Raw genomic sequence first — 69,891 nt, 5'->3', positions numbered from 1 at the left:
TTTGCTCAATAGGACTTAGATATAGTGGGGCCATTTCCCTAAGCCCCAGGAAACCGAAGATGGCTTCTCGTCGGGACAAATTATTTCACTAAGTGGGTAGAGGCTGAACATCTTTCCAATATTAGGGACGTAGATGCTAAAAGGTTGATATGGAGAAACATCATCACTAGATTTGAGGTCCCACACACGCTGATCTTAGACAATGGACTTCAATTTGATAGTAAGGTCTTTCGAAGGTACTACGGAGAATTAGGAATCAGGAATAGATATTCTACTCCTGCCTATCCACAAGGGAATGGATAGGCCGAGGCTACAAATAAGGCCATAGTGTCTGGACTGAAGAAAAGGCTAGATGATGCAAAAGGAAGGTAGGTGGATGAATTATCCCACGTGTTGTGGACTTACCGCACTACACCCCGAAGGTCAACTGGAGAAACTCCTTTTTCAAAGACTTATGGAGCTGAAGCAATAATCCCTATTGAATCAGGATTCCCGACCATAAGAACTGATCAGTTTAGCGTCAAGGAGAATGATCACTTGCTCTCAACCAGCTTAGAGCTTGTTGAGGAAAGAAGAGAAATGGCTATGGTGAAAATGGCACATTACCAGCAAAGACTTAAGTAAGGGTATGAAAAAGGAGTGAAGTTGAGACCACTAACCCTGGGGGACTTAGTCTTGAGAAAAGTAGTAGGAATCGCAAGGAACCTGGCATGGGGGAAGCTAGGTCCCAATTGGGAAGGCCCATACCGAATAACATCAGTGGCGGGCATTGGGGCTTATTACTTAGAAAACTTAGATGAGAATATGATTCCATGCCCTTGGAATGTAAATAATTTATGACGTTATTATTATTAATAATATGAAGTCATATTCGTTCATTTCTAGTTCATCTACGTATTACTGTTGCTGCAAGTTATATTGTAATCTCTTAATGCAAAAGTCTCTAAGTGTTAAACAGAACCTCGGCCTTATTCAACTTCTCGGGTCATAAGCCTAGAGTAAATTAACCTAAGGGTAAAGGCCTCTAAGTGTTAAACAGAACCTTGGTCTTGTTTGACTCCTCGGGTCATAAGCCTTGGGTAAATTAACCTAGGGGTAAAGGTCTATAAGCGTTAAACAGAACCTTGGTCTTGTTCGACTCCTCGGGTCACAAGCCTTAGGTAAATTAACCTAGAGGTAGAGGTTTCTAAGTGTTAAACAGAACCTTGGCCTTGGTCGACTCCTCGGGTCACAAGCCTTGGGTAAATTAACCTAGGGGTAAAAGTTTTTAAGTGTTAAACAAAATCTAGGTCTTGTTAGACTCCTTGGGTCACAAGCCTTAGGTAAATTAACTTTTGTGCAAAAATTTCTAAGTGTTGACTAGAAGCACAGTCTTGTTTGACTCCTAGGGTCGCAAATCTTAAGCAGATTGGCCTTTGAACATCATAAATCCAAGATAGGGTGAGTTCTATTTGAAATTTTGTCTGAGTATTAGAATATTACCATGAATTACATTAAGTATCAGTTCATTAGCTACCTTGAGATTCATTCAAGATTGGAAAGTATAGTATTGGAAATAAATTAAGTTAAACACGGTTCAATGCATGTCAAGTAGTATTAAAAAGGGAAGGAACATAAATTATACTTAGACAAATGAAAAGAGGTAAAGTAAAAGTTGAATATATTCATTAAGTTTGAAGTTCTGATTACAATCAGAGAAAGATAAGGGCATCAGCTAAACTAAGCCTGAATACAAAATTGAATTATCATTTTTGACTTATAGCTAAACTCTGCAGAGGCCTCTTTCTCTTGCTCTTTCACTTTCTCTTTTTTCTTTCTCTTCAACTGCTCGGCTTCATCAACCTCCTCTAATTCCACGTCCTCCACGGGAACAAGGGTTGGTTGATCTTGTTCTTTTTTAGTGGCGAATGTAGCAGCTGAAATGGTGGTAGGTTAGGCCAAGGTGGATGTAGAACTGGGATCAGCTGAAGGCTGAGTCAGGGCAGGAGCAAGGCTCAAAGCTGGAGGATAGTAGACTTTATTAGGAGCACGAAGCTCAAATTCAATGCTAACTCCAGCTGCACTAAGGGCTTGACCCTAAACCTCGAGGCAGAAGGCCCAAGTAACATCCTTAAGCTGGGCTGTCAAACTCTGGGCAGTTTTGGTCATGCCCGCATCATAGGCAGCCTGCTCTACCTTAACTTCTTTCAGCATCCTTAGCCTCCAGTTGTTTCTGTTACTGCTCATAACCAGCCAAGGCGAACTCAGCGTTCTTACGAATTTTTTCCACCTCGGCTAGGTGGAAGAGGGTGTCCTTGAGCTTTTTCTTGGACTCAGCATAGGCCTTCTTAGTCGTCTCTAGCTTACCCTTAGCTTCACGGGCTTGGCCCAAGGCGTGGTCCACCCACTCCTCAACCATGAAGGCTGCTTGCACCGACTGCAAAATTTTAAGTTAAGTATTTGTACAAGTTTTATATAAGTATACAAAAGTGAGAGGTTGGGTGTGTACCTTGTCAAGGTCTCTCTTAAGTGCTAGAAAGACCTCACGCTTCCGCAAAAATTGAAGCTCATGCATGTCTTCGAAAAGGAGAAGAGCCTTTTCTAGGCATTTAGAGAGAATGCCTGACCTACCCTTCTAGGGATCCCTGAGGATGGCATCATCCATAACTGGGTCCACTGAGCTTAGCACAAATGAGGGTTTCCATATAGAAGGCTTTGGATGTTGTCCCCCCTCAGAGGTTTTAGAGGTCCCCAAAGGGGCGCTCTTTTTTCTGCTGAGCCGTTGTCGTTCGGGGCTCCTTAGCTGGTGGCTGCTGCGTTGGGTGTGCAATCTCTCCCTCTTCAACACTATCAGATCCTTTGCCCCCTTGGCCCCTTTTTCATTTTTTGTCAGCAGCGTCACTAGAGGACGCACACGTGGGGGCAGGGGTTGGTGGTTGGGGTACCACTAAAACTGCTAAAGAGGCACCCCCAGCATGGGCGGTAAGCAACGCCAGCAAATTCGGGGTTTTCTCCTTTAGCACCATTCCTTCAGAGATGTTAGCTGCTTCTTGGCTGGTGCTAACTTGAGCAGGTGGTGGACGATGATGAGAGGGATCGAGGAGGTCTTAGGGATCCTCCTACTGATAGAAGACTTCAAAGTCTTTATCTGTGACCTCTTGAGTGGGTTCGGGAGTGCGCTCTTTGACCTCATCGTCCGAAGGTATGGGTTGCTCTTGGGAGTAAAGTAGCTTGGTTATGAGTAGGGCTAGTAGTTACGCGTCCTGAGTTCCTGAAGGAGGAGGAGTTGTTAGGAAGCCAGGAACTGCTACGTCGATTAAAGCTAGCCATGGGTCCTTAGCTTTGATTAAGTGTTTGGGGTTTTAGAAGTGTTTGGAGATGGGGTTGAACCCAAGGATTACGTGCACCACCCTAAGTTGACTGTCCTTGTGAAGAAAAATTTCTGACTTAAGGATTCAGTTTAGCTCGAGAAAATTCACTAAGCTCTTGACTGGAGCGGTGTGAAATTCATCTGCCAATAAACATACAACATAAATCATGCGTTAGTAAAAAATCCTTATAAAAGTTCTCCTTATATAATTATGAAAATCCTAGTTCGTCTAAGGTCTGTGGGAACCCTACTTGGTTCCCCATCTTGGGTGGGACAATACAATCCATCATGCCAATCTTCCGAGACGATGAGGAAGTCCTCATCCACACCCTTGTTTGACTCGGGCATACAGGAAATTAACCTAATAGCTAGGACCCTACATTTGGCATAGTAATTGGTATCCTTCCCTTTTTGGCAATTGTACACCCAATTCACATCATGCCAAGTGAGGTTAGTCCCCATTTTTCAATATATCATATCTACGCTACCGAGTACCCTAAAGAAGTTGGGGGAACATTGTGTAGGGGATAACCTATAGTTCATAAGAAAGTCTCTAGTGACCCTTCCTATGGGAATTTCCATTCCGCCTTCTATGAAGGTGATCAACGAAATCACTACTGAGCCAATAGGTCTATCCATGACCAGCCACTCGCCTAAATCACAGTGTTGGAGTTCAACACCGTCAGGGATTTTATATTTAGCCCTAAAGGCAACCATGCCTTCAGGGGTATTCACTAGCCTGGCAAATCTACCCATGGAAATTTGTGGTGAGGGAAATAAAGAATCTATGTATAAAAGTAAATGAATTTAGACGCACCTACAAGCAATAGAAGAACCTCTCCTTGGACCGCTGCTTCAGCGAAAAATTGCAAGATGAATAAATGGAGCAAAATCAGCACCAGCCTCTCCTTATATAGGGGTGAAAATGAGCGGTATATTTCCCACTCATAAATTAGAGTAAACTAGGATCGTAAGATCATCATCGCACTGTAGAACGTGGGGGACAAGCAGGCGCCTGACACAATAAATGCGAGATCGTGGATACCAAAGCGTCAAGAACGTGCTGAAGACAGATGAAGAGACGTTACCACGTGGGAATGCGTTTGGCATGTATCACTTAGGGTTGTGCTACTAAAACCTTACATTTACCTCAGAGCTAATAGAAAGGCTTTAGGGGCCTATTGTGGGGACCCGAGGACCGAGGAAGAATAGAACTGTCGTGACCATCATCCATTCTTCAAGTGGAAGCCCTTTAGCCCAAGGAGTGGGTTCGCCCGAGGATAGGGTGGGAAGAGACAAAATACTTCCTAGAAGTCCTACTGGAGAGAATAGCACTAAGAGAGAGTCAAGGTAGTTGATAGAAGTTTCCTGTGAAAGCTCACCTACTGGCTCTGCATTAAGTGACTAGCAACAGCTTTATCAACTGCATTGATGAGGAAATGACCCCTGAACAGTAGATTCACAGTTAAGAAGCTCCTTTTACCACTTTCAACAGAAGTCTAGTGGGACAAGTGTCCTAAGGAGTGCCTAGAGGATTGTAAATGGAGGACTAAGATGCAAGAAGCTGAGGAGTATATAAAGGAAAGGAACTTCCAGATGAAAGGATCCGAAAAAATCAAGGAAAAGAGATTAGAAATAGAACAGTGAAAGACAAAAAGAAGAAGGACACTACTTATCTTAGCATAAGAATATCGTCATCGGGCGAGCTTGAAAAGATCTTTCAATATATTTAACTTGAACTTCGGTTCATCCCCTTCATGTTTGAATCTTCATACTAAGCTCAACTTGTTTTTATCCACTCTCTCTTAACAAATATCTATTAGTTTGGGCCTAGTGAAGTGGTATGAACTCGACTATTCTAAGTGGGTTTAGGCCGCTAAGTTACAAGATTCAATTCATTTTCTTGTGTAGTAAAATTTTTATGTTACTACTTTTTATTTCCAATTTTTGTTGTTAGTAATATGATTATATGTTTGAAGAATAGATTGTCTAACCAGTTCTTTCTAGATCGTTCATTAGTTTAATTAGTTTATAACCCTTACACTATGAGCAGGTAGTTTTTTTTTTTTTTAAGCAAATTCTTCTTTTTTTAATGGTCAGAATTTGATTCTATTTACTAGACAGACTTTCACTGTAATTAATTTTTGTATTGGTCTTTACGAATCTCGATATTCTCATACCTTATATAGTAGCACCTATACAACATGTTATGAATATTGGGTGTGATTGGGATTTTTTTTTATTGTATCTGTGTATATATACATGATTATACACTAGTCTATATATATATATATATAAAGCTAAGAGAAAATTCAATTGGAATTCAAGTTGGAATTCAATTAAGTCTAATTTTGTGTCACATATCCCATTTAATCTAAGTTTTAAATTTTTGTGCTGAGTGAGTTACTTCAGTGTAAAAATTAGATTTCAATAAGAGTTTAATCTTGCACCACGTGTCTCATCTAATCTAAGTTTTTTTAATATTTGTACCAAATGAGGTAATTTAGTGTAGACACTACAAAAAACGGGGTCTATAGCTGCATTTCAAAAACGCGGCTATAGACCCCAAAAACGCGGCTATAGGCTATAGCTGCGTTTTCTAGAGCCGCGTTTACAACCCAGGCCTAAGCGGCGCAGCAACAGCCCCTGCGGGTCTGTAGCCGCGTTTTTATAACCGCGGCTAAAGGTCAGGCCTAAAGCCACATTTTTAATCACAGCTATAGGCATCGGGTCTATAGCCGCGTTTTTTAAAAACGCGGCTACAGACCCACTTTGAGCTGTGTTTATAACCGCGGCTATAGGTTTTATTAAAAACGAAAAAAAATTCTGGGTTTTTTTTTCCCTAAAAAATTCAAAATTAAGGTTTTTTTAAAAACAAAAAAAACAAATTATGGGTTTTTTTTCCCCCAAAAAATTCAAAATTCAAACGAAAAAAAAAATTCAAAATTAAACACAAACCCAAAAAATTCAAAATCAAACACAAACCCAAAAAGTTTAAAATCAAACACAACATATTCACAATACAAACATACCCAAAAAATTCAAAATCAAACACAGCATACTGTCAATACAAATACAACGTGCTCCAAAATATAACAATACAAACCCATGAATCTTCTCTCATTCAAAAAAACCAACCCAAATTTAACACTAAATTCATTCAAAGAACACAAAAGTACAAGCTCAGAAACACAAGAACAAGCTCAAGAACACAAACTCATTTAAACATAAACACAATATCAGCAACAAAATATCAAAAAAAAACCTCTAGCAAAAGTATAATACCCATAAAAAGAGTAGAAAATTTTTACCTTGAATAGTAGAGATGAGTGAACCTTTAGTTTTTCTTATGGTGGTGTGGAGTGTACCGGTGGGACACTGAGGGAGAGGAGTGTGTGCGCGTTGTGTTGAAAGAAAAAAAAAAGGAAAGAAAGAAATAAAGAAAAGAAGAAGTAGCAGCAAAGAAACAAAGAAAAAAAAAAGTGTTGTGCTGGAGTGAAGAAGGAAAAAAAAAAAAAAAGGCCTTGGCATGATTTGCAGATAAGAAATTAAGAGAGAAACCCATGAACTCTTGAGCAAAGAAACCCAAGAAAGAGAGTGTACTAAAGAAGGACCAAAGAAAGAAAAGATAAGAGTGGGGGTAGGTGGGAAAGTGGGGTTCTTTTCTTTTTTTTATTGGTGTTACCTATAGCCGCGTTTTTGAAAACGCGGCTATAGGCTCTTCCTTATATAAAAAAATAAATTATTCGGATGCACAGGCCATCTTATTAAAATATATATATTATTTGGCTAGACCTATAGCCGCATTTTTGAAAACGCGGCTATTGACCCTCCCTTATATAAAAAAATAAATTATTCGAATGCACAGGCCATCTTTTTAAAATATATATATTATTTGGCTAGACCTATAGCCGCGTTTTCAAAAACGCAGCTATAGGTCCTCTATAGGGGAATTTTTTTTTTTTTTTTTAAATATGCACAGGCCATCTTTTTTTTTAAAAAAAAAACATATTATTTGGCTGGACCTATAGCCGCGATTTCAAAAACATGGCTACAGGCCAGGCTCAAAAACGCAGCTCAAGACACCTAAAAACATGGCTTTAGATATAACCTAGGGCCGCCTTTTAAAAAATGCGGCTTAGACATAACCTATGGCCGCGTTTTTTAAAATGCGGCTATAGCCCCGCCTTTATAAAAAAATATTTTGTTCGACTGTACATGCTAGCCTGTTAAAAAATATTATTTGGTTGGACCTATAGCCGCGTTTTTTGAAAACGCGGCTATAGGCCTGATATAAAACGCAGCTCAAGTCATTTACAAACGCGACTTTAGACCTAGCCTATGGCCACGTTTGAAAAACGCGGCTATAGGTTAGGTCTAAAGCCGCGTTTCCTAGAAACGCGGCTATAGGTCAGGTATATCCGCGTTTTTTTATAAACGCGGCTATAGCACGCGTTTTTTGTAGTAAGAAAACAAGAAGTCCAATATAAATATACCATAAAACACATAATCATATAATTAAAAACAATTCAAACTTATAAGTCATTTATGTAACATACTATAACTATGTACGGTCCATTACTATCTAGGTTATATATATAAATATTAAACCATAGTTTATAGAAAATTCAATTAGAATCAAAATTGGATTTGCTTTTGTTAGCTTTCCATACAAATTAAATTGTTTAGAATTTTGTTATTATTTTTTCTAGCTCTAAACTAATGAATATATTTTTTATATATTTGTATTCAGATATTTGTATACGAATATATTAAACACAACAAACTGTAATTGAGCTGAATAATCTCATACACCTATCTCCATTTAATTTAAGAGATATTATTTGGCCAATTTATTATTTTACTTTGTGTTGTATTTAGTAGACTTTTACAAATAATAATTGTGAATTGATATTGTATATGTAAATCCAATAGTGATTTTCAAAATTATATACGTAATTACAATGTAATGAGAAATTTAGCGTAACCAATACCATGAAAATTACAAGAAAAAACTATTTTAGTACCTCCAAATGTACTAGTCAAATCATGTCCTTTATTTTAATAATCCAAGCTAATATCAATAGCACCACTACGATTCTTCATTCCCATGCATAAGCATGGGTTAGTTAAGTTAAAGATAATATCATTCTCTAGAATCACTTCAAATTTTATATACAAAAATTGTTATTAGAGGTCGAGTCTTGTTGCAATGACAAGTTACTTCACTAAAATTGACTGGTTGCAGGTTTGAGTTTGGAAATCAAACACTCTAAAAAAATTGGGGGTAAAGTTGTCTACCATCATATCTCTTAGATTTCATAAAAATGGACGTTTTGTGCATTGATTTAAACTTTAAGCATTTTAATTTAATTTAAAATTATTTTGAGAAACAAATTTTAAATTAGATAGACAATACTAAGCTGGAAAAAACTAGATGCACAAAATAGAAAAATAACATTTTCCTAAAAAAACATTATAAGAAAATGCAAATTATAAAATGGTCATGTTAACGGATACCCTTAGAGCAATTGTTAATAAATCATAATAGAAAATTTTTTACCCCACTTTCATGAAAAATATAAAAAGTTATCAACAACATTTATAATTTTATCATTCTCTCAATAAAATATTTCTAAAAATAACTTTTAAAGGCATTGGTTAACATTTCTCATTATAAAACCCAGTCAGATAATGACACGTACCCAGTTGAATGATGACACATGTTCAAAAATTGACACGTGTCACAATCCCAATGGGTCCAATGTCACTAGACACTGGACCTAATCCAAAACCTTATAAAATTGGCCATAATTACTCCCAAATTTTTGTGTGTAGTCTATGGATGGTGGGATTTAGGTCGTTAGTGATAGGCCAAAAACGTATTAACCCCTTGTGATAAATTGATTGATTAATTAGTTAAGTTTATTAATTAATTAAATTAACATGCAAATGCGTGGTAGCACAAACAAATCACCAATAAACTAAATGTAGCGAAAAATAAATTTGACACAGTGATTTGACACAGTGATTTGTCTACGAATGGGGAAAACCTCCAAGACAAAAATCTCACTGGGTGATTTTAAGGTCACCACTCTCGAGAATCCACTATTATCAAAACAAGCAGTTACAAGTAAAGGAATCCCAGTACCTTATACCAACCTATAGTTGAATCATTTCCCTAATACCCAATTGGACTTGTTCTGTAGTGACAATCTCTCCCTTGTATTGCACGGTTCCCAGTACGTAACTAATCAATTGCAGATCCTAGTACGCGACTTCAATCACCAACTTGAGGAAGATGTTGGCTGCAAAGCTCTTCTTCTCTTCAATAGATGAAGATCGTGAGGTTGCTTGGTCACAAAACCCTACTATGTACAAACACAATAGCTTCTTCAAGAATTAGGGCAAAACTAGGTTTCCGATCACACTTGTGGAATTATGCTCTTGTGCAATTATGCTCTCAACTGTGTAACCAGATACGACCCTTAAAATAGTCTTTATATATGTTTAGGGTTGTGAAAAAAGAAAGCTCAAACACATAATCACAGATTGGATGAAAAATAATGCAGAAAAACTGAGTTTCATAAACCTCGACAGATACCCTAACTGTCAAGCCACGGGCTAGAACAGCTCTTTAAATCTCGATAGATGCTAGCTGTCGAGTTTTAATAAACAGCACTTTTCATACTTGAATCTTGGACAAACTTGCATGGCTTCAATACTTGGACTTGAACTCTTATTCCTTGAAGTATTAAACACATCCTAGATCTACTCAATTACAAGTAAAGTGCATTTTGTCAAAGGATTAGTCAATTACATAAAATGTTGACATATGTTTTTAACAACCAATCACATATGTCCTAACAGTTAGAAATCATTCTCCTCCTAGTGACTTGACTCCCAGTTAATCAAGTTCTCTCGAGTTTATCAACTACCTAGGAGAGTGACTGGGTTCAATTAATGCCGATTTGACTTTGGTTAACAACTTTCCAGTCTTATATCACACAATCTTATAAGAGCATTCACACCTGAACTTGCAAATGTCATATGTTGGCCTGTTTAGCATCAAAGCCTCAAAAAACTCTCATTACCCGAACTTGTAAACCCAAAAAAATTTACAATTGTGCTACAATACCGTTGCAAATTTACAACAGTACTGTAGCACAATTGCAAACCGATATAATATATTTTAATCCATACCTTTAAATATTTGACTCTCTCTCTCTTCACAATCTCTGTATCTCTTCTCTCTCGACATTGATGGGTCATGGGTTGTTCATGGGTGCAACGATGGAGATCGGCGTGGGTCGTGGCAGTGCAGCAATGGAGATTGGCTTGGGTCGTGCGTGGTGGTCGGCGTGGTTGATGGGTCTTTCTCACGATGGTCGATGGGTCTCATGGCGATCGGCCTAGGGTGGAGGTTTGTTGATGGGTTGTTCGTGGGTTTAGCTAGGTTTTGGGTTTGATGGGTCATGGGTTGTTTGTGGGTGCAGCAATGGAGATCGACGAAGTAGTGCGTGGTGGTTGGCGTGAATCATGGCAAGATCGTGCATGGTGGTTCCAATGGGGTTCATGCAGCGGTGGAGATCCGAGGATTGTTGTGAGTGGGTTTGCTGAAGATCTGTGAGTTGTTGTGAGTTGTGGTTGATCAGTGGGTTTGCTTGTGGTTGAATGAGCGTGCTTTCTATGAGAGAGAAGTGAGAATTTTTTTTTTTTTTTTTATACTAATTTAATGCATAGTATGGTAAAATAAAAGTTGGAATGTTACATGTGTTGTAAAGCGGTATGTATAAATGATAAAGTAGCTTTTGATATGGTAAAATTTTGTAAATTCCAAATGTGAATGCTCTAACCTTGGAGATCATTGGTCTCAGCTTTGGTTTTGAACATGATCTATAAATACATACCTTAAATAAAAACGTAAACTAAATTGAACAAATAAGGGAAAATTTATGCTTTTGTAACTTTTTTTTTTTTTAGAGAGAGAGAGATAATTACAGCATATTGCTAACTCAGCTATAAAGCCTTTGGCTTATACTTTTGTAACCTAAATCGATAGGCTTAGACAAACAATCTCCTCAATAACAATTTCATATTTATTTATGAATTACTCTTTCACATATGAATTTTTTTTTTATTCATTAGGTTTACACAATATTCAATAATTAAGAAGTACCTAGTATTTTGTCAATAAAATTGATATTTTATGAGTATTCAAATTGAAATTTATAAATAATGGTATAGAAAGATTGTGGTATAATAAACACTACGTACAATGCGTGTTCTCCTTTTTTTACAACTAGCTAGTAAATCGCTTTAGTTTTCATATTTGATACCTTTCAAAATTAAATTTTGTCTTAAAAGAAAGCAGAATGAATATTGAACATTTTTATTATACCTACTCATTTGTTTTCCCCAAATATCAGAGGATTAACCCACTTCCCCTTCAAATTCACCATCAAACAATAATCACATTTACAAATTCTAACCGGATCGAAATCAAGTACAATTGCTCCCATTCCCCTCACAACAATTTTTACTTCGTTACATTTTTACCTTTCACTTTTTTACTTTTTTAAACACTTTTTTATTCAAAAGTTGAGTAAAAGTTGCATTTTTAACTCTCAATCTCAGTAATTAAAAACAATTGCATATGGTTAAATAATCTCAATCCATTAGAGCACTAACACTAGGTATTGCATCCAAATTCTATTTTAACACAAAAACTTACTTTTTCTACTTTAATATAGCATTTGACAATACACTCTAGATCAATTGATCTATTTTCATATGCTATTTTTTTTTTCTTTTTTCTATCTCCTTCTCTTCCTCTCAGTCACCCTCTTCCCTTCATCTGATTACATCTCTCACACAAACAAACCCATCAACAAATCAACCACCATTCTCCATCAGTAAACCCACCACCACCTCAGAGACTCAAACTCACAACACATCACCACCACCACCATCAAAACACATCAACAAGGACACCAAATCTAGCAAAACCCACACTGACTCTACCTTGCCACATTCAAACCCACACCGATCTCCACCATGCCACATTGAGTGAGGAAGAGAGAAGAGAAAGACGAGAGACAAAGAAGAGAGCTTTTGAGAGAGGAGAGAGACAAGACTAGATTGACGCTCCGTTTGTTTCGATGGAAAAACTTGTGTAAAGATAGTTTTTCATGTTTTTCCATTGTTTTGTAGCATATAAAATAAATAAATTTAAAAAAAAAGTTAAAGGAAAACTATCTTTTGTCAACATAAAAAGTATGACTTATTTTTAGAGATTGTTTTCCATTAAATGTTTTTAAAAAACGACTCTATCTCACGGCAAGTTAAATAAGGGAAGTTAAGAGATTTTTTTTCAACTCATTTAAATTTGTTACCAAACATTGGAAATAAGATAGTTTTATAGGAAATGCTTCTTAAAAAATTACTAATTTTTTAAAAAACATCATTACTAAAACAAACAGAGTGTAAGAGAATTCACAGGATAGAAGACTAAGAAGAGAGAGAAAGCAACAAAGAAAAAAAGAGAGGCAGATTGAGAAGAAAGAGAGAGACACACTGGAGAGAAGAAAGAAGAAAGAAAATCAGAAAGAGTAGAATTTTTTTTTTTTTTTTTTTTTAACATTTGTGTCCATACCGTTCTAATTTGAAATGGTATTGTTCATCAATGCCAAATTTTTTGATATTTAGAACATTTCGTGTGAAAGTTTTTTTGGTTTTTTTTTTTTTTTTTTTTGAGAGAGTTCAGTTTTTTTGGTATTTAGTTTGCCAAATATTTGGCATAGCATTAACCTAGTACTCTTATAAAATTTATAACCCAATGGTACTTCTCTCAAAAGTTAGGGCTATAAATTCAACCCAGAGATAATGATTCTATGAACCTCAGATACATTTTTTTTTTTTTGGAAAATACACTTCAGTTTTCAACAACGGAACTGCCCCTTCCCAAGATAGATGCCACAGCAAATTGACTAATTGAGCCTTGAGGTTGACACTCGTTTTTTTTCTATGAATCAAAAAATGACTGTCTCAAATCAATTAAGCCACGTGAGAAGGAAAGATTCTACTTGGGAAGTGGGAACGGAGCCTAAACGCATACCAACACAACGTCACAACTCACAACCTGTGAACAGCTGTTTTTCTTAGCAGTTAACAGCATATATATATATATATATATATATATATATATATATATATATGTACTAGATTCTACATTGTTGTGTAGATATTTTGTTCAATTTCTAGAAACCTCATGGATTAATGGGTTGGACCAGCTCGCAACAATGGAGACCCAGCCCTACTCCCACACGTCAAATTACAAAATATAGCTTAAAAAAAAGCATTGGATCATCTGAAATTATTGGAAGCAAGCAAAGTCCAATCTGAATCTAGTATCAGGGTTTGGAATTGTTCAGCTCAACTATATGTGATTGTTCAGCTTAATTATAATTTTTTGTTACGTCCAAGATCTTTTTGTTAACTAATAATATAGATGAGCTCAAAAGAAGGAACAGCAGCACAAAATTTAATTACAATTTGGCAAATTTTAAAAATAGCAATTGATTTGATTCTAAAAGTCTGTTTGGATACCAGTTATTGTTGAAAACTGAAAATTTATTGCTAAAAATACTGTAGTAAAATAATTTTTAAACTATAAATAGTGCCCGTGGGACCCAGTTTTAAAGTTATATTTGTATTTTTCCGTAGTTGCGGTTTTTGTGAACAGTGCACCGGACCCAGGGAAAAACAGGCGTTTGCTATCCAAACCCACACTAAATGTGGAATCCACCCAAAATTCTCATCATCCCAAGAAACCCTAACCCAGCTGCACCTCCACCAGCCAAACCAACACCTGTACACAGCTTGTAAACTAGTTGAGACACAGAATACATTGATATGCAGACACTGACAGACGTGTACAAAAATGCCTATTTGCAATGTATAAACGATAGCTGGACCAAAATTTACCAGAGGCTGAAACATGGCAGTGCAATTGATGGGAGCCTTTAAGGCCCTAATTTCATGGTCGCACACTTAACTCCAAAGTTTCATTGGGATCTCTGAACTTTCCGCAAACCTGCCCTTATCTCCTTCAACAAGTCATTGATCCTGATTCCTTTCCTGCAATAGACAACATAAATTGCATATGGTTAGGATACTCCTCCTAGAAGTGCTAAACTGATAAATAGAAAGATTTACTCAAGAAAGAAAAATTGATCTAGAATACACAGGAAAGGGGGAAAAAAGTTCAGGTAAATCGTAAAAAAGCACAACACTACCGAATATTAAACAGAATTTAGCCATGAGTTTTAACTCAAGGCTCATGGAAGCATATAACTTATCAATAAAAATAATTATACAGAATTCATAATGAGGCAAGACATACAGTTCAAATATTAGGAAGAAGATTTAAAAACAATGTAATGAACTTACAGAACGCTAACTCCTACAACAGCAAGGGGGCGTGGGTAGTCCTCGATTTCTTTATCCTTTTTATCTTTGCTACTAAAGCCCGGAGAAGATACATCTGCATGGCCACCTTCAGTGGTCAGTGATTGAAGAGCATCATCGTCAGAGCCTCTTTCTGGCTCAGAAGGTGCTCCATCACTCCCAATTCTCATTATTTCTTCAGTCAAAGATGGAAGCCTATCCCTTGCCTGAAATAGTAATCGGCTTAAATCTTTTAACTTCAAATAAAACAAAAACCAAAGAGATCCTACGTTTTATATGAATGCATAATAATAGCATTAGGAAAATCAAGATTGATATTAAAAACAGGGCTTCTAAACCAGGAAGAATAACAACAGGCACAGACCTCTGAGAGGTCCATCTTATTTAGCACCACAATGTATGGTCTTTCAAGGTAATCGGGATTGTACATTCGCAATTCCTGCAAAACCCATAAATCCTATAGTTTACACATGAAAGATTAAAAAGATTTTATGCATGAAAGATTAAAAAAGTAACAATAAAGGAATGCAAACATAATAAACTTTTCCATAGGCTTTTCACATTAAAAATCGCAGGGATAGATAATTACAATGTAGAAAACTAAAAAATATCCAGACAACATCATTTTTTCCCTTAAAAAATTGGCAGCTAAGAATCATAATCCTAGTTTTCCACTCAGCTTTACCTTCAACTCAAACCCTAGTCTTAGCAACTCCCTTAAAGAATGACACATAAGAAGGGAAAGACACACAAAAAAGCCCAAAACTACAATTAAAACTAAAACCTAAAATTAAATATGAATGATGAGGATCAACTGAACTAGAGGAGTCTAATCTCACAAGACCCAATTATAATGACCCAAATTATAAAAATGAATCTGGATTTGATCAGTGATGAAGATCAACTTAATACACATCTAATTTAAACCATCATCCATGGCAACAATGTTTATAGCCCAAAATTTCCAAGTAAGCAAGTGGAGTCAACAATGCTATTAGTGAAAATAAATGATTAGTATTGTTACAGAAAGAAACACATACTTCTTTTACTGTTCGATAGTCATTTACAGGGTTTTCAGCAGCTGCATCAACAACATGGACCAATAGCCGTGTCCTCCTCAGGTGCCTCAAGAAATTCCGACCAAGACCCTGAAGGATGATTCAGATTTTAAATTTAGCAAAATTTAGATTTTATAATAAGCAGACATTTGAGATACAAAACACACAGTACCTTCCCTAAATGAGCACCTTCTATAAGACCAGGCAAATCAGCCAATGTTGCTTCAGATGAGTACATCCCTGCCCCTAAACTAGGATCACCATCAAGCCGTCCAAGGTTTGGCATTAATGTTGTGAAAGGATAATCAGCAATATCAGGTTTTGCAAGAGTTATAGCTGCAAGAAGGGTTGACTTTCCAGCATTTGGAAGCCCCTACAACAAGAGCAATTAAACCTCTAGTAATAAAGTCAATAACAGTACCTTACAGAAATAATTAATATACTTTAGCACTCCGCAATTCCAGGCATTTGTACTTAAATACATGCAAAATATAGTTAACTAAATCAATAGGGGAAGGCTACCTTCAAAGCAATAATGAAATGTAAAGAACTTTGTTGGGTTTTCCTTTTTCTTTTCCCCTTGACCTTTCACTTTACCAAAAATTCTACTCCACAATTAATTACACAATTATAATTAAAAATATCTAGATTGTGACACACAAAAATCTCCTTCCCAAAAATTGATAGCAATTACGACATAGGCAACTCATCCCAGAACCAAGAAATATTCCTCAGAAAAAGCTCAAGCCTCTCAAATCAAATGGAAAGCTACATTCAAATTATTCAACATAAATGAAACTTCACAGCCTTCCAGCATGATATTATTGTCCAACTAGACTCCTCACTTCAAAAGAATCTTTAAATGTTGTTAAAATGGATCTCACATTATTAGTAGGCTCAACAGAGTATTATCGACATTCTTCAACCTAAAACAATTGACTGGTTAGACCTTTGAAATGCAGAACATGTTGGTCAAAGACTCAGGGTAAGGCTGAATCATATTAGGTCAATTAGGACAAGGAAAACTGTCTGAAAATCTAAGATCAGGTAGGACACAAACCACTCTGGTTTGACAAATAATGCCAAGCACGTTTTCCCATTTGAGTCATTTTGCCAATTCTTGGTACTACAAGTACTGGACACTAATCCAATGACCTTTTTATCATATACAGACATCATTAAATGTTGAATATCATTAGTTCAAAACTCACATGCATGAGAAGCCAGGATAAAAACATGCATAAATAAATAAAGAGCAATACTTACAACTAAACCAACATCAGCAACGACACGTAGAATCAACTCCAAACTAATCTCCTCCCCAGGTTGACCAAGAACTAAAACCTGCAATATAGTAGAAAATATTTAACATATTTCTATAATAAGGCAGGCATATCTTTCGTAAATTTTGACCGACCATACAAAGTCAAATATAAGTAATGTAGATAAGGTAATATTATACTATTTTTGATAATTCGATAGCTATAATGGGGATGGGGGGTTTGATCCATGGCCGTCTCCATTGGAAACACCAAGAAGTGCCAATTGAGCTAAAAGGCTCTTGGCATGATACTCTACTTGAGCAGGTCCTAGAAACAATAAAAAATGAAAATAAGGAGAAATTACATAAAAGACCCGAAGCTTATGCCATATTTCAAATTAGGTCCTATGACTTTAATTTTGTCAATTAAAGTCCAAAATTTATGCAGTTGTTTCAATTTGAAGCCTCTATCCATCTCTATTATTCATTTTCATTGTTCTAGGCAGTAACGGTCAAAGAAAAGTGGAAAAACATTTATTAAACTCTGCATATCACCTAGGAATTGTTCAAAAATCAATTTGGTAGCCATAAACAGAGAGTAAGATAAAAATATATGCTACGTTGAAAGGACAAAACAATTCAGCCATAAACCTATTTTCCAATCATCTAAACCCTAATCTTCCAAAGTTTCTATTACCTATCAAAATAAAAATAAACCCTTTTTTTATCAGTAAGAAAAGAAACTTTATTAAATCAAAAAAGAAGAAGAAAGGCTGAGGCCAAAGTACACAGGGAGTATACCAAGGACACTTCAAAGGAAAAGAAAAGCAAGAATACATCAAAGAAAAAGAATTAAAAAAAATAGCCCCAAGCTTCAGGAAAGAGCCAAACTGTCCAAAAAGGTCAGAAAGTCTAAACCTGAATAGACATTAGAGCATAACACCTTCGGCCACTCAAACAGAGTACCCAAAATTTCAGATTTCAGTTAAGCATTCAAATATTCTGTTCCTTCAAAAACTCTCAAATTTATTTCCCTCCAAATGGTCCATAAAAGACAAGCCAGAATAGCTCCCCACAAAGTAAAATAAGTCTTTTTACCACACAGTCCAGACCAAATAATGAGCAGGTCTGGCAGTTTCGGCATCACCCAAGTGAGACCCAAAAGAGAGAATAAAAACCCATAATCCAGGTGCCACGCCACAATGCAAAAATAAATTATCAATATCCTTACTTATAAAAAAAAAAAAAATGATCAATATCCTCCCCATCAAATCTACACATAACAGACCAATTCAAAATTATCAAAACCCCTTTTCTGCAGGTTTTCAGTTGTTAAGATCTTCTCTTTCACAGTGGACCAAATGAAGAAACCAATTCAAGGAAGAACTCTCACATGCCACACCGTCCTCCAAGGAAAGAATGCATCCCCACCTCTCCTCAAAAGCTGATAATAAGAACTCATTGAAAATCCTGGAGACTTAGAAGGATTCCAAATTAGTCTATCCTACTGAGGAAAATTAATCCTTACAGTATATAACTCCATTAGAAATAAGTCCATAGACTCTAGCTCCCAATCATTAAGAGGCTGAGTGAATGTAGGATTCCAATGGATACAAGCATTGGAACCATCCAATATTCAGCTACAAAAACCTCTTGATTTCTGGAAATTTCAAAAAGGTCCAGGAATCTGTCCAAAAAGGAATCATGGCCCTGGCAGCTATCCAACCAAAACTGAATCTTATGACCTGTTCCCAATTCAAAAGAGATGTTTTGCAGAAGTTCAGGCCAACCCTTGCTTATATACCTCCACAAACTAACACCGTAGGGCCCTCCCACCAAATCAGTACACCAGCCACCCCTAGAAATACCATATTTTATCCCTGTAATTTCCTCCAAAAAGCATCAGTTTCCACCCCAAACCACCACAACCATTTGCCTAGTAAATCTTGGTTAAACGCTACAAGCTTTTTAATCCCCAAACCACCCCAATTAACAGGAAGACAGAGACTCCCACTTAACCAGGTGAAATTTATTCTCCTCACCCAAACCACCCCAAAGGAAATCCCTTTGAATTTTTTCCATACAATTGGCAACCAGAAATGGAAAAAAGAGACATAAAATAAGTAGGGAGACTAGAGAGTGTACTTTTAATGTGGGTTAACCTTCTACCTTTCAACAAATAAATCTTCTTCCAACTAGCAATCCATTTCTCCATCCTTTCTAGAAGTCCATCCTAAATAGCTCTACTTTTGAAACTGGCTCCTAGAGGGAGCCCTATATATTTCATTGGCAGGGTAGAAGTTTTACACCCCAGATTTTCAGTTAAATCTTCCATGTTTGGACCTTCCCCACTAGGACCATCTCAGACTTTCCCAAACTAATCCTCAATCCAGAAACAGCCTCGAATTGCAGTAAGGTACAACAAAGATACCTTAATTGATTCTGATTAGCATCACACATAATAAGAGTATCATCCGCATAAAATAAATGTGTAATATTATGAACCCTGCCATGACCATTTACAGAGAAACCATTTAAAAAATCCCCCACTGGCTGCCCTTGAATTCATAAGACTCAAAGCTTCCATCACAAAATCAAACAATAGAGGAGATAGAGGATCAGCCTGACACAAACCCGTGAACTTTTGAAAAAAAAAACACAGGCTCACCATTCACCAAAACAGAAAATCTTATTGTGGAAATGCAAGCTTGAATCCACTTCCTCCATTTGGCCCCAAACCCACACCTACTCAGTACATATAATAAAAAATCCCAATTCACACTGTCATATGCTTTTTCCAGATCAAGTTTACAAATAACCCCTGGTGTCCCTTCCCTCAACCTGCTGCCCAAACACTCATTTGCTATCAAAACTGAATCCAAAATTTGCCTACCATGAAGAAAAACATTCTGAGTAATTGCAATAAGATTCCCCGTAACCTGCCTCAATCTGTTTGCAAGGACTTTAGCAAGAATTTTATATACACTTCCAACTAGACTTATAGGTCTGAAGTCCTTAACATTTACTGCCCCTATTTTTTTAGGGATAAGAGCAATAAAAGATGCATTCAAACTTTTTTCAAACCCCAATCTTCCTAAGTTTACATGAGCTAGAGCTCATTGGTAAGGCATTCCACTTACATGGTACAGATTTATGGTTATTGAAGATGTTAGTTTGTTTTCAAGGAAAGAAAAGCATGGTTTTTTGCTGTTATCATGGGGCCACAGTCAACATTACCATATCTGATATATATTGGACTTGAAAAGTAGAGCATGGAGATGCAGAGAGATAAATTAACAGGTTATTTATATGCAAAGTAAAAAGATACTTCGTCAGGTAAACACAAATTTATCACATATGCGTACACTAGAATTCTACCATCTTTTTCCTTTTTAAAAAAACTAAATTAAACCAAGTCTTCAACATTTCATACACCATCACTGTGCTTAGAAGATAACAAAAGAAATTAAATGATAGATCTTTCTCTAACACTCCCTCCAAATTCCTGCTTCCTTTAATTCAGAACAATGCCAAAACTAGAATAAACACATGCAAATCAATGTGATTACTTAACCCAATTTGACAGGAATTCTGAGATAGTTGATTGAAAAAGTTGAGGAACACTAGAGAATCCATATATGGTTTCATCCACCTATAAGGCATTGAACTTGCAAGAAGATCAATTAATCATTCCTCGGGCAAGAAAATTTTAGATTAGATTCTCCCAAAAATGGCAGTAAAGGACAAAGAAGAAAAAGAAAAATTGAGCTTGAACATGCCTCAGTGGAAATGTCTTACACAAAATTTTCAAACTTAATATACTAGATAAAAGGTTAAGAGCACCATGTTTACCTTATCACTATCATCTCTCATCACATTTGTAGTCAAAGCCATTAACTTTTTCCTTCGATGCTCTGGCATTTCTAACAAGCTAATCTGGGGGGAGAAGAGGGGGAAAACACTTAGATGTAAATGACATGTTAATATTTATCCAAAAAAATATGTAACTGACATTAATATTAAGCATACAAGTTAAAATATGTTCTTCAAAACAACCCTCTGACAATAAATAAAGTTGCCTTGAAAAGAACATGCATGCAAAGTTTTAAATTCTCAGGCCTATTGTTCAAACTCCTTGAATTCCCAAGAAACTGAAACTTTACCATGATACCATCTCAGACCAGAATGACTTAACAACAAAGAACAGTGTAACTTAAGAGAATGAAAGAAAGAAAGAGACAGCAAATATGTCACATGTATCACTTAGGTAATAAAAAATTAAAAAGTCAAAAATGCTATAAAAATTTAGACTTAGTGTGCGTTTGGCATGGATGAAATTTGCCAGCTTATTTTATGGGTCCTACTGTATTTTTGTTACAACTTATTTTATGGATGAAATATGTCACAACTTATTTTTGTTACTATTTATGGGTCCTACTGTATTTTTTGATACTATTCATGAGTCTTACTGTACTACTTCAATTAACTTTTACCTTTATCTACTATACTTTTAGCAAAAAGTTTTCAATTTCAGCAAAATAAGCAGATCCCAAACAGACTCTTAGACCAAAAGTAAAAAAGTAAATAAATAAATAAAAACTAAAAAAATCATTAACTTAGGGTAGAAATAAAGCATTTCCTTACCCCTCCTTGTCCACCTCTTGCAACAAGGATTTCATCACCTGGACGCGCTAGATCAGCCAACAACTTCCCCCGTTTACGTTTCACAACCGTACCTGTCACATTAGCCCAGATAATAAGAGAATACACATAGAAGTAGCTACTTTTTTAAGAATGTGTAAATGAGCATCGATCATCCCATCAAATTCACATCCCTGTTTGATCGGGAAATAAAGAAGGCAGGGGAGGACACTGCTTACATAATCAGATTTAATGTTGGATAGCTCCACTATGATTCCCATTTTTTACATATGCCAAACATCTTTGACAAAATTAACAACATAACATACAAACCTAAAGGCACAGGTATACGCAAAGTTGGTGAAGCAAGTCCATTACGCAATTGTGAAGTCAAAACACCCATTGCATCAACATTTCCACCTCGCTTTGCATTAAACCGGCCTTTCTTGTGAAATTCCAATAATGAATCCTTTCCTTCATCTGCATATATTACTACATCTCCTCCATGCCCACCCATAGGAAGTATAAGTGAGCCATCAAAGTCCCTTTTATACGCACTTTTCTTCCACATCTTCTCCTTGTCCTGTTTTCCTTGAGGCTTAGCAGCTCTTGGGTTAGGCATGTTAAGAACAGCACCATGGCCTCCATCTCCCGCACGGACTGTGATGATAACCTGATCAAAATACTTGTGGGGTTCCTTTATTAAAGTATCAGGGCTTGAGGAAGGAGACTCATTCACCCGAGCAAGTCTGCACTTAATTGTGTAATGTACAAAATTTTCATAATTGCTTCTGCGCCGACCATGCCTATAGATAAGACTGCTGTGGGATGTATTACTGCAATAAGAAGACACGAACAATAAAGCAAAAGATGATGTATAAGAATTCCCAACAATGTACTCAATTTTAGAAATGAAGGATTTCAATGGAAATAACTATGTTCTCACATACATTCACGAATTTAACACAGCTATTGTTTTGTGAAGATAAACTGAAAGGCACTTTTCTTTGTTATGTTTCAGTTTCAGTGTCAAATAGCTTCAGAAAAATCCATACACAGTGAAAATGTAATTGAAACATATCCCCATTACTATTTATCAGCATGGTATATATCACAAGAAATTTACACAAACGGTTAGAAACAGAAAATCAGTTGCCATCAGCGAGGTGTGTCTGGATGTACGATTAAATATAATTGGCTTCATCATGTTTTGTTTAGCATTAGGAATGTGAATTACTACTCTAGAACAACATAAGCCATCAACACGCCAAATACAAATCTGCCCTGAATCAGATGATTTTGAAATTCCTAATCATGTAACCAAACTTTAGATCCCTAAAGCGAACCTCAGCAATATGACCAGCCACTCTAATCACAGAAACGATCTTTGATTACTTTGGTGGCTTTCTCATCACCAAAAAAAAAAAAAAGTTAAATTAGTAAAATCCATGTTCATAATTTGAGAAAGAGTCTACACAATCAACGGTTCCTTCTATAGAAACCTAAAATGAAAAGATAAACCCTAGTGCTTGGTTTGACCACCTCAACTCAGAGAACTTGTAAGATTTCCGTCGCATTAAAAATTTCCTATAATCTCTCAGCGACCAACCAAACTTTAATTCCAGCACCATCGCAATGCTGCGAAGGGTTAGGCTAAGAAAAACGAAACAGAGGAGCCAGTTTTAACTAAACCAAATTACATTTCTTGCCTGCAGTTTTTCTACGCTACCAAACGCAACGTTATTCTTTTTTCTTTTTTTTCCAACTAAAAAAAAAAGGAGTAAATGGAATAATAATACCTTTGGGGGAGTATTGGAGAAGAGAGAATGGCACTGTTATTAAAGTGGAGGTTGAGATTCGATGGTAGAGAAAGCATTATCCGTAAAACTCTCAAAGAGTAGAGTAAGCACAGTCTGTGTGAGAGAGAAAGTGACCGAGCAGCTGGTATACGGTGACCGTTTTATGACAACTCTGATACGGTACCGCACCGCTGTCTGGCATTTTTTGCCAAATATAACATAATTCTTGGAATAATTTAGTGTGCCTTTGGCATCACTTATTTTTAAGCTTATTTTTATACTTTTTTATATTATTTATAAGTTTTTATATTATTTCAACTAACTTTTGTCTATAATACTTTTAATAAAAAGTTTTCAGTTTCAACAAAATAAAGATCTCAAATAGACCCTTCGGATAAAAAGCCAGCCCAAATTATTTTATTGTATTCCATTTTTCTGAAATTTGAGTTTGTAAGAGCATCCACATCTATTATTTCAATTCTATCTTATTTTACCATCTCAAAAAATCACTTTTTCAATTATACAATATCATTTTCCACTACATCCAACATCCAAACTTCTATTTTACCATTCTACTCATTAAAATAATATATTTACACATTAAAATATATAACCAACAAAATGCATCTCAGAAAAACCTTGTTCCAAAAAACAAAAACCCAGAAATCCACCTTGCCGCCACCACGCCACCGGCCAGCAACCACCACCACAACCAAACTCCCCACCAACAAAAACCACAAGAAACAACCACCAAGAGGAAAAGAAACACAAAAAATTGCCAAAAACCACCACCACCGATCGAGAAAATTGCCAAAAAATTGCCAAGAAACACAAGAAATTGCCAGAAACACACTAAGAGAAAAAACCACTTCAAACCCACGAGGAAATCACTTCAAACCCACCACGCTGACTCGCCAATCTCCACAAGCCACTGATCAGTAAACCTAAGCCACCGATCAGCAAACCCACGCCGCCGATTTGAAACCCAGGTTGTCGAAACCCACGCCACCGATCTCCACAAGCCACTGATTTAAAACCCACGTTATCACCGATCAGCAAACCCACGCCACCAATCTCCACAAGCCACTGATCTCCACAAGCCATCGATCAGAAACCCACGCCACCGATCTTCACAATCCGTCGATTTGAAACCCACGCCATCACCGATCAGCAAATGCCATCACCGCCACGCCTTCGTCGGACCTTGTTTCGGCCAACAGCGAGTCAAAGAGTGAGAGAGGGTAGATGAGAAAACAGGAAGAGTGAGTTGAGAAAGAAAGAAGGCTTCTCAGCCCAGAGAAAAGAGAAAGAAAAGACAGAGGAGAGAGAGACAAAGAATAAAAACGATTAAAAAATTTATACCATAGTGCTATAGTGCATTCTACTTGTAGAATGACACTGTAACAATATTGTAAAATTTTTTACAATTGAAACATTTTACAAGATTCGATGGAGCCACTTTTTTGGCTGAAAATGGAAAAAATGGCTTGGCATTGGCATATACCATGATCAATGTGAATGCTCTAACTCGAGTTTCAAGCATTATGTTTAATCAAATTGTCATAATGCTTGAAATTCGAGTTTAATAAACTTTGATCAAAAACTTTGATTTTATTAAATTGTCAAACTTTAATAAGATGTTATTTAGCATTTTTTTTTTTATAAAAAAAATAGCATTTTTTTTTAAATTATGCTATTTAGCAAAATTTTCCCCACTTTTTTAGCTATCATTCTACATTTTTGTAGTGGATACGGTCTGTTAGTCTCAAATAACGTCTAGCTTCTTCTTTTTTAATTCAATAATTACAACTAACCTTGGCAATTTACTAGAGTCAGTTTGAACTTGGCAATTTAATAAACGATCAAACTAGGCAAAAAAAAGTTTGACCCTTTATTAGAGTGAGTTAAAAAGTGAGTATGGTATATTAAGCTTCACAATTCAATTTTCATAATAAAAAAATAAGGATTTTTCAATTCAATAAATACATGTGATTTCCAGTTAGTTCAACTGGAAAAAAATTTTATGCTTAAATAAGAGATCTGGTCTGGAGTTCAATCTTTGCCTACACCAAAAACCGATTGTAGTCTTGGTCTAATGATAAAAGGCATTATCAAGGACAGACACCATAGGTTGAAATACTCTCTAAAAAAAATTCAATAAATACATGTTTGTATTAAATTAATTGTTCTTGGAAATGAAACATCTTTGATACCATAGCAAAAATAAGAAGACCTTTTGGTGTTGGCATCTCAACGGGTGAACTGTGGGCAATTTCCTGTCAAACGGGTGTGAGAAATGTGTGCCAAATCCAACAGTGAACTAGTATATAATTATAAATTTTTAATTATTTTTTCAAACTTACCCTTAATTTATTCTATCAGGTGTTGAAAGGATTAGAAATAATTACACCTTTTGGATTTAAAGTATCTACATATAACATATGTTCATCTCAACAAAATAAATAAATAAATAAAAGTGAGCTATATATCGTATTGCTTCCTGGCAAGAAGGGAAGGCGCTATGCTTTGAGGGACACAAGTAATGTTAGAAGCTAAGACCTTGTATCTGAATTGGCACCTCTCCATACATAAAATATTTGGGGGTCTAAAAGGAGAAAAAGAGTTCGAGCTGCGAACTTAACCGCATATTGTAACTATCTCAAAAAAACAAAAAAAAGTAATGTTAGAATGTGAGTCATAATTATAAAGATAATTGCAGCTTATTAATATGATTATTATACCCAGAAGTTAATCAGTACCTTGAAATTATCAGTATCAATTTCACACTTTACACTACCACACCTTTGAAGTAATCAATGTATTGCAACAAATATCAATTTAATCCAAGACATGCTAAAACATCAAGACAAAATCACCCAAGAAAAAATGCTCAAGAATCTGCTTCAAGGTCAGACTCCCAACTCTGCTTCATCACAGTATGTTCACTAAGCACAGCAAATTGCAACTTTGCATTAAACAGTAGAACTAAGATTAATAGGGTACATCAACTCAAAGCCTGCCTGGCGTGAATAAATCCCAATATCTAATGTTTGTATAAGCAAGGCAGTATGTACAAGCCACACACGTGGATCAACTCAGTTGCACTAATTTGCAAGCATTCATGGTTTTCACTACGGCAACTTAAAGAGTATGGGCAATTGGGCACGCCTCACTGAAAGAAGGAATAAAAACACGTGAGAGCCTGCTAACTGTGTTTTACATATGAGCAAGCAGTGATGACTCCTTTCTAACCCCAAACCTTATATCAAACCCATATTAGGCATCGAAAGCTATATCTGAATACACCTTGATCAACCATTAGCCAGCAAAGCTTCAAACACTTCATGCATTTAGCTTTTAAGAAAATCCTCTAAGGAAAATGGTGCATGTGTATCCTACAAAACCACAATAAAATGAGTAAATATTACTTCTGGTCATTCATGTTTTCATGGGCAGTACATGGCTTCCTTGTTTATCAAGCTGGTCCACTCTAGGCCACTACTTAATTGAGATGGATGTAAAATAACTCCAGGCATTCATCCTTCATGCCTAAGAAAATCGAGTGAGTTAAATATTAAGGAATTCACCATCAAAAACAAGCGCCACTCATTCTGCTTAAATTCTTTTGAAATATATTTATGCTGAACAAAAAAAAAAAGAACTACTATTTTTTCTTGGTAAAGTAGGATATAAAAGTATAAAATGTGTATATATAATTGACTAATTAAGTTTCACTTTTCCTCTTTCCAAGATATAACAAGGGTAAACTATAGTGGAAGCAACTCAAGATATATATATCTTGAGTTGGGGAAACTCAAGATTAATAAATATGTGAGTGAAAATTAGCCAAAATATGCAGCCCTCCAGGATTCCAGAATGGAAATTCCTTAACTACATCTTACCTTGCCAAGCTCTTGACTTAAGCACTGTCTAACTACTGTTGTCTGTTGTATCAGCCTTTCCATTGCTGTGTAGCTGGGCAGATTCATGTGTTCTGACAGCATTAATAGTTAGCCATGACAAAGCATTAACCAAAGTATCAGATCTCACACATAATAAACAATTTATATAAAGTTAGGAAATGATCTCATGCTAAAAAAACATAAATCTAAAAAGAATTCTTAAAAAACAGTAGGCAGAAGCACATAGGAAATCAAGTAACAAACCAAGAATTGCCCGATTCAAACTTTCAGCAATTTTCTGCCGATGCTCCAAGCCAAGCAGATAAAACGTTGGGGATTTATCTGGCTCTTCATATGCAAGAAGGGCCATAAAGTCCTGCATCAATAACAAATTTCTCTTCATTCTGATGAAAAAACAGATAAAGGAAATGCATCAGAGATTAAACATACCTCAAGTCTTTCAACATATTTCGGCACCTTCCCAAAATGAGCCAACTTAGCCTGAGCAAATTCCAAAGCTTCTGAGCTGGCAAGGAAACAAAAATTAAAAAAAAAAATTTGAAATGTGTATCTCACTCTCTTGGAAATATTGTTACTACTTTGCATACCATTTTCTAGAGCGGACAAGTTCACCAAAATGAATGCTCAATAGATCAAAATACAATTCCTCATTCTTCTCCAGCAAGTCATGTGCCAGCTGATTTGTCAGCTCAATGGCCTTAAGTGCATTTCCATCCAGGGCAAAATTAAAAATTCCTGAGCATAAACCATAAAATTAGAAGCATCATCAACCAAGTATTAATAGATAGATAGATAGATAGATAGATATATATATATATATATATATTTTTTTTTTTTTTTTAATTTTTTGATAAGTAAGAAAGATGTGTATTCAAAAAACTACTTTATGCAAAGAAGCACAAAGCATATCAAAGATTACAAAAAAAGAGAGAAAAGCAAAAACAAAGGAAAAAAAACTAATTACAAAGAAAAAAAGAGCTAAGGAACTAAGGGAGTGATTCACTAGATGTGAGTCCCCAATTCTAAGACCAATCAAAAAGGGAACTAGAAAAAAGAGCAAGCAACTGGTCATCGGATCTATCTAAGTCCTCAAAAGTCCACCGGTTGCATTCCCTCCAAATGCACCACATCAAACACGATGGAGCTAAATTCCAAATGTTAGATAAATGCTTCCCCAACCAATTCCACCAACCAAAAAGGAAATCTGTAACCGATCTTGAGAGAACCCATGAAATCCAAAAAGTGCTAGAGACAAAACTCCACAAACAATGAGCCTTCCCACAATGTAGCAACAAAATGATCCATTGTCTCCCCACAACAACGACACATGATACACCAATCAACAAAATCAAGACCCCTACTCCGCAAATTATCACTCGTGAGAATCCTATATCACCCGAGTATTCAGTAGATACAACATTATAAAATAAAATATTGATGAATATAATAACAAATAAGAAAAAGGAATATGATGACCAGGAAGATCGTAATTTTTTTCCTCTACCGTTAATCCAAAGGATGTGTTGCCACAAATGTTTGACCAAAATAAATAAGATTTTGAGCAGATTGATCAGCAAGACATTCAGCCACATGTATAAACATATATTCACAACTACTTGGAAGGGTAAGTAACATCTGACTCTCTGAGACATTGTTTCAGTTTGGCATCCACTAACACCCATATGCATGTCATACAACCAACTTTGAAGCACTCTAAACGACTGAACTCTCAATCATGTGAAGACCAAAACAAGAAATTTGCAGTCACTCAGAAGGGTAAGTAATGTCAGGCAGTGATTCTGTTTTGGGTGTCACATGCTCCACAATGCAAGTCAAACCACCACCTGTGAAGCCACCTAAACTACTTTCATCAAATACATATATGTAAATACAAAAACATGTCATCATAGAAGCACCTCTCAAAACTAATAGAAAATTCAGTAAAAGAATTGCTTCATGCAAGAAATAATTACAAAGGTGTGCTCTGACAGTGAATAACCCATTGTACAACACTATAAGTGAGAAACTTTAAAGCAATCCTACTTTCCCTACCAAAATTAAATAATTCAATTACTTTTTCTTTTCTCCATGCCCTCAAGATAATCATCAGGCTGCTTCATCCCAGTGCAAGCAATGAATGACTCCATGGTATCATTAAAGCAATTATGGACAAGATATGATAGAACAACATTGTGGATGTCATTTTCGTTGATACCCTGTCAATGATACAAAAACAAACCCCCAAAATTATAAAAGAAAAAGCCCAATTGACGAAGAAATGAATAATCAAAATTTTTTTTTTTTTGAGGTTTTGTTTTAAGGAGGAAATATCACAAGATCATAAAATCGTAATCCTAGAAGGAAACCAATAGAAGACCTTGAGACAAACATGCAGACAAGAGGTCTATATCCTCACCAGTAACTGAAGATCCAGTGTGACTTCAGAAGCATCTATTGCATTTTGGAGAAGGTGGATCCCACATTGACAAATGCTTGTGAAGTACACTGGAAACCTCCAATGACTAGTGAGAATCCAAATCCAAAGGCAAGACCCCAGAACCACCCAAATCGCATGTACGCTCAATTTTGTTACAGGGAACATTAATAATAATAATAATAATATTAATAATTTAAAAAGAAAAGTTGTCTATAAATGCTGCTATCACATTATGTATCTTTAAAATTGCATCTTCATTAAAATTACAGTGTCTTATAGAGCTACAAGTCTAACACAAAACAAACATGACATGCACAGCCTGCATTTTCTGTAAAAGCTGCACCCCGTACCAAGCTTCTAGCTAAGCATGCACACACACAAGATTGACATAACATAAAGAGCAGAAGTTATGATCCCAGTGATAAAAACATGCATCTGTCCTGACCCAGAAAATATATCAGACGACTAGAAAAAAATCCCAATAGTAAAAAGCAGTTTGTAAACAATTAGCACCACCCACTTCCCAACTTATATGCAGCAACCAATGTAATATGGACTCATATATGCTTTGTATGGCACAAGTAAAAATCAAGTTGTCGCATTCATATGATTTTTAAAGAATTTCCACCATTTTGGAGTCTCATGCAGTCATTCCTTTACCATGTAGTATTGTAATCACAAAAAAAAGGGGCAAAGGGAGAGACGGGTCTTGGTCAGATCAACTACAAAAAGCATGTTTACCCCCAAGGCAATGCCCTTCCAGATGAACATCAATCCCCCAAAATAAACTAAAACTTAAGGCAAAAGTAACAATCATCCAATATCGCAAAGACCTCCACTGTGGATGCTTGAATAGAGTCTATAGACACATTGCATACTTCATAAAATTGATGATTCCCATAAGACATTAATTTGGTCCAAATCATAACAAAACATCATCATCTAATGCCAATCGCTACAGAGTTAAAAACTCCATACCAAACAAACCTTTGTCCTTTATCAATTCAATTACAATGTGGAACACAATTAACACATTTTACATCTCTAGATAATGTTTCACACAAAAATTCGTTAAAAAAAAAAACATGACTGAAAATAGAGAACAGAACTCGGCACATGTAGAATATCCTCGTAGGTATTAAATCGATGGTATGATAACGACAAAGAGACAAATTAAATTTAGGGTTTCGATGATTAATACCAAAAAAAGAAAAAAAAAATGGGTCTAACATAATGAAAAGTAAATGCGATTTAGAGAGACTCACAACGAGGTCGTAGTGACAAGGATCAACGTCCATGGTTGTCGAGAACCGAGAGAGTGGGCTCTGAAAATTGAGAGACAGCGTGGACTGAGTTTTTTGTGCTTCTGAATAAGAATCGAGGTCTCAGTCTCTCTTGCTGTGTTATATAACTATGTCGATAGATGCGTATATATACATACCTTCGATCGTAATAGGTACACAGTTGAGAGAGAGAGAGAGAGAGTACGTAACCTCTAGTTATTAGTATTTTTGTGAATTGTGATTGCGAAAACACGTGTGAGACTTTTAATTCTGAATTTATGATTCTGCTGCCTCCAGCAATGACAGATCTAGAGAATCAAGGAAGACACTCTCGCGGTAAATCAGTCAGACACAGCCTGGTTTAGTAACGTGTTTATATTAAAAAAAATTTAAAAAAAATAAAAAATATACTGTTATTTAAAAACTGAAAACATATATAATCATAAATTTACGTAAAAATAATTTATTAAAATTTTTAATAATTTTATATAAAAAATAAGTAATTTTTACAATAATTGTATTACCCACTTTATAGTTGTGCAATTATATTTTTTAGGATGAATTTGATAGTTACAATAAAAACCAATTAGTGTATTTTCAAATGAAATATTTACAGGAGTTATAAGACTTTTGGCATAAGTGTTTAAAGTACAAACTCTAAATTCTTTTTTTTCTTTTTTTGTTGAGAAAAATGCTTTAAATGCTTTTATTCTTTTTGATAATGATGTTTTGAATACTACAAATTTTATTATATAAACTTTACATGTATCAATTTTTTTTGTTGCTAAATACAAACTAACATATCAATTTGTAAACACAATACGAAAAAAAAAAAAAAGTAATTAAAAAATGAAAATGTAGTATTATTTTATGTGTAAATTGTTAACAATATAAAGTGCGAGTTTTAAATAACACACAAAAACCCTAAGCCCCAAAAGTTAAGTGGTGACAAAGAAATGACAAATAGGAATTATGAATGACTCCAAATACCGTAACAAGATTTTGCAAAAAAAAAAAAAAAAAGTAGGAGGAAAAACTTTTTTTTTATATAATTTAGGGTAAACTACTTATTTGGTCTCTATCCTATAGACCATATTTCAATTTGATCCCCAACCTTTCAATTGTGTCAATTTAGTCCATAACCTTTTAGTACTGTGTCAATTTAGTCCCTATAGTTATCTTTTGGATGAAAATTGATGACGTGTCTAATAGCCAAATTAAAAAATTAGTTTCCGTTGATATGACAATAAACTAAAATTTTATTTTTGCCGTTTGTCATGTAAGCAATTTTCATCTAATATATAATGGCAATGACTAAATTGACATAACATTAAAAGGTTAGGGACCAAATTGACACAATTAAAAGGTTAAGGACCAAATTAAAATATGGTGTAAAAATTAGAGACTAAATATGTAATTTATCCTATAATTTATCATCCTTAATTTGTGTTTGCATTTAACTGAATGTTACAACAAAATGGATATGCCTTATCTCATAAAAAGTGAATCTAATAAAGGTGACGGAACCGCTTATCTACAAAATTCAAAAGATCAACTTTTTCCTTTAATTTTTCCAGTTTATTAGTTTATGTATAATATTTTGAGGTCTTTTTTTTTTTAATGATATAATTGTAAGTGCACAATTGCACCTGGCCCCAAGAACAGTTACGGGCTCAGGCCCAACGAGCCTTAAACAATGTAATTTGTAGAGTGTGGGCTTGAAACCCAGGTTAGAAGTGTTTGAGGATTAAATGGCAAGCCAAAGATTATAAACACTTAAAAACAACAAAGAATACTATAAGTCAATCTGCTCGAACATAAGCCGAGAACTGTTCTTATATTATTTCTCTCTCTTTTTCTCTTTCCTTTAGGTTACAAAGAGGGGATCCCTTTTTTCTGTCTTAGATTGCTCTTTAAATACTACTCTTTTGAATAATTTGTACACGTGTTGCCTCACCTCCCCCTTAGCCTAGATATTTCTTTTCTCAGTGCCTTTGAATAGTAACCAGAAGTTTCTCTTTCACTGTTCAGGTGTCACTTCCCCATAAATGCGGCCAGGGTGGTAGGTGCAGGGTCTTTAATGTGGAGGTGGCAGCCTTTATCTTTGACATTTCTTCAACACCAGTGCTTCTGGGGCATTCTAGGGTTTCCCCCTTTTAACCATTGGCCTTAACCGTGTCATCTCCTAATCTTTACTACAAAATCCCGAGTTCTTCGGTGTCCATCCGAGGGTAAGTTCACCCTCGGCTGGATCCTCGGATCCTCGGCGTATGGGCCGACCCATAGTACTAACAAATTCTAAACCCAGGAGCAGGTCGGCCTTCCTTAACACGGCCCAAAAGGCCCACATTCTCATCAGGATCCTTTTGCCCCCCACAATAATCATATTTAATAAATTTTCAGCAAAAAGTCAAATAAAGTAGTAGCAAACGGATTCGTTACTCAAATTTGAATCTTTGTTCTCTGAATTTGAATCATCTTGATTGTTCTTTGGCTAATTGGTTGGCTGGCTTCTTTTTCTTAATACATCCCCCCTAAATGAAGAAAATTATAAAGATGTGCCTTAAGTCTTAGCATATTATTTGTTATATTTGGTTGCTGTGAGTAAAAAAATTGCGATTATTCACAATCACAGAAAAGGGTGAAAAAACAGATTGCTTCTACGTTTCACATCATAACATCAATCATCTTTGTTATAGTTGGAACTCGGAAGCATGCTCAATGAAGGATTTCTATACACATTTTTTCAAAGAATAAAATGCACTTATTATATATAGAGAGACAGAGAGAGACAGAGACAGAGACAGAGACAGAGTTTGACTCTATTTTTAAAACAATTTACAAAAATATTACTAGCACCTTAACCAATGTTCTCAAGACATTTTAAAAAAAAAATAAAAAAATAAAAAACAATCACATTCTCCCTTCTTACAATACAACTAGGAATTTAATACTAGCATTATTATTATTATTATTATTTTGGATAGGATTACTAGTATCATTTATAATCGGTCAGGTACCTCCAAAATTTCTTAAGACACTTCCCTATAAGAAAGGCCAAGTTTCACAGCCTCTTGGGCTGCCCACATTTCTAGGCAGCAGGCACATCCCCAAACCCAATCAATTTCCAAACAAACAAACATTCCAAAAACCCCAAATCACCCTCTCCCCTCTAAAAAAAAAAAAAAATGAACCTCCTTTCTTCTTCCTTTCTCTTCACTTTTCTTCTTTTCCAACGCCTCACTTTCTCTTCCCCTTCACACACCACCTCTGAGTTTTTCGACACCTGGTGCAAACAACATGGCAAAACTTACTCCTCAGAAGCTGAAAAGCTGTACAGGCTCAGTGTCTTTGAGGACAACTTTGACTTTGTTAAGCAGCACAATGATATGGGCAATTCTTCTTACACACTGTCTCTCAATGCCTTTGCTGATCTCACCCACCACGAGTTCAAGGCCTCTCGCTTGGGATTCTCTCCTGCTTCTTCCATGAAATTCAATCGTGGGAAGGTTCAGGACCCGGGTTTTGTTCGTGAGATTCCTTCGGAGATGGATTGGAGGGAGGAAGGAGCTGTAACCCAGGTCAAAGATCAAGGGAGTTGTGGTATGAGAGCTCTTGTTCTGATTTTTAAGTTCTTTTATGACTTATAAGTTGTAGTGAAGCTCATTGAATTTAAGAATTTTGGTGGGTTTTAGTTATTACTTTTAGCTTTGATCTTTATGTTTGAAATTCTCTTGTGGGCATTTTAACTGGAAAGCTTCATGCTTTGTTTGATGAATTATGCTTTTTTGAGATGTGGGTTGTCTGAGTTTGAATTGGATCACAAGTAAATTATGGTGTTCACTTCAGACAACATTAACACAGAAAGAAACCTGAATGCCTTATGGATGAGCACTTTGCTAGTTTGCTGATTTGCTGAAAGTTGATTAAAGGATAGTTGTAGCTAGAAAAGGTGAGGAAAGCTGCACATAAGCCAATAAACTACAAAGTTAAAAAGAAAAGGTTGCTGGCAAATGTACAGGTGCGAAGAGCCCCAATACAAATAGATTGAGTTTTATATGTACAAAATTCTCAATCTGAATATGGTCATAGATGACCTTAACTTCTACTCTCTCATTCTCCTTCTGTGCGTGGCATTTGTACTTGAGTCTTAAGCTCATATATTTTCCCCTTCTACCAAGTCCTCAAAACTGAAGTGCATGTGCTATGTGCATAATGGCTGTGGTATTATATTATCGGAACTCTGGCCTGAATTGATCTCTGTTGCATCTGTCATCCCTCATGATAGGGAGATTTTCTGGTGTTTGAAGGAGAGTGTCATGCTTCACAATTAAGAAAAACCTATTTCTGCCTTTAGAGTGAAATCCTTTTGATTGATCTTCATAAAGATGGATGTTTCAATGGAATTAACTAGATGCAGGTTCTAGAGACCTAATTGAAATGATAATGAATTTTGGTTTTATAACAATATTGGGAACTATTTTAAAGTCATAATTGGGCATAACTCTTTTTCAGGCTTTGCTAGACCACTTTTGTACTAATGATTTAGTTATAATTGGGCAATGATACCATTCTAACAAGCTACAGTATGATGTGTAAATCCACCATGACCAGGTTAAATATATATTTTGAAGTTTCTTTAATTTTAAGAAAAAGATGAAAAATAAAAAGACCTTCGAAATCTTATGCTGGAAGGGCTACCACTCATCTTCATCATCTTTGTGTGTGTGTGTGTGTGTGTGTGTGTGTGTGTGTGCATGCGTAATCAATGTTTTCACCAGGCTTTGGGAGATTATATGCGCATCATACAACCTTGTATTCTAAGACAATGATCTGATGCACCAAATTAGCTTTATGGGCAACACTTTTGGTATTGAACATGCCTCTAACTTGATGAATTCTATGTATTGATTTAGAAATCTGGTTAACAAGTATTATTTTACGGTTTTCTTGCTTTCTTCTTGTCTGCTTCATCAACTGTGCCAATTATCAGTTTAGCTTAACTGGCCAGTACACAACAGATTTCAAAATATTAAGAGATCTGTCATTGTTCTAACATACATCATTCTTAAGTTACTCCTTTACATGATGGAAAGGATTCAAATGTTCTTGTCACCATTTCAGCATGAGAGAGAGAGAGAGAGAGAGAGAGAGGTTAATGTAAGATCCTTAAGTTTCAGTAGAAATTACTTCATAACGTTTAAGTTTGTATTTATAATGAAAGTAGTTTCATTTTCATATTGTTAAAACATGTGTTGCATATGTTTTGATGTGATTTAGATATAAATTTAGTTGTTCTGTTGTATAGGTGCTTGTTGGTCATTCTCAGCTACTGGAGCTATTGAAGGTATTAATAAGATTGTCACCGGATCTCTTGAGAGCCTCTCAGAACAGGAGTTAGTTGATTGTGACAGATCTTATAATAGTGGCTGTGAAGGTGGGCTCATGGACTATGCATATCAATTTGTCATTGATAACCACGGCATCGACACTGAGGATGATTATCCCTATCAAGGTCGGGCAAGGTCCTGCAAAAAGGACAAGGTAATTGTTATTTTCTCTTTGATTCACGTTTATACTTATGAGTTTTGTCTGTTTTTTCTCTCTGTTTCTGTGTTGCTTCATTCATATTATTTTAGCTCTGTAATTCAAGTTAGCATTTCCATTGATGACATTTTTCTTTCTTACTACACTGCAGTTAAAAAGGCGTGTTGTGACAATTGATGGTTACACTGATGTGCCATCAACTAATGAGAAACTGTTACTACAAGCTGTGGCAACACAACCTGTGAGTGTGGGTATATGTGGCAGTGAGAGAGAATTTCAGATGTACTCAAAGGTTGGTCCTAATCCTTAATCTCAGAGACATTAGAATTCTTAATTACTGTTATAATAAGGTTTTTTTTTTTTCCTATTTTATTGTGTGATAGGGGATTTTCACTGGCCCATGTTCAACTTCTTTGGATCATGCTGTATTGATTGTAGGGTATGGTTCAGAAAACGGAGTAGACTATTGGATTGTGAAAAACTCATGGGGAACACGTTGGGGAATGAATGGCTATATTCACATGCTGCGGAACAGTGAGAATTCACAAGGGCTATGTGGCATCAACATGCTAGCTTCATATCCAACCAAAACAAGCCCAAATCCTCCTCCTCCACCTTCCCCAGGTCCCACCAAATGTGACATTTTCACTTTCTGTGCAGAAAGTGAAACCTGCTGTTGTGCAAGGCACCTTCTTGGAATCTGCATTTCCTGGAAATGTTGTGAGCTTAATTCAGCTGTTTGTTGCAAGGACCACACTCACTGTTGTCCCCATGATTATCCCATTTGTGATACAAAGAGGAGCCAATGCCTCAAGGTTTGTCTCAACTCCCTTTAAACGACAAAAGAATTTTTCAACCTTTAGCTTGGTTTTGCTTAAATAAATGGCATGTGAAATGCGTGTGCTGTATTGTCTTAAAATGCAAACTAGCCTTTGAGGCTTTTGATGACTGTTTTACAAACAGGTTTTTTGTACTCGGTACCAAGTTTAAGATTTTTCCAATTTAATAAATTTTATTGTTTATTGCTTTTCCATATACTGGACTAATAAAAGCCATCAAATGCTTGCAGCGTGCTGGGAATGTTACAAGAATGGAAGCTGTTGAGAGCAGACGGTCTTGGGGGAAGTCGGGTGGTTGGAGTTCCTTTTGAGGATCGGGTCCTGAAAAACTTCTTCAGTATGTACCAGTGAGTAATTTTTTTGCCAAACTGTTGCATGAGCTGTATATTTCCCCACGCAAGGATGAAAATTCTTTAGCTTATCTTGGAAAGATATGGTCTTGAGTAAACATGATACATGAAGCCTGTTGTTTTCAATTATTGAAATTGACTGATTGATTATTTCCAAAAATTTGCTTGTTTGACGTGTCATACTCTTTATGGATGAATTAATAATTATTGAAGCTTCATCGTAAGAGATTTAGATGTGGACAAAAAAAGTGTCTTGTAACATTTGTTCTAGTTCTCTTGAAAAGTACGCAGAGTTGTGGATTAGGATAAGATATACACTTTATTAAAACTGACTCATATCAACCTCAATTTCCCAAAGGATATAGCACACCTGATTTTCAATGCTTAAGTTCGGGAGCAAAACGTTGCAAGAGACCGCTTGGACTTTTATGATGGAATATATATCAATTTATACATAACACAAACGTTGGGGCGAGACATTCACGAGAAACGTTTAGGAACAATTACTTTGATTGGTACATAAATCATAGTTATAATAATCCACATATCTAGTTTTGAAGCAATAAATAGTAATGGACCTGTTGCAAGTCTGTAGGAAAATCGAACAACACCCTGTCATTCAATTGCTCATAAAATATTAGCAGAAATACTAATCAGCCTTTGCATTACACCGTAGGCGCCTTCCAAATCCTTTGTTAATAAATCACACATAGGCTGGCAAACTTGGTTTAGCCCAACTCAAGATGGGAGTGAAGCACACCTTGCTAGTATTTACTGGGAATCATTGGGTTTCTGAAGCCACAAAGTGGTATTAATACTCTGGACCATACTGAGTTATCAATACTTTCTACCAGATGATTCAATTGTGAAAATTTTCTGCTTGCTTTGAGATGAACAGTGAAGCTTATTCTAGTTTGCTTTCATCAGTGTATTTTCAAAAAGAAAGAAGAGACTAATAAGTAGAGATGTTTAAATTTTATGTTGCATCTACAGATGAGCATGAGGGCAATGCTTATTGTAGTTTTGTTCCTAGGACCTGCTCAATGCTAGCATTAATAGTGGATTTTCACAATCAAGCATAGGCACAGCATACAAATGAATTACCAAAATTCCGGGAACCGCGCAATCAAACCCATGCAAGGAACTATTAAAATCAAATTTCTGATAATTAGCAGCTTAAAGGACAACACACTGTAGGGAACCTTCAAAAAATAAACTTGGACATTTTGATTGCTCAAAAACCAGCTAATCATCAAGATTCTCCAATCTGAGCTGTTGGAAGGAACATATATCATCCTTTTCATCCAACCTTCAACCCAATCTAGCTCCTGGCTTTAAATCATGTTCCCCACACTAAATGCTACTGAATCGAAACTTATACTAAGTTTCCTTCGGAATCATGGTTATCAGTTATATGAAATAAAGACGGATGGAGAAACAAGTCAAAGCTGTATCTAAAAATGAAGGTTTGTCCACCAATCAAAAGTAGCTTTTCCCACCACTACCAATCAATTTCCTAGTTAGTTCAATTCAATCACTTGGTCTTTCACCATAACCACATCATAGAGTTCGGGTTTGAATGATTACCCAGTGGTACGCTACTAACAGCCTCTATAGATTATGGTTCCTAGAGTCTGGGGTTGGAAATCCACCCCACCAATTTAATTAGCCAAAAATAAAACTATTAACACATGATAAAGCACTCCAACAGTTAACACAGTTATGGAAATCATGCTGTTTATAAGCCTATAGAAATTAAAGCCAAAATAAAGTCCACTTGTTTAAACACAACTAAGTCATGCTGAAAATAGTACTCAATTTAATAATGGTAAGCCATCTAACAAGGTCCCAACCATGTTAAAAGTAAAAACCCAATTATACTGTCTCTCTATGTGTGTATCATCTTGTAGCCAAGAGATCTAAATCACAAACACCACTAATCCAATAGACTAGCTAGGGGTTCTACTCCGACTGGTATCAATAAAAGTTTAGGTTTATTGACAACTGAATGCCTTTTCTCTTCTCTTGATCACCAATATTGTTTGGAGGTGGCTTATAACCATAAGTAAGCAAACAAAGCACTTAATAATTTGTTTTTCTTTCTTTTTTTGTTAAAAAAAATACCATTATAGTAACAACATAAAACACAGTTTTCACTCTCACTTTCAGGTAAGAGATGTACTCTTATGTCTCAAAATAATAGGTCATCAACTCAAGGTGGCCATGTCACATGGAAGGATAATTTGAATACCACTCCAAATTATCCTTCCATGAACACACAGTTTATAATATACTATCACCTAGTCCTTAACTTAGTTAACTACACTCGTGTTTCTCCACAACATTACAAAACCATTATGGTTCAATCTCAGCAAATTTCACAAACTAGATCAGATGTCAAACTTTGCTTAAAAAACTCCCATATAAGCTTAACAAACTAGTTGTACACCTAAGTTGTATGAGCATAACAAGAAAACCCACACACCATTCAAAAATTCTCTTACTACTACATAATTTTCCAACTTTTCCAAAGTGTATATATAACAACTAATAAACTAAAACGATTCCAATTATACATCATCAAAATTTACAACTTGTAAAAAAAGAGCCCCAAAAATATAAAAGTTACCGCAATTTCTGTTTTACGAGGACGGAAACACGTCTTTAACAGCCGAAGCAGCCGTCAAATAGTTGAGCGTGTTCCTCAAAGTCTCTTTCTCTCTCTTAAGCCTCGCCACCGTGTCTTCGAGCTCAAGCAAAGCTTGCTGCTCTCTCGGCGCGCCTTCAAAAGTACTACCCACAAAGAACGAAAACGGCGTCGGAAATAGGTTCCTCCTCAAGTCCTGAACCTCCTTCTCCGGCTTCCCGCCGAGCCGGTTCGAAAGCCGAATCACATCCTTCATATACGTCTCCACCTCGCTCGCCAGCGACTCCAAGTCCTCCTCTCCGTCGCCGGAGGGGCGGTCCTCCAGCCACGTCACCTCGGCGACGAGGTAGGGTTTGGTGCGGACCAAGTTGGTGACTCGGAACCGTTCTTGGCCTTTGCAGATTAGGAAGAACCGGTCGTCGACGAGTCGCTCGTGTTTGACTACCTCGCCGACGCAACCGACCTCGGCGGCGCCTGTGACGGCGTCGGAGAAAATGACGCCGAAGCGGAGATCGGTCTGGAGGAGAGTGTGCATCATGATGCGGTAGCGGAACTCGAAGATCTGTAAGGGGAGGATGGCGCCGGGGAAGAGGACTAAGGGGAGAGGGAAGAGCGGGAGCTCGACGACGTCGTTGGACTTCGGCGGGTTCGTGTGGTGCTTTTCGGAGAAGGACGAGGCGGAGCAGCGGAGGGAAGTGGGTTTTCCGCGGCGGAGAGTGTGGAGGGAATTGGGTTTGGGAGAGAGGAATTGTAAAGGGTTTAAGGGAGAGAGAATGTTGCTGTTTTTGTTGTTAGGGTTTAAAGTGGGTTTGTGTGAGGGAATGAGCTGAGGGAGAGCCATTGAGATTGATTTGTGTGTGAGTGTGTTTTGTGTTTGGTACTTTGGTTTAGAGTGGAGAGTAGAGAAGCTTGGATTGTCTAATTGCCATATGATATTTGTGAAAAGTTTTTTAAAAAAAAAATGTGAAAGTGTTTTCAGTGTTTCCACTGTTTTGTGTGATTGAGTTATTTGGATTTTGGAGGATTGGAAAATGTGGTGGGATTTTGGAGGAGGGAAAGAAAGATGTGGATGATGTGGAGAGAGAATGTGAGGGATGTTTGGATGTGGTTTTGGATTTCCCACGTGGGGTTGGGATAGTTTTTTTTTTTTTGGAGTTGGGTAGATGCTAAATTATGTGGCAGGTGCGTGGCCTACATAAGAAAAAACACTGCAATTCCTATATATATGCGGTGCCGTGGCGGTGGCTATTGTTTGCTACTAAATCGTTTTCCAAGTTTCTCAATCAAACTAAAAGATCTTATGAATCTGGGAATTATTCTGATGGTGTTTGGGTTTTATACTTGCTGGGGAGAATGGAAATGACCACATGTTCGGTACCCATATTTTCTTTTTAAAGTGAGTTTGGGACTTACACGTATGATAAAACTTTCTTCCAATCCTCTTTTTTTCTTTATTCGAGTCTTGTTAACGAATGCGGCATTTATTTATGTACCTATAGGGATGGAAGGCTCAGGGGGCTATGGGCCTTGTCCAAAGACATTCAACCGTCCGATGACAATTAGATATTAGCTAAGACATACAAATTAGTAGGAAATGGAAGGATTTTGTCCGTAAAGGTTCGGGAAAGTAGTCCGAGGAAAAATGCCTCCTCAGCTATGCAAAGCAAAGGTCAGAAGGTTTGGTCTGCCATCAAGAGCAACACTCCGGACGATTCTACTGGTAAGGATAAACATAAGTAGGGAATAGGACAAGGAAAAACTAAGAAATATCTAAAGGAAAGCTGCTATTACCGCATTAAATACTTTGTAGCTAATTCTCTGGCTGCATTAATGTGGATGTGAATACCTGAACAGTGGTATACAGTCTTACAGTTATCTCCAAAAACTTTAGGAAGGTACTGACAGGACAGGGATCAAAGCAAGCAATTTGACCTACACGTGGAGGGTGGAGATGAAGCAAAAGAAGGGAATACAAGGAAGAAAAACACCATTATACAAGGATCATCTAAAAATCTATAGAAAAAACATTGTAGTACTGAGAATTGTAATTATAATCAAGTCTAAAAAAAATATATTCAAGAACGATTCTCTTCGGACTTTGCTAAGGGATTTCTTTCAAGATTTTGAAACCCGGACCGTTCATTGAACCGTAAAAGGGAAAGGTTCAAGGTTTTTGAGGTCGAACCGAGGTTGAACCGGAGTCGAACCATGATGATGTTATAATTAATTTAATAATTAATTAAAACCTAAATATAGATATTAAATTTATAAAACTAGCAAAATTGACTAATATATCTATATATGTGAGGGAAATTTAATGATTTTCAAGCATATATTTAATAATTAAATAAGAAAGTTAATAAAATAAAATAATAACCATGAAAATATTAAAATTTATGATTAATTTTTTAAATAACATTGAATATCTTTGAAGGATTTTAATTATAATTCTTTTTTATTCCTTGTAAGAGATAGATAATTTAATTAAGTAGAATAAAATTATGTTAAGTTGTTTTTATAAAAAAAAAAAAAATGCTAAGGGGTTGGATCACACGGTTCTTGACCGGTTCGTGCGGTCCAACTCCGGTTTTAGGAGTTCACGGAATTAACTGAAAATACGGTTTTTATGCTTAAAAAATCGGGTTTCATCTCGGTTCTCGATTTTCACAGTCCGACCTCCCGGTCCGGTCCGATTCTGAAAACAGTGATTTCTTTACATAAATTTTTTTTTTCTTACGATCTTTAATCCATTGTGAGCATTATTCAATTCATTGAAGTCTAGTTTTTAGCCCACTCTCTACAAATTCTTTGTATTAGGCTCTTTGGGCCTTAATCCTTTCGCCTGTTGGGCTTAGGAATCCAAAACCTGCCATTTTATAAAAATTTTAATATCATTTTCATGAAAAATATAAAAAGTTGTCCAAATAGTTAATTGCTTTTTTCTTTTCCTATAAAAATTTTTTAATAAAATTTATAAACCAATGTTCTTAAGGTATCCTTTAAATTTTCCCTATAATAAAATTTGAAATTAGAAGTCATGGTTGCGCAAGTGGTTATCTTCTCTCACAAGTTGCAACAAATAGTTTAAATTCTCATTAATTAAGATTATTCCCTTTTAAGTAAAAGTCTATTTTAGCTAAGTTTCGTAAATTTGAAGTTGTACACTAACTACAATTCAATTTTAGTAAAACCCTATGTCGACAACAAATTTCAATACCAATCCTCACGATTTTAGTAAATACAAATTGTGATTTTTTTGAACCATGTGTGATTTGTCAGGAGGAGGGGGGCATATGTCCTTTACTTTTAACTTAGAGAAGTACTACATTCATAATCTTTTCACAACAAATCATAGGTGGTTAGTTGATATTGGTTCAAATTTGAATCTAACACTAAGATTACTTTTTTGCTCCAACAATAACAACTAGTAACAACTTGCCACTTAAAATTTGTTGTAAAAATATTGTAAGAATGTTGTGGACATATTATTTCTCTTTTACTCATTTTAAGGAAGTTGCCACCGATGCATCAACCATTGAGATACTACGGTAATTCTAAACAAATGATTCACAATAAAATTAATATTATATAAGCTCATTTCATTCTCAAATAAGGTAGGCCTTATTTTATATTTTTTATAATAAAATATTAATGATTAAAATTAGGTAGATAATGTACATACAAAAAAAAAAGAGGGGGGTGTGATGTACATACTATATATAAAAGTCATGTTGTACGCATTCTAGTTGCATCAAGTAAATGTCTATGTGAGTTCTAGTTAACTCAATTGGTAAAGTCTTTAATGGTTGAATAAAAGATCTAGGGTTCAATCTCCGTCTACACAAAAAACTAATTGGTACCTTAGTCATCAGAAACGAACGCCATAAATTTAAATCCTCTCAAATAAAAAAGTAAACATCCGCTTTTATATATTAAAAACAAAAAAGAAAAAGTAAACATTTACTCCTTATTACTCATTAAAAATAATGTGAAACTCTATTGCCAAACTTTCAAAAATGTTTAAGGAGAATACTACTTTGATTAAAATTTTAAATAGAAATATTCTGCTACCAATGATATAATACATTTAAAACAGTACTTCAATTAAAACTCAATTATAAAAATAATTTAAAATTTTAAAAGGAGTTTAATTATTATTTTTTTATATCAAATATCTTCCTTTTTTTTTCTAATCTATTGTAATTTTTAATTATAATATTATTGTTGTTGTTGTTATATGATTATTTGTTTAATTGTGCATTATAAATGCAGAATACTAATATATTTGATAAATACAATAAAATTTTAACATATGTCATTTACACGATAATAATTGTTTTTATCATCAAGCTAAGGCACAAATTGATTTTTTGTGCAGGGGGTTCGAATTTTAGATTTCTTATTTGACGACAAAAGACTTTACCAGTTGAATTACCTAAAAATCATATAATATTATTATTTTTAAAAGATTGATTGATCGTGTACAGATATTTTATGTTGTATTCTTGTTTTTATTGTTTAAAACAAGAGTAGTACTATAGGTATTACAAATTTTACTACATTAAGCTTTACAAACTAATGTATCTCCTATAAAAAAATTCAAATATTCAGTTTTGAGGTAATTCAAACGTACCAATCATATTTATTGTCATGTTAGTTTGTAAGTCTTATGTAATAAATTTTTTACCCTGTGTCTGGTTTGAGGGAAAGGAATGGAAGAGAAAATAAAATGAATAAGGGAAAAGGGAAAAATGTGTCTCAAGTAATAGGTTTTTCATAAAATTTAGCTCATTTTATTTTCTCTCATGCTATCCAAACAACGGAAAAAAACTTAATTTCTCTCTCTCTCTTTTCCCTCTAATCAAACATAATGTTAGTACCTTTAGCATTTAAAAAAAAAACAATATGGGTCAATTCTTATTGTTTTAACTTTGAAATTTGAATTCCAATAGGAGCTACAGGCTAGGCTTGGACGACGGCCAATTGACCTTCTTGGTATAACTTAGTAAGTTCAAATTGCAAGTTTCTTTAGTTATTATTTATCAAACCACCACCGCACACTCTTAATGTGATGGTCACTCCACAAGTATAAGTGGTTGTGGAGTGTGAGAGATAGAAGCCAGTGTTCAAGTCTCCAGGAGAGAATTTTCACACACATATACACTTAGATTAAATTAAAGTAGAATTTCTATCTTGTAAAAACAAAAAATTATCAAACTATGAATCCGTTGGACTTTTAAGAACAATAGAACAACTTTAAAATTTCAAAAAGAGAGCTGATTTTTTTTTTTTAATAATTAGATCCTTAAAAATCACAATATATTATAGACATATGAAATCTTATATACATTTATATATATGAAATCAATATTGAAACAAATACAATAAGCTACTTGTTGAGGACACTTTTCTCACAACTATGGATCTATCAAAATATGCATTAGGAAACAATAAATAGGAAAAGCCCAAACATATGGATAAAGGTGTATACTTTAGGGTGTGTTTGTTTGGAGGTGAAATAAGGAGGATGGAAAACTTTAGAGAGAAAATAGGAGAGAAAACTTTTTTGGAGTGTGTTTAGTTGGATGGAGAGGAAGGAAAATAAATAGTAGGTCCCAGACATTTTCTCCCCTGATCCACCAAAATGTTTTTTCTCCAAAATGAAGAGAAAACTGAGTGAGGATAAATATTTTCTTGATTGACAAAAATGCCTAGTATATACACACTTTTTCAAATTGCCTTTATTTTTTTTTTCTTCTCAACAACGTTTGGCTTATGTGTTTTTTTTTTTTTTTTTTTTTTTTTTTTTTTTTTTTTTTTTTTCTGGGCAGCTACGTTGCTTTTTTTTTTCAGGCCTAGGCATGCGTGCCTTCTGTCTTCTTCTTTTTCTTTTTTTTTTTCTTCTACGTGGTAGTTACCTTTTCTTTCTTTCTTTTTTTCTTATTCCATTTTTCTTCTTTTGATTTTCTAAGCCTGGGCGTGATAGTTTTTTTTTTTTAACTAGTTGTGATTTTTTTTACGTGATTTTTATTTTTTTAATAAATTTGGGTGATTTTTTTTTTTTTTTTGTGGTTACTTGTCACTTTTTTGTTTTAATTGGATATCATTCTTTAATAAGGATATATGAGTAAATTTATTCAAACCCATTTTTTCCATCCCTCCACTTTTTCACCCCCAACGAAACAAATAGGAGAGAAAATAAAATCTTTTCTATCCTCCAACTTTTTCACTCTCCTACTTTTTCACTCCTCCAACCAAACAGACCCTTAAACTGTGGTTTGGACTATGGAGTGCATAAAAGAGCCTATGAATAAACTTGGAGGACTTATAAAACCCATAAGCTAGCCCATGAACAACCCACTGTATGGTAGCCCTAACACAAGTAGAAACTTCCTTCTATTTGCATCTGCATCTACTGGGGATGCGATTGTTCTCGTCAAATCACAAATCATCGAAAAATGGCAACACTTTTCCCTCTCCCTACCAAACCCATACAGTGGAAAACTCAAAATATTTTCTATCATCCAACCAAACAAAATTAGAGAAATCAAAAACACTCTTTATCTATAATTCAATGGATTCTAAGGTGATTTTATATTGATTCTTTTTTCACTCAGCAGTACTCTCCAAAAAACCGTAGCTCTCTCTCTCTCTCTCTCCCTTGTTTCACTTATCTTGCTTCAATTAATATCTCATGAGGAGTGATTTGATATATATTATCTTTATTGCACTTTTCTTCTTCTTTGTACTTCATTATTATGATAGGGAACAAAGGTCCACAAATAGTTGCAATCCACGCTTGTGTAAAAAATTCTTGGGCCTAACTTCTCGTGTATGCTTTGCACTTGTTTTGGTAAAGAGAGAAAAATCGGTTTACTCCTTATCTTTGCCAACTCATTCAACTAAGATAAGTTTCACTCACTTTCTATTTTACTCCCCCCATTTATTATCAAATGGTTTTATATAATGACATTGCTAAATACATTCATTAGCTTGGATTTTTTTTTTGCTAAATACGATTACTTTTTTTTTGTTGAGAAAACTAAATACAATTACTTGAGTAAAGACAAATATATTCATTTAATATTGCTAAATATACAGAACCTTACTCATAAATCATAATAATATAACATATTTCTTCACAATTATTTGAAAATGCTTCATACCTTAAATTAATTACCTATACAAGAGAAATATTTTTTCCCTCATTAATTGTTACTTTCATCTCTCATTACATTATCTTTTTGTTTATGAGAAAATACAATGATAACGGCTAACAGGCAACCTATGGCATAAGTACTAAACTCAATTACCACAAAAAAATGTTGGTCCAGTTGCTAAATCTATCAAAAAACGATGCGTTTTACTACTCACCACCACAAAAAGACACCAAACACCATTAAAGAATATTGATTAAAAAAACGATGCGTGTCACTACTCACTACCACAAAAGATACCAAACGCTATTAAAGAATATTGATTTTAACTTATTAGCAAATAAATTAAAAATAATAATAATACGCCTATATTAAGAAGGTCAACACAAATTGAGGTAGAAAAAGTTCGAAATTTATCACTTTGAATTTAAAAGAGGTAGAAACAGTTAGTTTTAGGCAAAAAATTTATAAAATGTATCAAATAATTTTAAATTAAAAACTTTTTAAAAATTTTATAATTTTTTTTTTATAAAAACTTCAAAATAAATTAAGAGATATAATTTAAGAAATAAACACAAATTAATATTAAATTATTTAATTTATTTTTGTAATATAGTATTCTTTTTCTTTTTCTTTTTCTTTTTATACAAGATAGAAATTTTACTCTAACCTAATCTAAGTGTATATGTGTGTGAAACTCTTTCCTGAACGTGAACGAACCCAGAATTTTAAACTAGCAAGGGTCGAAGTATAAAGAAATAAAAAACTTCAAATATGTGTTCATATAGTATTAAAAAATTACAAATACACAAAATCATTGTTTCTAAATACATTAAGATACAATCATTTACTAAAAAAACAAAAATAAAAACAATTTTTTTAATACTAGGCTGACTAGGATTTTTTTTTTGTTTTTGTTTGTTAAAGAGCATTCATAGTGGCATTGCTAAAAATTTTAGCTTTAAGTACCTCAAAAAGCTATTTTATTTATTTTACCACCTCACTTTACAATACAACCAATATCAAATGTTTTATTTTATTTTTTTATTATTTCATTGAAAATAATATAAACAACTCATTAAAATAATAAAAGAAGAGAGAGAATTTGAGTTTTTTAATTAAAAGAAGAGATATAATCTTAATAAAATATTGTATTTTATTTTTAACAACTTACTACAATCAACTGATATTCATACCAGTTTACTATAGTTGCAAAAAAAATTAGTTTTAGCTTCTCCAATAACACATAATTTTTTGATTTTTTGGTGGTAAAATAGTTTTTTTTTTTTTGTTGCTAAAATACAATCACCATTGTAAATGTTTTTATTGTTTTTGTTAAATTTTTGGGTTTGATAGTTGCTATTTGGGTGAGACTAACTAGGCTTATTGAAGGTTCAATTACAAAATAAAATATATATTAACTAAAATAAAATAAAACAGGACCCGGGGGCTTGGGCCCCACCTAGGTCCGCCCTTGCTCCTAAAGACTTGACTATTTATGAAGAAATTTTTTTTTAAAAGAAAATAAGCTTTTTAAAATTAAAAAAAAAATTCTTGGAGGAGTGGGGATTTGAAAATGCCAAGTTGAGCTAAGATTATTTAGATGTGGAGTAGGTGAAAAAATCTGTACACATTATTTAAATTATGGAGTAGATAAAAAAATTAAAAAAAAAAAAATCTTACATGTTTACTATTACAACGTAGATGAAATATGGATTGAGATTGAAAATTGAAAAAAGTAATTTTCAATCTCAACCATTAAATTAAATATATTAAAAAAATTAAAGATAAAAATTTTAAAATTAAAAAATGAAAAATGAAAAAAATTTAGTGAGAAAAAAGTGGGTTAATTGCATTAAGTAATTGCAAAAAATATATGTAAATGTAGAGCTGATGCTATGCCTATCTAAGGTTTATCATGTTCGAGTTAAAAGGGTTATAAAAATTCATTTAATTGTCTATATTTATTCTATATCGAATATGTTATAAATGAACTACCGCATATCCTTGGTGCGATAATCACTCCACAAGTATAAGTGCTTGTGGGGTGTTGGGGATAAGGATCGGGGTTCAAGTCCTCAAAAAGGAGTTTTACACATATATACACTTAAATTAAGTTAGAGTAGAATTTCTATCTTGTATAAAAAAAGAAAAAAAAATGTTACAAAGGATACATATAGGTTTAACTAGATTCAACCAAGTCAAACCTGACCGACCTTATAACTTCGATTATCAAAATCTATTCATCTAATCAAAATGATTCACTATAAATAATTAAAAACATATATAGCATTTTCTTCAAAAAAAAAAACCAAAACATATATAGCATAGGTTTCTTTCATCGTTCAAACATCAAACAAAATCTTTACCTGCGAATCTGATTTTTCTTACAAACAAATAGAGAGAAAAAAATGGCGGAAGTGAACCAAGTGATTGGCTGCCACACTATTGAGGCTTGGACACAAAACTTTGAAAAGGGAAATGAGTCTAAGAAACTGGTATTCCCATTTAACAACCACCCTATTTCATTTTTTTTTTCCAATGTTTGTCAGTATATTATTTTTCTTTTCTTATTCAATTACTATTATTACTGATGCATAACAAGTGCATATGCATTTTACAATTAAAAACAATTACAATTATATATATATATAGGTTCCAATTATACCTATTATAAAATTTACACATTTTTTAAGTATAAATATATACATGAATTTTACTTTTTCTTTTTTAAATACATATGAGTTTACTATTTATTCTAATTTTTGTTTATTTGGTTTTTGATGATTTATTTATATTAAACTCTTCATTTTTTGCACAAAATTAACTTCCCTAGAATAAATAGATTATTCATAGTGAGGTCCACTCATTATATTCATAGTAGGGACTACTGTAAATGTAAGAGGTGTAGAATATGGCTTGAATTAGGAGTTCAACTCCTTGTTGGATTTGGATAAGGAAGGAATTTTATTCCTTTTGGGTTACTGTTGTTTGAAGTTATTAAGCTTTACTAGAAGTCTTGTTTACTACTTGATTTAAAATTCTTTTTGGAATAGGAGTGATTCTCCTTTTGTGTGTGGAAAAGAAGTCTAGTTCTTCTTGGTTTTGGATATTCTAGCCTACTCAAGTCTTCTATATACGCATAATGCTGCTACAGAAAATTAGAGAGAAAGAGATAAGGGGGTGTGAGAGAGACTTTCTCTTGGTTTTGTTATTTGATATTTGTGGGTTGCAATTTGGAATAATGAGCGAGGTTTGTTGTTGCTTAGTTTTGGTTATGCGGTTTGGCGATTTGCTCTCTCTTGGTGTGTTGCAACTTTTGGATTTGATTTGTGGCTCTCTCTTTAGTCTGTGCGAAATTCATATTTGGTATTTGGTATTGGTATTTGGTATATGTGAACATTGAAGGAAAAATTCTGGTTTTGTATCTCATGCAAAACCCACAGCGGAAGCAACGAACAATGATCTATTTCATTCATGATTGATAACGTGCACAATGTAAATTTCAGAATTTACGAACATGATAGCGTACCTTGGTGTGGAGAAATTCAAAACAAAGATTAGAAGCACTTGGGAACACTTTTAATCTTCACTCCAATTCCACTTTACGCCCAAGATGTGTGGTCTCTCAATCAGTTTTTCAAAGGGAGAATGAAAGTGTGTCTCACACTCTCTCACACACCGTTTCTTTTTCTTTTCTAATCTCTTAAAAAAAAATTATGTATGTTTCTCCCTTTATAACTAACTGATAATCTAATTGGGTTGGCTTATTGGGCCTTTCCAATTGGGTTTTAGTGTGTGGCTTGGAGTGGGACCAAAAGGGACCAATAAGACACTAGCTCCAATGGGCCTTGAGCTTTTCCGTCAACTCTTGACAAGTCCAAAGTTACCATTAATTATATTTAATACCACTATATAAATATAATTGCACTCTAGGCCTTATTAATAAATTATATTCCAAGACTTTATTATACATGTAACTCCTTCATAAAATATTCGTAGTAACACAAAGTCATAAATATAGACTGCCACTTTGTAAATTACTACATCTTATCCTTGAGTACCAGGTTTAATTCTTTAAAGTTATTCATTATATATTTATGAAATCCAATTTCATAAATATATACTTTAGCAATTTCTTACTAAAGTGGTTAGGCCTAACTCTCTGAATAACTGAACCCATTAAACTTATCTCAAGGGAATATTTTATATCTCCATCAAGAGACTATGAATTTCATCTTGAGAATATATGTTCCATCAACACTAAATGTGGCTGCCCAACATACTGAGGTTTTGACCGTCACTTTAGATCTCACTCCTAATATATTAAAGCAACCTACACCTCGTGATCAGGTCCATTATTCTCTCAGGATTAAGAGTTCATGCAAATAGAAGTCGTGAGATTTATTATTCATTTGACAGTCATTATGAGAATAATAAATCTCACAGCGGTCCTGTTCAATATGTCTTAACTCTTAAAACATATCAACATATCAACTAGAAGTCACCACTTCCATGATCAAGACAAATTATCTTAGTTGATACGTTATAGTCTTCGCAGATGAAATGCCCAATTTCATCACCGACTAAGAACTATAAATTTTGAGTTTACAAAGAACTTGTGATTTACATCTTCTGTGATTTTTCACATAAATCACATACAATGCATCTCATGGACTATATGATAATGTCTCATATTCATGTTACCATTATTTTAGATAATAATAAAATAACTTTATCAATCACAATATTAAGTCATACATCATGTCATACATAATATCATACATAGCATCATACAATAGGATTTAAGGGCACAAATCCTAACAAACATTTGGTTCTTTGGTTTTTGTATTTGTGAGAGAGAACTATTTGGGTGTATTTGGGATTTGGGTTTGTAAGAGTGCCTCTACACCAATTTGTATTATCCCAAATTTGTTTTAGTGAAATTTGTTCGTTGTCACCCATGGATGTAGGCTATTGCCGAACCACATAATTCTTGGTGTTTTGTATCTATTATCTTTTGGATTAATTTTCTTTGTTCCTATTGTTAGTTTGATGATCTTTCACAAGCCTAAAATATTTTTACAATCAATCTTGGTAATTTGAGTTTCCATCATTTTACAACAAACTGGTATCAGAGCCAGGTTCGCTACCTAGGCATTTGGATTTGTTCTCTTTGGTGATCGGTCCATGGATCTAATTTTTAGGGAGAAAGATGTCAAGTGATTCCTCTACAAAATCTTCAGCGGATTCTTCTGGAAAAGCTTTGGCAGAGTCTTCTGCAAAACCTTTGGCAGTTAGGACGATTGTTTCTAATGCCAAATTTGAAGTAGAGAAATTTGATGGAACGAATAACTTTGGCATGTGGCAATGCGAAGTTATGGATGTCTTGGTCCAACAAGAGTTGGATATTACTTTGGAAGACAAACCTAAAGTGATGTCAGACATGGATTGAAAAAAGATTAATAAACAAGCTAGTGACACCATTCGTTTGTGTTTGGCCAAGAATCAAAAGTATTTTGTTATGAGGGAGACGAATGCTAAAGAGCTTTGGAAGAAATTGGAGGACAAGTATATAACCAAGAGTGTGGAGAATCGTCTCTACTTGAAGAAGAAGCTCTTTCGTTTCTAATATCGTGCAGGTATTTCTATGTCTGAGCACTTGAAAGATTACAATAAAATACTTGTTGATTTACAAAATTTGGAAGTTGATATTAGCAGTGAGGATAAAGCTCTCTTGTTATTGAATTCATTGCCTGATAATTATAATCATCTAATTACTACACTTTTGTATGGAAAATATGAAATTAAGTTTGATGATGTGTCCAATGATTTGACTAATAATGAGTATCGTAGAAAAGATAAGCAAGCTCAAAGGGACATGATGACTGAGGCTTTGATTGTTAAGGGCATGTTTAATAATAAGAAACTTGAGAAATATGAGTGTGCCTATTGTCACAAAAGGGGGCATTGGAAGAAAGATTTTCCTTTGTTGCAGAAAAAAGACGAGATGGATTCTAATGCAAATGTAGCACATGGTTGTGATGAGGATTCTGAGTTTGCATTGACTAGTTCATCATTTGTTTGCCATTCAAGTGAGTGGGTTTTGGATTCAGCTTGCACCTTCCATATGTGTTCAAAAAAGGAATGGTTTTACAACCTAGAAGAGTCGGAACTTGGTTAAGTCATCATGGGTAATGATCAAACCTGTGAGATTTTGGGAAAGGTAAAATCAAGCTGAAATTGCATGATGGAACAATTCGTTTTCTGAATGAAGTTCGATATGTACCTGAATTGAAAAGGAATATCATCTCAGTTGGTTTATTAGAATCCAAGGGTTTCAAAATTGCTACGGAGAATGGAACTTTGAAGGTACAACATGGTGCTTTGGTAGTAATAATGGCCACACATCGTAGGAACATGAATTTCCTTAAAGGGAGTGCTATTGTAGGTGGAGTAGCGATTGGTGAGGTTACTTCAGACACTATTAGACATTTGGAGCATGCCAATGATAATAATTTGTTTGAGAGTGCCAAGAACTGTAAATTTGAAGTTTGTGAGCCTTGTGCTTTGGAGAAGCAAAATAGGGTCAATTTTGGTATAGAAGTTTATCATACTAATGGTATGCTTGACCATGTACAGAGTGATGTATGGGGGACTATTAAGGTTGCTTCTTTTGGAGGTAGGAATCAAGATGTTAATTTTGGTGGTGACATGGTGATTAAGCCTTTGCACAAGTTCAAGTGTTGCTTGGACTTGTTCGGTATTTGCAATTTGAATTAGCCCGTAGGGGATTTGGTGGAGGCGATAGAGAAGATTCGTTTGTGGTGATATGTACTTTGTTTTGGACTCTTATTTGGATTTGACACCATCTTTTGGTGCGTTTGACGTCTATTGGTGTATTTGGAAGTAATTTTTTTAATAATTTGCACTTTGTTCTTTTGGTTAGGTTCTAATTTAATTGAGCACTTTGCATTTATGGTTTGGGAGATGTCTTGTCAAGGTGGAGACTTGTTAAGGATTTATATTTGGTGGTCTGCAAATTTCGTTTGTGATGCTTGATGGAATTCAAGCCAATGTGGAGATTTGTAGAATATGGCTTGAATTAGGAGTTTGACTCCTTGTTGGATTTGGATAAGGAAGGAATTTTATTTCTTTTGGATTACTGTTGTTTGAAGTTATCAAGCTTTACTAGAAGTCTTGTTTACTACTTGATTTGGAATTCTTTTTGGAATAGGAGTGATTCTCCTTTGGTGTGTGGAAAAGAAGTCTAGTTCTTATTGGTTTTGGATATTCTAGCCTACTCAAGTTTCCTATATAAACATAGTGCTGCTATAGAAAATTAGAGAGAAAGAGATGAAAGGGTGTGAGAGAGGCTTTCTCTTGGTTTGGTTATTTGATATTTGTGGGTTGCAATTTGGAATAGTGAGAGAGGTTTGTTGCCGCTTGGTTTTGGTTTTACGGTTTAGTGATTTGCTCTCTCTTGGTGTGTTGCAACTTTTGGATTTGATTTGTAGCTCTCTTTTTGGTCTGTGTGAAATTTGTATTTGGTATTTGGTATTTGTGAACCTTTGGTTCTTTGGTTTTTGTATTTGCGAGAGAGAGCTATTTGGGTGTATTTGGGATTTGGGTTTGTGAGAGTGCCTCTACACCAATTTGTATTATCCCAAATTTGTTATAATGAAATTTCATCGTTGTCGCCCTTGGATGTAGGCTATTACCAAAACACATAATTCTTGGTGTTTTGTGTCTATTTTCTTTTAGATTAATTTTCTTCGTTCCTATTATTAGTTTGAAGATCTTTCACAAGTCTAAAATATTTTCACAGTCAATCTTGGTAATTTGAGCTTCCACTATTTTACAACAAGAGGAGGGAGCACAATTTCTCCGTACTTCAAGAGTATCTAAGAATTTTCCTTTAAGTTAGATGCTTTAACATACATATAAAGTGTTTGTCTAGTCTTTGAGAAACATTATATCATTGGGAGAAAAAAAAAGAACTTTGTCCTTGTAGAGATTAACCTTATGGCATAACTTAGCTAGTTACAATTCTTTAGCTGTTATATCATATGTTTTTTTTTTTTTTTGACATAGCTGTTATATCATATGTTTAAATTAAATTTAACCACGTAATTGAATTGACCATTAAGACATATGATTGAATTTAATTGTTGTTAAGAGATATAATATTATTTATGTTATATTGGCCAATAGGGTTTTTTTTTTTTTTTTTTGAGAGAGAATAGGGTATTGTTGGTAAGGGAATTATGTCTAAGTTTTGTTTTTAATGTTATTAGCTAGAAAACACGGATACTTCATTTGGAGTGCCATATATGTGTCATATCTATGTCATAACAATCTCCTATCTTTGTATCATGTTATAATTTTTCAAAAGTTGCTTGTATCGTAGTATCAAACCCATACAAGTCCGTAGATCCTAGGTTATTAGTTGCGTGAGAATTGAGTTTCCATTTTCCTGTTTTTAGCTTTGTTTCTGTCATGATTCATAGAATCTCTTGAAAAAATATTTATGTCATTTACTAAGAAAGCTGCATGATAGGTGGTGGTGGATTTCACAGCTTCATGGTGTGGACCATGCCATTTCATTGCCCCAATTCTGGTAGAGATGGCTAAGAATACTCCTAATGTCATATTCCTGAAGGTTGATGTAGATCAATTGAAGGTAAACAGATCTATTCCTAACATGTTTCTAATTAATAACCTAATCTGATTTTACATTAATTGGTATGAAATTGAAATTCCTGCGTAGTTCAATTCAAACCAATATACGATTTTAACTTTTCTGCAGATTGTAGCTGATGAATGGGTTGTGGAGGCGATATCAACCTTCTTGTTCTTGAAAGAAGGCAAATTAGTGGATAAGAGTAGAGCTATGGCTCTGGTAGTAGATGTCTAAAATGTGTGCTTGTATGCAGCTACAAAAATTAACATTGTTACATGTTTTGTATTTATTAGATGTTATTTAATATTCAATTTATAAACTTATTTCTTTATGCATAAATTCAAAATATAAAAACTTAAAATTTAAATATTTGATTGATGACATAGTTATTGGTCTTTTATTTTTTCGGAATTTTGCAAATATAAAGATATAAGAAGAAAATGTAAAGAAATTATGCATTTGTCAAAATTCATATCCAATAAAAAGATAGAGAAAATCACATTTTACCATCATAAATTATACCTGTGGGGAGTAAAGGACCCAAGAAAGCATTTGGGCCTTTGGGCTCTAGCAAGGAGAGCCGAACTGCTCTTGAGCTAAGGATTTGTTAGTATTGCGAATTGGCCCATACGCCGAGGGTCCAAGGATACAGCCGAGGATAAGCTTCTCCTCGGACAGATCCAAGAGAAGTCGAAGATTCACTACGAAGGTCAAAGAAGAATTCTGGAAAGACTGTTGGTTAAAAGGGAAAAACCCTGAACCTTCTAGATACACCGGTGCTAGAAAAATACCAAGAGCAAAGGCTGCCACCTCTACATTAAAGACTCTGCACCTACCTCCCTGGCCGCATTAATGGGGAAGTGACCCCTGAACAGTTGAACTGAAACTTCTGGTCACTATTCAAAGGCACTAAGAAAAGAAATATCTAGGGGGGGTTTGAGCAACACGTGGAGAAAGCATCAGAAAATGAAGTATTTAAGAGGGGTGAAGGCCAAAGAAAAAGGGGGAGTCTGTAACTAAGAAAGAAATTAAGAATTGTAATATTTAAGAAAGAAAGAGAAATAATACAGAAGTAATCCTCGGCTCACGTCCGAGGAGGTCCACCTGCAATTATCATTCATTGTTTACGAGTGTTTGCTCCCCATAGCCCGTTATCAGGTTCTCAGTATCTTTAATCTAGATTTCAAGCCCACACTCTACAAATTTCATTGTTTAAGGCTCATTGGGCCTGAGCCCATAATAATCTTTGGGTCCAGGTGCAATTGTGCACTTACAATTGGCGCCGTCTGTGGGAATCTAGTCTTAAAAGAGCTGGGATACTATGGCAAGCGTAGGCTTACACCATGCAGAGTCTCAAGGATCACAACCGGAGGATCTTTTCGAGCGTCTAGAGCGTCAAAGGGATCGTGAGGGAAGTGTCCATACGGAATACCCTAGGGCTAGCCATACTCATGGCGGGGGCAGCGCCACCCACGAGGACGGTGCTAAAGCTATGCAGAAGGAGATTAATCATTTGAAAAGAAAACTGCGCCGCGCCAGACGTAAGCCTTCACCGTCCTCGTCTAATCCCCCTTCGGAGGAGGTCCGGGAAGGTAGTTACAGCTCGAGGTCATGCTCACCCCCCCAGCGCAATGTCCTCTTGTGAGGAGGACGACCCGCCAGCTCGCAGACACAAGAAACTTCCTTCTAGGGGCTTGGGGAACGATGCTATGAGTCGGGCGTTGCACCAACTCTCCAAATCTCCATTTTCACGGAGGATTGAGAAAGGGAGGCTTCCCAGGAGGTTTACCCAGCCCACCTTTACCATCTATAATGGCCGGACTGATCCGGTGGAGCATGTGAATCACTTTAACCAGAGGATGGCGGTGCACTCTCATAACGAGACCCTGATGTGTAAAGTTTTCCCCTCTAGCTTGGGACCTATTGCTATGAGGTGGTTCAACGGCCTTAAATCGGGGTCTATAGGTTCGTTCGGGGAGCTTACTAGAGCATTCGCTTCGCGGTTTATCACGTGTAGCAGAGTGCCTCGGCCATTGGACTCGCTGTTATCCATGACCATGAGGAAAGGGGAGACGTTGAAAGCATATTTCGATCGGTACTGGGAGATGTTTAACGAGATAGATGGTGATTTTGATGAGGTGGCGCTCAACACCTTTAAGGTAGGTCTTCCTACTGATCACGATTTGAGGAAGTCCTTGACCAAAAAACCCGTCCGTAGCGTGCGTCGCCTCATGGATCGTATTGATGAGTACAAAAGGGTAGAGGAAGAACAGCAGCAAGGAAAGGGTAAGGAGAAGGTTATCCCGCAGGAGAGAAGGGATTTCAGGTCGGATAGATACCACAACAACAAGCCGAGGAGAGATTACATTGGTCAATCCGGCTCGGCAGTACCTCAGGCCGTGAACACTGTGTTCCGAGAACCAGTACACCAATTATTGGAAAAAGTTCGTAAGGAGCCCTTCTTCAGATGGCCTAGTAAGATGGCAGGAAACCCCGCGAAGAGGAATCAGAATCTCTTTTGTCAGTACCATCAGGACGTGGGCCACACTACCGAGAACTGTCGGACCCTTTGGAATCACTTGGAGCAGCTTGTCAGTGAAGGAAAACTGAAGCAGCACCTGTGTTAACCTAATGGGCAGGGCAGTCAATCTGGCTCGAACAATCAGAAGAATAATCCATCTCGGCCGGCATTGGGAACAATTAACGTTATTTTCGCTGCACCTGGCAGGACCGGCTCAGGTCCCACTAGGGTGATGACGGTTTCCCATTCTCAGGCCGAAGAGGAAGGCTGCAGGCCGAAGAAGTTGAAGGTGACTTTACCCGTCTTGGGATTTTCGGAGGAGGATAAGGTTGGTACCATTCAACCCCATGACGATGCTCTTGTGGTCACCCTCAGGATAAGGAATTATGATGTAAAGAGGGTGATGATTGATCAGGGCAGCGGTGCAGATATCATGTACCCTGATTTATTTAAGGGGCTGAGGTTGAAGCTGGAAGATCTTACTCCTTATGACTCGCCACTCATAAGCTTTGAAGGAAAGGCCGTTGTGCCGAAGGGACAGATTTGTTTGCCCGTTCAATCCGGCTCAGAAACGGTTGAGGTGGATTTCATTGTGGTTGACGCGTACTCCCCATATACAGCCATCCTCGCCAGGCCATGGCTGCACGCTCTGGAAGCCGTCTCCTCTACCTTGCATGTTAAGGTTAAGTTCCCCTCAGAGGAATATGTTGAAGAGATCCTCGGCAGCCAATCGGTGGCCAGGCAATGCATATCGGCCGCAGTGCTTCGTCAGACAGAAGCCGAGTCATCGGCTTTGTTCATCCAAGACTCATAGCAATTAATAGCTCCGGATGCACCTGGAGCGGTGACAGGAGAGGAGGCTGTTTGTGAGGAGTTAGAGAAGTTTTTGATAGCGGATGACCCAGAGAGGTTCTTCCAAGTTGGCATACGTTTGCCACACCAGGAGAAGATGGAGTTGTTGGAATTTCTGAAAGACAATATTGATGTTTTTACGTGGGACCCTTATGAGGCTTCAGGCATAGATCCGAGCTTCATTTGTCATCATTTAAATGTAAACCCCACCGTTGTTCCGAGAAGGCTGCCACTTCGGCGTTCTTCCAAAGAACATTCCGAGGCTATCAAGGAGGAGGTGCTCAAACTCAAGAGGGCTGGGGCTATTAAAGAAGTTTTCTACCCCGAATGGTTGGCACATACGGTTGTGGTAAAAAAGAAGAATGGAACGTGGAGAGTATGTGTGGACTTCATAGATTTGAACAAGGCCTGCCCCAAAGATTCGTTCCCAATGCCGCGTATTGATCAACTTGTGGATGCCACTGTCGGACATCCTCGTATGAGATTTTTGGATGCCTTCCAGGGTTACCATCAAATTCCATTGGCATTGGAGGATCAAGAGAAGACTGCTTTCATTACTCCAACAGGGAACTACCACTATAAGGTCATGCCATTTGGGTTGAAGAATGCTAGGGCTACCTACCAAAGAATGATGACCAGGATGTTTGAACATCAACTAGGGAAGACCATTGAGGTATATGTAGATGATATGGTGGTGAAGAGTAAAACAATACCTTCACACGTCAAAGATCTGGCCGACACCTTCCAGGTGCTAAGAAAGTACAAGCTGCGCCTTAACGCCTCAAAGTGCTCTTTTGGCGTGGGATCTGGAAAGTTCTTGGGATATATGATTACTTATAAAGGCATAGAGGTAAATCCAGCGCAGGTCAAGGCTATTCAGAATTTGCAGCCGCCTCGGAACCCAAAAGAAATCCAGAAATTGACCAGAATGATTGCCGCACTAAGCAGATTTATCTCTCGGTTAGCTGACCGGTGCCGTCCTTTCTTCCAGTTGTTGAATAAATGGAAGGGGTTTCAATGGACCGAGGATTGCGTGTCAATCTTCCAACAGCTTAAGCAATATCTTTCTCGGCCACCCATTTTGTCTCGCCCTGAGGCGGACAAGGTTTTGTTTGCTTATCTGGCAGTGGCCGTCCACGCGGTCAGCCTGGTCCTTATAAAGGATGAGAGCGGGGTGCAAAGACCGGTCTACTACGTTAGTAAGTCTTTGAATGAGGTCGAGGTGTGCTATCTACTCTTGGAGAAAGCACTTCTGGCCATAGTTCATGCCACGTGCAAGCTTCCTCATTATTTCCAATCTCACACTGTGGTGGTTCTCACCCAATTGCCTCTCAAGGCGGTGTTACGCAGTGCCGATTACTCTGGTAGGGTGGCAAAGTGGGGAACCATTTTGGGAGCCTTTGACGTTAAATACAGGCCTCGCACCTCCGTGAAGGGCCAGGTCCTTGCTGACTTGGTGGCAGAGTTCACCGAGCCATTGTTAGAAGAAACTCTGAAAGAAGCACACATGGATCGAAAATCAGTTGGTGTGATCACAGCCGCAGCACCTCCGACTTGGAAAATGTATGTGGATGGGGCAGCTAATCAGAGAGGGTCTGGTGTCGGACTTGTCCTGGTATCCCCTGAGGGAATTATCTTCGAAAAATCTCTAAGGCTATCATTCTTGGCTACTAATAATGAAGCCGAGTACGAAGCAGTCTTGGTGGGCATGAACATGGTACATAGGATGGGTGGAAAGGAAGTTCATGTGTTTTTGGATTCACAGTTGGTGGTCGGCCAGGTCATGGGGACCATGGAGGCTAGGGACCCAAGAATGCAAGAATACTTGGCCCAGGTCAAACGTCAGCAAGCTAAATTTGATTCCTTTGTCTTGTCTCACATCTCTAGGAGTGGAAACACTCATGCAGATTCTTTGGCCACATTAGCCATGTCCTCGGCTCAGTGCTTACCCAGAATTATCCTTGTGGAGGATTTGCTAGAGCCAACTCTTACAGTTGTCAACGCAGCTCGCATCCATCTGATAAGGCCTGGACCTAGTTGGATTGACCCGGTCATATCTTTTCTTAAGAATGACATCCTTCCTAAGGACAAATCTGAAGCAGATAAGATACGTCGAAAGGCGCCACGTTTCTGGTTGTCAGAGGATCAAAAACTGTATAAACGATCTTTCTCAGGACCGTACTTATTGTGTGTGCACCCTGAATCAACGGAAGCACTTTTGGAAGAACTGCATGAAGGAATTTGTGGGAGCCACACCAGGGGAAGATCTTTAGCCCACAGAGCTCTGACTCAGGGTTATTGGTGGCCCAATATGCAGAGGGAGGCTCAGGATTATGCCAGGAAATGTGATCAGTGCCAGAGGTTCGCCCCTAATATTCATCAACCTGGAGGGGTTCTCAACCCTCTCTCCAGTCCTTGGCCTTTCGTACAATGGGGATTGGACATAGTGGGGCCATTTTCGAGGGCTGCAAGAAACAAAAGATGGCTTCTCGTGGGAACAGACTACTTCATTAAATGGGTTGAGGCCGAGCCCTTAGCAAATATCAGAGACGTTGATTCCAAGAAGTTTGTCTGGAAAAACATCATCACTAGATTCGGTATACCACACACACTTATCTTAGACAATGGTGTTCAATTCGATAGCAAGGCTTTTAGGAAATATTGTGGTGATATGGGCATCATAAATAGATACTCCACCCCAGCTTATCCTTAAGGAAATGGGCAAGCCGAGGCCGTTAACAAGGTCATAGTCAGTGGGCTCAAGAAAAGGTTGGACGATGCGAAAGGCAGGTGGGTAGAAGAACTTCTACATGTTCTGTGGACGTATCGGACTACACCGCGCAAATCCACCGGAGAAACGCCATTCTCTATGACTTATGGAGCCGAGGCGGTGATACCTCTGGAATCAGGCTTTCCCACCCTGAAGACGAGTTCTTTTAGCCCGGAGAATAACGATGGCCTCCTAGAAAAAGGTCTTGATTTAATTGAGGAACAGTGCGAGGTAGCTATGGTCCAAATGGCTTATTATCAACAGAAGCTTAAACGGGGATATGATGCCCACGTGAAGCTAAGGCCACTCGCACCTGGGGATCTTGTACTAGGAAAAGTTGTGGGCACTGCTAAGAACCCGGCTTGGGGTAAGCTAGGACCAAACTGGGAAGGTCCCTATCGCATTGTTTCAGTAGCTGGCATAGGGTCTTATCGTCTAACTGACCTAGATGAGAGAATTGTACAACGCCCATGGAATGTAAATAACCTTCGAAGGTATTATTATTAATAAAGTGTGCTTTTCTTAGTTAACAGTTCAAAGTTATAAATACCTCAGGGGCTTTCAGTTACTATTCTTAAGTGTCAAACAGAAACTTGGTTAAGTATGGTCCTCGGACCACAAACCTCGTGGAAATTGATATCTTATCATTTGTTAAACAGAACCTTAGTTATGCCGGGTCCTCGGACCTCCTACTTTGGGAAAATTAACATTTGAAGTTACTATTCTTAAGTGTCAAACAGAAACTTGGTTAAGTATGGTCCTCGGACCACAAACCTCGTGGAAATTGATATCTTATCATTTGTTAAACAGAACCTCAGTTATGCCGGGTCCTCGGACCTCCTACTTTGGGAAAATTAACATTTGAAGTTACTATTCTTAAGTGTTAAACAGAAACTTGGTTAAGTGTGGTCCTCGGACCACAAACCTCGTGGAAATTGATATCTTATCATTTGTTAAACAGAACCTTAGTTATGCCGGGTCCTCGGACCTCCTACTTTGGGAAAATTAACATTTAAAATTACTATTCTTAAGTGTCAAACTGAAACTTGGTTAAGTATGGTCCTCGGACCACAAACCTTATGGAAATTGATATCTTATCATTTGTTAAACAGAACCTTAGTTATGCCGGGTCCTCGGACCTCCTACTTTGGGAAAGTTAACATTTGAAATTACTATTCTTAAGTGTCAAAACAGAAACTTGGTTAAGTATGGTCCTCGGACCACAAACCTTGTGGAAATTGACATCTTAGTCACTGTTCTTATTCTTATCACGAGCTTTGTGGAAATCAGTATCTTACCATTCATTAACTGAAATCTTAAGTTCTATATCTTTAAGTGTTAAACAAATTTTTGTAAGGAATAGCCCTCGGACCTTACATCCTACTGAAAGTAATACCTCAAATTACAAAAGTTTAACCATCATATGAGTTTTTTAACAAAGGCATTGTTTAATATCCAACTAAGTTAATCTCTGCCAGGTTCTTAAATGTTCTACTTTGCAAAGCAAATACGCGCATGGCTGTTTGGAGGTTATAATTGTGCAACTCCTGGAGTTAGATTTGTTTATTCTGTTCTTCCTTTAACTATGTATTATTGAGATCTTTCATGACAAGCACAAAAAGAACAAAGTAAAACAAATACAACATGAGTGAAAGTTGAACAAATTTGTCCTTCATTAATTATATACATCATCAAAAAAAAAAAGGGGCGAGTACATAAAAGTCCTAAGCCAGGCCCTAAGCTTGGGGAGGAGGGTCTTGGAGGGAGCTGTTGCCAGCCTCAGTGTTCTTCAATTTCAGCTCAAAGGTAGACAAAACTTGCTTCCCTTTGTCTGTTGAAGGAACGAGGGGCTCCACGTTCTGAATTTGCTCATTCTCGGCACCGCCACGCTCGTCCTTCTCTTTATGGGAACCTTCAGGTTCTGTAGGATCAGGAACGAGTTCTTGCACCACAGGAGGAAGGGCAGGAGAGGCAGCAACATGAGGGTCTTCTATCTCCTGTATGTCTAGGGGAAGCCAAATGTTCTTGGGTTTCCTCAGCTTGGAAGCTTGAGGAACCCCTGCTGCATTCATGGCCTTTCCCCAGACCAGTTGACAGTACTCTTGGCACAAGGCCACAAAGGCTTCTGTCAACTGTTCTTGCGTTGCATTTACGCCCTCCTGATAGCTAGCCTTCTTCGCGGCCTCCAGTGCGTGCTTGTGGGCGCGAGCCTCCTCCTTCGCCAGCGTAAGCTCCTTCTCCAAGTCAGAGCATCCCCGTTGGGCTTGAGAGAGCTCGTCGTTTTTTTGGCGAAGAAGCTTACGTTGCTCCACTACTTGGTTTTCCATCGTCTTTAAACTGGCCTCGGCACCATCCTTCTCTCTTTTTAAATCGGCCAGCTGTGATTTGATCTTTCCATTCTCTGCTAGGACCTGGCCTAGGGACCTTTCTGCCTCTTGCCGTAGCTCTTGCTCCATTCCAGCGCGCTTCCGAGAATCCTCTACAAACTTCTCAGCTGTGAAAACTTTTTGGATTGCCTGCAAAAAAAATTATCAGGGGGTTAATATATGGTAAAGTGTTTACAGATGAATCTAAAGTACGAGTGTGGGGTGGAACTTGCCAGAGCTAAATCCCTTTTTAATGAAAGGAACAACTAGGGCTGGCCCATCTTCTCCAAGGTTTCCATGTCCTTGGGCAGCAGAAGAGGACGCTCCAACGCCTCGGCCAAGTGGTGGGCGTGGCCTTGTTGGATTGCCCTAATACTGGAGTGGTAGGGGATTGGTGCGCCGTCCAGTCTCAAGTCAGGAGACCAGGTAGCCAGTGCTCGGCGCACTTCGGCCATGTCTCTGATCTCCCTACTCTCGACTGAGCGAGCCCGGCCTTTGCCCTTATCCAGCTTCTGCTGCTGGGCCGGCGCTGGCTGTTGTTTCATTTTCTTTTGCTTCTCGCCACCAGCCCCCTCGGCTTCCACTTTCCTTTTCTTCTTTGGATCTTCGGCCGGAGGCTTGGGGTCGGCTGGAGGAGGGGGTGGTGGCAAGGCTGGGGGAGCTTGGGACCCTCTCGTCCCCTTTTTGGCCACTCTCGCGCCTCTCGCGGTTATAAGGCCCTTAAGCTCGTCCATGTTTTCCTCAATGGAGCTGTTGTCTGGACGTGCTATCACTAGGCCCGCGATCCCAAAGGCCTCGGCTGGCTCCTCTTCCTCATCGAAAAGAACAACGAACGGGTTTCCACGAGGTCGTTGGGCGTCCTCGAGTTGGAACTTATCTATCTCCTCGTCCAACGTGTTCGAAGAAGACACCTGCTCCTCCGGGACAACAGTTGCCTGAGAGTGCGTAGCGAGAGGGATCACGGCAATCGTTTGTGAGTACAGTATGGTGCGGGGGTCGTCAGGAAGGTCGTGGTCGGCCAGGAAGTGTGGTCTGGCTACGTGAATCCTCCTACACCGCCGGTCACCGGCAATAATGGCGTTCTCGATCTCCTGGAAGTCCGAGGAGATAGGGTCGTACCCTAGTATCAAATGAGCCGCCCTAAGTTGTAAGTCTTCACTCACAAACACTTCTGAGCGAAGCACTCTGTTCAAATCTGCGACGTTGCAGTGGCTCAAGCGGGGGCGCACGTGTTGTTTATCTGCAAAGAAAGACACCAAACCAAACAAACATGGTCAGATTCGTAGAACATGTAATAAACGAAAGTCAAATAGTTTGTAAAGGCAAATGACATTCTAAGATGTTTAGATGGAGTTATGGGGCGGGAAGTTAGATCCTAAGGTGTCGCACCTGGATCTCCCCACTCAACTGGGCAGTGGGGTCCGTCGTGCTAGTTGCTTGAGACGATGAGGTAGTTGTCCTTCATACCTTTATTGGACTTGGGCAGACAGGAGATTAACCTAACTACGCTAGAGCGGGATTTGATATAGTAACCTACTCTAGTGAGTTTGTGGCATTCGTACATAAAAGCGACATCATGCCAGGTGAGGTTCAGGCCCATCTGCTTGTTTAGAGCATCGACGCTTCCTAAGACTCTAAAAACGTTGGGAGCGCACTGATCGGGGCACAAACGGTGGTTACGGAGGTACTCCTTGGTTACGGGTTTCATTGGGAGGGCCATCCCACCTTCTACGAAGGTGACTATCGGAATGATGACCTCTCCGGTTTTCCTAGAACCGGCCACGGCTTTCGCCGGGCAGTATTTTAAACTTACGTCACCGGGAATGTGATACTTAGCTCTAAAACCTTCCATCCCAGCGACGGTATCAACTAGACACTTAAATTTTCCCATTAGAAAGGAACGAAAGACTAAGTTCTAAAAAGGAGAATGGTTAAAAGGGGAGTCGAGGACAGGATCCGAGGAGAATGGGTTAAGGAAAGAGAATAAGCACTTACAGATTTGAAGTTGTGCGAATTTCCACGACTTTCTGCAGAGAAAAGGTGATTACTGATGTTTTGATGGGATTAGCTTCTGAAGAAATAAATGAAGGCGCAGGTTCCCAAAGCGTCACGACGTGCGGGAAAGCGGCCTCGAAATTGTATTTGTCCTGCCCAAATTTTCAAGGGGTAACAAGGGCCGTCGGATGCTCATCTCACCGTTGAACGTGGGAGACAGGGTGTAATTTACGGTAGTAAATGCGCGCGTTTTTGAAAATAAAACCGCCAAGTGGCATCCTCTGGAACACGAAACGATCTCCACACGCACAGTTATTTACAAAACATGTGGGGTAAGTTCTCGTTGGATCAAAACCCTATTTTTCTCCTCGGATGATGAAAAATAGAGTTTTGAGGGGCTATTGTGGGGAGTAAAGGACCCAAGAAAGCATTTGGGCCTTTGGGCTCTAGCAAGGAGAGTCGAACAGCTCTTGAGCTAAGGATTTGTTAGTACTGCGAATCGGCCCATACGCCGAGGGTCCGAGGATACAGCCGAGGATAAGCTTCTCCTCGGACAGATCCAAGAGAAGTCGGAGATTCACTACGAAGGTCAAGACAGAATTCTGGAAAGGCTGTTGGTTAAAAGGGGGAAACCCTGAACCTTCTAGATACACCGGTGTTAGAAAAATACCAAGAGCAAAGGCTGCCACCTCCACATTAAAGACTCTGCACCTACCTCCCTGCCCGCATTAATGGGGAAGTGACCCCTGAACAGTAGAACTGAAATTTCTGGTCACTATTCAAAGGCACTAAAAAAAGAAATATCTAAGGGGGGTTTGAGCAACACGTGGAGAAAGAATCAGAAAAGGAAGTATTTAAGGGGGGTGAAGGCCAAAGAAAAAGGGGGAGTCTGTAACTAAGAAAGAAATTAAGAATTGTAATCTTTAAGAAAGAAAGAGAAATAATACAGAAGTAATCCTCGGCTCACGTCCAAGGAGGTCCACCTGCAATTATCATTCATTGTTTACGAGTGTTTGCTCCCCATAACCCGTTATCAGGTTCTCAGTATCTTTAATCTAGATTTCAAGCCCACACTCTACAAATTTCATTGTTTAAGGCTCATTGGGCCTGAGCCCATAATAATCTTTGGGTCCAGGTGCAATTGTGCACTTACAATACCCAAATTACACTTTACGCCTTAAATTTTTCGAATTCACACTTTATTACATTTTGCACCTCAATTTTAAGTTTGCCATTAAATTATTAAGACTTTGGACTAGATGATAAGATCTGTACATGTTTACTGTTAGAGATTCCTAGCCTGGTTGAGCTACGAATTATTTAGATTTTGAAGTGGATGAAAAAAAAAAATTATCTGTACATGTTTAATATTATTAGCGCAATATACCTAGTGCTAATCATATACCAATATATAGGTTTTTCTCTTGGTCGAGTGAAAAAGAATTATAAAAATTCATTAAATTGACGATCGTGTCTTATTATATATACTAGTTAGGGCAGCATGTGCCCATGAAAAAAAAAGTAGTGATTATGATTAATTCTAGATTTTATTTGTATCACAAAATAAAGATATAAATCATTTGATTTTTAAAATATATAGAGATTTACATTAATCAAAACAGCCATTAATTTTAAGAATTTTGATAATTATGTCATAAAAAGTTAACCTCATTCGTATAAGAATTTTAATCAACCACAAAGTTAGGAGAGCTATTTAACATATAAATATTTATTTTATTATAATAGTTTTTTAGTACTTATTTGCTATAGTCAATATATCCACTTACTAAAAACTTATAAGAATTATAACGAATATCATCATAACGTATAACAACCTACTACTTATGATTTGTTATGAAAATATCGTGGACATGGCATTTTTTTGTGAAAAGGTTAAAACATCTTGTTGTCGTCACAATATTTTCAAAACTGTTGAGCTGTCAATTCTTTACAAGTCAAAATAAAATATAACAAAATTATAAAGGTATTATGAAAATGTTGTATCATTCTATTGTGTTTTTAGAAATTTTTTGTGGGTTTAATAAACTTTGTTGAGCCAAAATTCACTATTTCACATACAATTTTCTTAGGTTGACTTTTTGCATTTTTTTTTCTTTGCTCACCATTTTAAGTAAAATTACATAGTTTTACACACAAAAACAAAGAATTAGGAAAAAAACACTTTTCATCCTTTATGTTTGGGGTAGTTTACAATCTTTCCTTCTTAAACTTTAAAATCAAGCAATTTTTAGCAAAGTTATAATAGCTTTTCCCATCCACTCTTTTTATATATAGATTACTAAATTTGACTTTAAAAAAAAAAAAAAAAAGTCTATGAATACAATAAAATATTACAATGTTTTCACAATACTTCTATTTTCAACCGTGACGGATCCCAGTCCAATATTTTATTATCTTATTTTGACCTATAACTTACGCCTCAATAGTTGTGAATATATTGTAATAACAACAAAATTTCACGACATTTTTAGTTATGCTAGATCTCGGTATGATATTTTATTATTTTAATTTGACCCATAAGGAATTGACACATGTGTCACAACATTTTCATAATATCTCTATGTATACACTGTACTTAATTACAATTTAAATTTATATTGTAGAAAAAAAATTGGCAAATTTTGTACACATTACAAAATTTGTACTATATTTACAATTTTTTGTGCAAATGTGTATAATATTAACCACTTTTGTGTATTTACAATGTAAACTTGTATTGCAAGTACAATGTAAACATATAAAGATCTTAAAAAAACAAAAACAAAAAACAAAAATAAAAACAAAGCTCAAACCAACTGGCATACTTGAAGGAAAAAAAAAAAAAGTAAGAAAAGAAAAGAAAAAGTGCACCTCACTAATTGAATAAACCAAAAAAATACTATTCATGAGCCTTTGGCTCTTTTTTTATATAGCTAATAGATAT

At 36.4% G+C, this 69,891-nt stretch overlaps 4 protein-coding genes and 1 pseudogene across 7 annotated transcripts; 2 read left to right on the top strand and 3 right to left on the bottom strand.

The window, feature by feature from the left end:
• Positions 1-14,238: 14,238 nt before the first annotated feature.
• LOC142628987 (putative GTP-binding protein OBGC2) lies at positions 14,239-23,467 on the bottom strand (annotated as a pseudogene).
• A 2,467-nt stretch (positions 23,468-25,934) lies between these two features.
• On the bottom strand, positions 25,935-31,562 carry LOC142621944 (uncharacterized). Of its 3 annotated transcripts, XR_012841848.1 has the most exons (8): positions 31,203-31,558; positions 29,575-29,716; positions 28,088-28,235; positions 27,930-28,005; positions 27,744-27,855; positions 27,480-27,571; positions 26,837-26,972; positions 26,316-26,749 (listed from the first exon to the last, which is right to left on the bottom strand). XR_012841848.1 is itself a non-coding variant. In XM_075795328.1 (7 exons), the coding sequence occupies exons 1-7, from the start codon at positions 31,233-31,235 to the stop codon at positions 26,130-26,132; spliced, it is 705 nt and encodes a 234-aa protein (XP_075651443.1). In that variant the 5' UTR covers positions 31,236-31,558; the 3' UTR covers positions 25,935-26,129. The 3 variants fall into 3 exon arrangements, 2 of the variants coding, with proteins under 2 accessions (XP_075651443.1, XP_075651444.1); XM_075795328.1 differs by lacking the exons at positions 26,316-26,749; positions 26,837-26,972 and adding an exon at positions 25,935-26,231; XM_075795329.1 differs by having other exon boundaries at positions 26,316-26,972; positions 31,203-31,562.
• A 2,719-nt stretch (positions 31,563-34,281) lies between these two features.
• Positions 34,282-45,097, top strand: LOC142643561 (low-temperature-induced cysteine proteinase). 2 transcript variants are annotated; one of them, XM_075818252.1, is made up of 6 exons: positions 34,282-34,823; positions 36,529-36,764; positions 36,919-37,059; positions 37,151-37,582; positions 37,837-37,953; positions 44,982-45,097. In XM_075818252.1, exons 1-5 carry the CDS (start codon positions 34,409-34,411, stop codon positions 37,915-37,917), a joined length of 1,305 nt encoding a protein of 434 aa, XP_075674367.1. In that variant the 5' UTR covers positions 34,282-34,408; the 3' UTR covers positions 37,918-37,953; positions 44,982-45,097. The 2 variants fall into 2 exon arrangements, with proteins under 2 accessions (XP_075674367.1, XP_075674359.1); XM_075818244.1 differs by lacking the exon at positions 44,982-45,097 and having other exon boundaries at positions 34,283-34,823; positions 37,837-38,116.
• LOC142643574 (uncharacterized) lies at positions 40,444-41,921 on the bottom strand. The gene has a single exon (XM_075818264.1). It carries the CDS (start codon positions 41,442-41,444, stop codon positions 40,599-40,601), a length of 846 nt encoding a protein of 281 aa, XP_075674379.1. The 5' UTR covers positions 41,445-41,921; the 3' UTR covers positions 40,444-40,598.
• Positions 45,098-50,171: 5,074 nt separating the features above from the next.
• LOC142643612 (thioredoxin H-type-like) lies at positions 50,172-56,773 on the top strand. Its single transcript, XM_075818307.1, has 3 exons — positions 50,172-50,258; positions 56,321-56,443; positions 56,570-56,773. Exons 1-3 carry the CDS (start codon positions 50,172-50,174, stop codon positions 56,675-56,677), a joined length of 318 nt encoding a protein of 105 aa, XP_075674422.1. The 3' UTR covers positions 56,678-56,773.
• The last annotated feature ends 13,118 nt before the right edge of the window (positions 56,774-69,891 follow it).

This window comes from Castanea sativa, chromosome 1 (assembly GCF_040712315.1).
Source record: "Castanea sativa cultivar Marrone di Chiusa Pesio chromosome 1, ASM4071231v1".
NCBI classification, from domain to species: domain Eukaryota; kingdom Viridiplantae; phylum Streptophyta; class Magnoliopsida; order Fagales; family Fagaceae; genus Castanea; species Castanea sativa.
The sequence above is the reverse complement of the archived record's forward strand: the minus strand, read 5'-3'. Positions and strand labels throughout refer to the sequence as shown.

What these genes read in the sequence shown, in the direction of transcription:
- LOC142621944 (XM_075795328.1), bottom strand. Translation starts at nt 31,235, where the DNA reads ATGGACGTTGATCCTTGTCACTACGACCTCGTT. An exon ending in CTTGTCCGCTCTAGAAAATG is followed by an intron (nt 28,006 to 28,087) that starts GTATGCAAAGTA and finishes TTTCCTTGCCAG; the next exon opens with CTCAGAAGCTTTGGAATTTG. An exon ending in TTTGAATCGGGCAATTCTTG is followed by an intron (nt 27,572 to 27,743) that starts GTTTGTTACTTG and finishes TAATGCTGTCAG; the next exon opens with AACACATGAATCTGCCCAGC.
- LOC142643561 (XM_075818252.1), top strand. Translation starts at nt 34,409, where the DNA reads ATGAACCTCCTTTCTTCTTCCTTTCTCTTCACTTTTCTTCTTTTCCAA. An exon ending in AATTTCAGATGTACTCAAAG is followed by an intron (nt 37,060 to 37,150) that starts GTTGGTCCTAAT and finishes ATTGTGTGATAG; the next exon opens with GGGATTTTCACTGGCCCATG. An exon ending in AGAGGAGCCAATGCCTCAAG is followed by an intron (nt 37,583 to 37,836) that starts GTTTGTCTCAAC and finishes AAATGCTTGCAG; the next exon opens with CGTGCTGGGAATGTTACAAG.
- LOC142643574 (XM_075818264.1), bottom strand. Translation starts at nt 41,444, where the DNA reads ATGGCTCTCCCTCAGCTCATTCCCTCACACAAACCCACTTTAAACCCT.
- LOC142643612 (XM_075818307.1), top strand. Translation starts at nt 50,172, where the DNA reads ATGGCGGAAGTGAACCAAGTGATTGGCTGCCACACTATTGAGGCTTGG. An exon ending in GAAATGAGTCTAAGAAACTG is followed by an intron (nt 50,259 to 56,320) that starts GTATTCCCATTT and finishes GCTGCATGATAG; the next exon opens with GTGGTGGTGGATTTCACAGC. An exon ending in TTGATGTAGATCAATTGAAG is followed by an intron (nt 56,444 to 56,569) that starts GTAAACAGATCT and finishes ACTTTTCTGCAG; the next exon opens with ATTGTAGCTGATGAATGGGT.